Below are 63,397 nucleotides of genomic sequence, written 5' to 3' on the forward strand. Positions count from 1 at the left end.
AACGAAGCCTGAATGCTTGTATGATGTACCCATATAAGGCCGTTGGAACATGCATTTTGTTTAGTTCGCTGTGTTTATTGCGTTCATCTACCTTAAGTTCGTTAGGTGTGCTTAAGAGTTGCATGGGTGATATCAAGTGGGTTACAAGAGAAGTTGCCATTCAGATACCAGCAGATCAGTCGTGATTGGGTGTTATTGGACACTGTATCGACTCATTGTGGATGTCCCAACAGAACACTTGGATCGCTTTAAAACAAATCTACCGTTGGATTTGAATTCCTTGTCCCTTGTTGTGAAGGGAACCTTTATTGTTTGAATTTTTCCTTGCAGTACTCCCCTTATTCTGTGGTCTACGACCCCACTGCCTTCATGGCGTGTAAGTTGTTAGTAGTTGCCTGGTTAATAGCTTATGGTGCCACGACGACACCGAGGGCTCCCTGTGGAACAGCTGCCACATGTGACGTTGCTCGACACGCGCTGGTATCGAGGTTTTTGACCAAGTACCTTTACCAAGTTACACCGCCGTACCATTTTGTTTTAAAAATTTTCTCCTTGGAAATGTTCAGGTGTTCAAACAGGAAGTCCACAACGGGTTGATGCAATAGTGTACTATCAATGTAAACAAAAAGAAGGTGGTTTTGGAGGAAGAAGGTATGACATGGTCTCAGTCTACATGAAAGATGGATCTGGTCAAGTAAAGGAAAGAAAACGAAGAGTAGTAAGGAAGGATAGTCTCGAGTAGTAGGGAGTGCTTGTAAAAGCCTAAGTGGATGTCATGTCCCAAGCCCTGTGTTTAGTTGACCACGCTATGTATGTCGGGTTATTTCGCTACATGCCCTGCGAACGCCGTCGGTGTCGGGTCCATTATCGTCCCGTTTTCGCGTGGCCACGGCATCGTGCCATGCTCGCTGTCCATGTGCACTGTGCGCTTTTCCTTTTCCTAGTGTCCGGTCGGCTCTCTACCCCGCACCGTCGTTCTCCGTACCGGACCCCCCCCCCCCATTTCCCTTCCCTTCTTTCTTCTTTTGGTGACACGACCGCCTGCACGCCTACCTCGTCGAGCGGACCCCCTCTCCTCCCTTTATTTCCCCTCCGCAGCTCACGCAGGAAGCGCACCATATCTCCGACCTTATCTCCATAGCATGCACCATCTGTGTATTCCATCCCTGCCGCGCCCACTTCCGATGTGTTGCTTCCCATCTCCGTTCGCCTATATAAGATACCCTTGGTCCTTGCTCTTCTTCTTCATCCCCATTCCTCTCGCATTCACAACAGAGCTACGAAATCCAGTCGACGTTGTGAAGCTAGGTTCGTATGTCCGAGGTGATGGTGTGATCTGAGAAGAAGAAAGGATCCGGTTCATCACGGAAGTTTAAGTTCTCTTAGTTAGTTTGGTCTTAGGGTTCGTGATGTTTTACTTCTCAGTCGACTGTTTCTGGATCTGTTGGACCTACACCATGTTTTGGATACTCATTATCCTGTTGTTTCTCCATTGCCCTCGTCTATCTCAACTTCTGGAGTAGGTCTCGGTTGTACCGGATTGCTCTTAACCATGTATCCCTAGATCCCCGTGTGGTTTAGTATTCGAAGTCGTGTAATCTTTCGTGTAATCCCTGATCTACGAAATGTAATCATGTTTTCCCCTTCTGGTTCTTGCTTTGAATCTCGGGACAAGATTCTTTTTAAGGGGGGTTGGTTGTAACACCCCTGGTGTTACGAGCTCGTTTAGCATCGGGATTTAGGCCTAAGAAAAATTTCCGGAACGAGTCTCTCAGATTTATAAATTTTAAATTTTAAAATATTTGAGTTTATGTTTAAAATGTCATTTTTGACAAACTATATTGGGCAAAGTAATTAAATAGCGCTTAAATATTTTATCTCTATGGGTTAGTGCGTAGTACGAACTTTTGCGTGAAATAATTATTGGTGGAAGTTAATCGGATCGGATGATGCATAAACACATAATGAGACAAAGCACAATATTCATTTAATTTTCTTGACGTGACTTGATTGGGTCTCATGAGACGTACTGTCATGCTAGACTAGACGTGTCTGCACTAGTGTAGTGAAGTACGTGTTCTATATATAATATGTAACTGTACTGTACTCATGTCATTATCACCCCATCTCTGGTCCATCCATCCGGCTCTTTTCCTGGTAGTAAAATTTTGCATGTGGCGGCAGTGGCTTGCAGCGTCAACAACCATCGCGTCCTCTGCTCGTCCTGGCCTTGCCCCTCTCTGCTGTTTGCTCCTTGGACGCCCTGATGGCCGACCCGTGTAATGTCGTCGTCCCGCATTTTCTCTATCTCACTCTATCGGTGTCTGGCTGTGCCTGCCTTGGCTTATCTCTGTCTGCCTTATTTGTATGTGCCTGCTCCGTCGTGTTTTTTTTCGGCAGGGCAATCAATGTCTCTGACTGCCTCGACTGCACGTTTTGGTGTATATATACACTTGGCTGCCTTGGTTTCTCAGCGGTCAGCACTGCCAGCACTTTTCAGTGTGTGTATATACATATATATACACATATATATATATATATGTATATGCATCTGGCGAGCACCCAAGTGCGCCAGCGGCCCCTCTCTCTGCCTTGATACCTCTGTTGCCCTGTCACGCCGGGTCATTTTCATTTCCCTATGTGTGCAGCTGTGCCGCTGCCGGCCACACTGCACCGCCCCATCCTATCTCCACGTGGTGTCATGCTGCCCTGTCGGCCTCCCTCTTGAATACGCCTGCCTGCTGTCTTCTTGCTTAAGCCGACGATCGAACTACCCCACGCTCCTCTCCCATCGCCTGCCGAGCAAACCGTGCTCCCGGCCAGACATGGCCGCGACCGTAGCTGCTCACCGACACCCCTTCCTTTCTCCCTCGCGAGCACACCCCTCCCTGACTCCGCGCGGGCCTGCTGCCCTCGGCGCGCCGTGCCACAGCGCCGACCGAGACCGCAGCCACCACGGTGCGCCATGGCTGCCTCCTTCCCCGCTCTGCTAGCGCCGCCGATTTCTCCTCGCGTTGCTCCACCTCTAGCGTCGGGGCTCCCTGCTGCCCCGTCGCCGAGCATCCACGCGGGGTCCGCCACTGCTGGAGGGTCTGCCCTCGCTGGGCCGCCGTGACTCGCAGCACCTCCTCGCACCGAGCTCCACAGCACTCGCCTCGCACATCGCGTCACCGATGCCAGTCCTCCCCGTGAGCATGTCCTCGAGCCGCAGCATGCCATGGCCATGACCCACGCGTAGCTCTACCTCCCCGAGTCTCCCGGATGCGTGCTCCTTTCTCACGCACGTGTGCCCGCCGTCGCGCCGAGCGTCGCCATGCCGCGTTGCCGTGCACCCCGCTTGAGCCCGTAGGCGGTTTCACCTCGCCTCACACCCCTCAGCTCCTACCGAGCCCCGATGCTGGCTGCCTTGTCCCGCGCCACGCCTCACGCCACCGGTGCCAACCTTCCCCACGTTGGACCCGCCGCTCTGTTCCACGGCTGCCGTGCCCGCGTGCCGCACCACCGTGTGGCCGTCCCCGGCCACCGTCGCCCGCCCACCGGGCACCCCTCGGTTCCGCTGCTGCCCACAGCTACGCGCCGCACATCCAGCCGCCCGTGCGTGAGCACGCCGTGGTCGGCCGGTGCTCCTCCCCTGACGATGCTCTGTTATGAGATTGAAGAAGCGAGGTGAGGAGGGTATATATCCAAGCAAAAGAATTATACGGGGTCCTTTTTGCTAAATACATGACTCAAGTAAATAGTGCCAATGAACTACGGGTTTATTTTGAGAAAGTACGAGGGCCTGTTCGCAAATGTGCTGTGCACCTGCCAGCACTAGGCCGGCCTGGGCCACTCGCCCTACGCCTCTGCGGTCACGGCCTGCTCTGCGCAGCGTGGACCGCCTCCTACCCACTGGGCCAGCCTGTGGCCTGCGCCTGGGCCTCGCTGGTCGTGCGTCGCTTGGGCCACCGCCTGCCCGCCGCTGAGCCGACTGATGGCCGTCTGGGCCTTGTGCGGCTGTGGGTTGCTGAGCTGGCTATTTTATTTAATATGGCTGAAATTTGTAAATCCGTAATAAATCAAATAAAAATCATAAAATTGTGAAACTAATTTTGTTAAATTCCTAAAATCATGATCTACCTGTTAGTATAATTTGTTTCCATAGTTTGCTAATATTTTGGAAGCTATATAATTAATTTAAGGTACTTAATATTGTAAAAAGATAACTGGTAGGAATTGTTGTGATAAATTGGTTCCAAAATAATTAGCTTGCTAAATAGATAACGATGCCCTATTCTGAATAAAGGTTAAATCAATAGAATGCAATAAAGAAACAACTTGGGTTTGTATAACTAAAACAATTATTGGGAAATAACGCATTGATTCGACAACATGGATACGTAGCTGAGTACGGTCGTCGTCAGAGCTAACCCATTAACTCGAGAGGCGTAAATCGGATTTTACGAGTCACGGTTGCAATAGATTAATTATGTCTTTGCATTGCATCGCATTGCATATCGTATAGGTACGATGATGGATCAACGGATCGATTGAAGGATGATTGGGAATCCGAAGATGATGCAATGGGATTCCTATTCAGTTGATAGTGGATGATCTGAAGATGCAGATACTAACTTTAAATATATCTTACCCAGGCAAGCCCCGGTGCATAACCTCTACCTTTCTGCAGTTTAAATTATATTTGTGCATTAAGTTTTAAGGAGTTGAATGAAACCCACTTGCATATATATATATATATATATATATATATATATATATATATATATATATATATATATATATATATATATATATATATATATATATATATCCTATGAGTCTTACTAGTATGACAGGATTGTGTAGATTGCTATGCTACAGGACTTCGATAAAAGTCGGGTGATTGCCTGTCACTCGCGAGCTATAGGAAATATATTACTATATGATTATCACTTGGAATATATAAAATGGTGGAAAGGAAAAATGGCGACCGGGCAGGGATATGGTTTGGGTATCGGTGGGTGTAAGAAGTTGTGTCACCGTGGACGCGGGGCATGGCTTGGTTACACTGCTTTCCCTGTCTGGTCGGTTAAGGACCGATCGTTGCATAAGACTCTAGGCAGGTCACAGACTTATTATCCCGAGCACATACTTGTGTATGGGTGCTTGGAAGACTTGTCGCTCTCTTGTCGTGGATCCGGCTCTTTCCGGACCGACTGTCAGGGTTTTATTTTGGTGGAGGAGGTCCTTGCACCGCACTGAGTCTGAGACTCAGGGGCGGGGGCTTAGAGTCTCAGTTTGGATGGGCACATGGACATCCGAGACAGGAGAGTGATGGGTTGGTCCTGCTTGTGCCTAGGGTACAAGCGGGGCGTGTGTTTTCAAGGTACCCAGCTAGGGGCATTGATTCGCGAATCGCCGGACGATCCGGTACGGTTTGTCTACGGTTTAGCATCGTAGTAAGAACTGAAGATGAAGGATGGACGATGGAACAAGGAAATCTGATTGCTTACCACCTACTTGAAAGTAGCACAGGTGCTTACATAGAATGGTTAGTTAATGAACCAATGCGTCTATTAATAAAAATTGAATATAAGGACTCACACTTAGTAATGCTTCCTGCAAATGCAATAAACCCACAAGCCAGAAAGCCTTGCATATCCTTGGAGTCTTTTCTTTCCTCCTGTCGGGTAAGTCTTGCTGAGTACAATTGAGTACTCAGGGTTTTATTCCCCCTGTTGTAGGTGCCAGGTGGATGCTAAAGCTGACCTTTGTATATGGATTCCTCCTGGTGGGCTCAGCGAGGATTCCTTTACGCTGCGATCGTAGTTGCTATTTGTAACTCTCACCAAAGTCTTTTATAAATAAAAGTTTCATAATCTGTTGTCGTAGTGTATATATCAATACTTCATCATATCATTAATAGATGTTTATTTCCGCTATAACTCTGTTCACATGTTTATATTCCGTTGTTCAATTAAATTATTCATAACTCTGATAATATGATTTCATTCCGCTGTTATATTAATAAATCTTATACTCTGATGACGTATTAAAAGTGATGTAAGAAATGGTTCAGAATGATGTAAGCTTTATTCTCTCATTTGTGATCCTGATGGCAAAAATGTGGATTTTTGGGTTCTCCCCTGGGATGTGCCCGACGAAACCGAGTAATTTAGTGTTCTTCCTCGAGTGCTTAGTGTCTAATGGAAGACAAGCACTCCTGTGAGGCATTAGATTAGGCGGTTCTGCCACAATAATGCCTCAAGAAATGGGATAGAAATTTGAAGGACTTGGAGTTTTTTTAAAGGACTTAGAGATTTATGGCATGTTTAGATTTATTAGTACTAAAGATTAGTAGCTAAAATTAGTACTAATGGATCCAAACAGGCCTACTAATTATTAGAGGGCTACTAAATATTAGTTCCTGTAGATGGTTTGGAGTTGCTAATTGGTGCTAATAGTTCATATCTACCTTTAAATTGCTATCCAACCACCTATTAGCAGGTGAATTCAAACAATCTTCTACTAAAAAGTAGCTAGTAGCTATTAGCTAGCTACTTTTAGTGCTAATGTGTAGCATCTGGTTTTAAGAAAAAAACCAGATACGCACCATATGTGAGCTCAGGAAGTCAAATCTCACATATAGCTACAAATAAGGGTAATAACGAAAGACAATGCTCAAAATATAATGTACTTAGTATAAAGGATATAACCTTAGACAGCAAACAGCGGAAAGTCAACTCCGATCTTTGGGTGAAGACTCCAGTTCCACAGGGACAACTGACTGGTTGATCACAAGCCTAATTCCTCCAAACTCTAGCACCGAAATTTTTCCAAATATTTAAAAAGTAAAACCAGCGTAAGTACATGTCGTACTCAACAAATATAACAAGCATCCGAACAAACATGCATAGCATTCAAACATAGCTATATTAGAACAATACACCAATCAGTGAAAAAGAATTTGAAATCAAATCTATGTGTTGCTACGATCACACAGACACGAAAAGCACGCTAATCGGAGCTATAACGAAAAAGTTATAACTTAAACAAGATTTCCTTTAATAAAATAATAGATTAAATCCTACCTCGAATTTCAAAAGTTGAAAATATATTTAATAGTAGGATGAACATGTAGATTACTCAATTACGAATCTAACGCAACTTGACTGGATCAAAACGGAGTTAAAACGAAGATTTTATGGCTTAAATAAGACTAGTGGCAAAACTATAAATAGCTGGAACTTATTTTTGAAATAAAATAAATCAAAATGGAGATTTTGAATCAGCCGAGGGACCACGGGTTGATTTTGAAAAACTACAGGGTGCTTCTGCAAAAGTGCAGCAGCCAACGAGTTGACCTGGTCCTCGTCCACGTGGAGGTCGCATGGCGGCTGCGGGTTGGTGGGTCCTTGGTGGATCGGCTAGCGTGGCACCGTGGACTAGGTCCATGGTCCACAGTGGACCGGTTATGAAGGGGTACGCCCCGATCTAATCTGGTCCACACATCGATCAACGGATGGCTGAGGGCAGTTGGGAGGATTGGGTCACTGGCACAGTGATCCCGTCGACGGAGGCCATGGCCGGAAACTCGGAAGCTCACTAGCGCAAGCGGAAAACGGCATAGGCGCCTCGGTTCTCCATGGGGAAAGCACGGGGAGTTAGCTTGGGGTGCAGCGAACTCACCTGGCCACTTCCCTGGGACAGTGATGGCTCAGCGACGACGCTCGGCTAAACGGGGCGGCGGCGATAGTTTGGCGATGCGGCGGCGCGAGAGTGACAGAGGGCGAGAGAGGGAGCGAGCAAGGCACCGTCTGCTTGCTTACCTCTTAGCGAAGCTCGGCGACCGATTCTTGACGTTGGGGAGGCAGCGCCCGGCTCCAGAAGCGACGACCGGTGACCTCGAACCCGGCGAGATCCCTAGCGTGCGCGCGGCGTGGGGTCAGGGCTAGCTGTGGTTGTGACTTGGCTCGGTGGGTGCGGCATGGCGCAAGAGCTCTTTTTATGGGGCCACGAGGCGTGGGGCGTATGCCGACCGGTGATGACGGCGCGGAGGACAGGGCGGGCTGACCTGTCAGCGAGAGAGCGCACGGCACCCGGTGGTCAGTCATAGCGAGAGAGAGAGAGAGAGGAGTGGGCGCGCGACTAGGCCGGAGCAGAGCGGGCCGTGGAGATGGAGAGAAGGGAAAGGAGTGGGCGCGCGCTTGGGCTTTGGCCGGGACAACTTGGCAACTGGGCCACGCGAGGGATGGAGGGAGTCGGCCTGCGGAAGGGATGGAGTGGTGCTGGGCCTGCGCGACTGCGCTGGCTAGGCCACCAGACCGAAAATAGAGAGAGGGAAAGGCTCTTCCTTTTTTATTTTCATTTCCAAACCTTTTTCAAATTCTCATTTCAAAAAGCATTTCAAAAAATTTTGAATTTCTTTTTGAAGCAAAACAACTCATCTTAATAAATCAAATGCAATGACATGTATGCTCAAACATGTTTCTAAACTCTATGATGAATTTTATTTTAATGAAAATTTACTATTTCCTATATTTTATGAGCACAAAAATACATAATTGAATCATTCTAACTTTATTTCAGAAAAAGCAAATTTTTGAGTGTTACATAATGGATCCAAATAGGCTCTTAAAGGGAGATCTGGATATGTATCTAGGCAAAATGTTATTTTTTATGCACTATGGATATGCTAACTTTTTTTAAAAAAAAAATGAGCGATCGAAATACGTTATTTTGAATTGGTTCCTATGTTTTACGTGTTAGGTGGTTTCCACCATATATTTTGCCATGTATCCATTTGGGTGCAATTCAACCCCGGGATGTCACATGTAGATAGGGCAGAGTAGCCATGGATGATGGGTGTGACCGACTGACCGTGTGAGAAGAGGACGTCACGACACGTTGAGACAGAGCGCCGGCCCAATCTATGTATCCTATAGATAGACACTGTAGAATCAAAGCTCCAAGCTTGCAAATGCCATTTTTCTTTACTCCTGAGAATCAAAGTCAACCTGGATTACGAGGATAAAGAAGAGCTGATCGCAGATACAAGAAAAACAAATGCAAGAGATAGACCCTGGTCAACTCTATAAACAAATCTTATTTGCTCCTCTTAAGCAATGTCAACGCCGGCCTAGCTTGCCTTCCTTCTTTGCTTGTTGCCGCCCATTTTTGCCCCGACCGGCGCCACATTCCCCGATGCCAATCCAGATCCGGCGATGGGCAACCGCGTGGCGAGGCTGGCCACGCCCTGCTTCGCGCCGGCCGACGGTCACGCCGCGGACGACGCGCACCACTACACGGATGCGGCGGGGACAGGGGCGGCGGATGATGGCACCGGCGTCTGCCACATTCTCAGCTTCGACGGTCGCGAGGGGCGCATCCACGGCGTGCTGCTGCCGTCGAACCAGTCCACGGTGGGCGGCTCCTTGTTCTTAAGCGACCGGGCGTCCTTCTCCGGCTCGTCGTCGTTCGACAGCTCCAACTCCTTCTCGTTCCGGACGCTCCAGCCGCGGCAGTACTCGGGCCCGCTGGACAGCTACGGCGGCAGCAGCAGCATCCCGTCGCCGTCAACGTCGACGTCCGCCACGAACTCGGGCGTGTCGTCGGTGTCGCGCCTCCCCGCGCGCACCGACGAGCAGATCCTCGCGGACCTCTACGACACGCGGCACCGGCGGCGGCAGGCGTCTTGCAAGTCCAGCCCGCTCCTCGGCGGCCTCCGCAGGGCCGTCGCATCGGTGCTGCGCGCGGGGCCGTGCGTGTACCCCGGCGGCGGGAACGAGCACGCCGTGGCAGTCGGCAACGGTGCGCCGGACGTCGACGGCGGCGCGGCGAGGGTGCAGTGGGCGCGCGGGAAGGCCGGGGAGGACAGGGTGCACGTGGTGGTGTCGGAGGAGCACCGCTGGATGTTCGTCGGCATCTACGACGGCTTCAACGGGCCCGACGCCACCGACTACCTCGTCGCTCACCTGTACGCGGCCGTGTGCCGCGAGCTCGACGGCGTGCTGCTGCGTGCGGAGGAGGAGGAGGACGAGGAGGAGGAGGCGGCGCGGTGCAACGGATGCGCTGGCGCGCGGGCGCGCGACCACGACGTGCTGGACGCGATGGCCCGCGCCCTGAGGAGCACGGAGGCCGGGTACTTCGCGGAGGCGGAGGCGCGCGCGGCGGAGTGCCCGGAGCTGGCGATGATGGGGTCGTGCGTGCTGGTGGCGCTGGTGAAGGGCGCCGACGTGTACGTGATGAACGTCGACGACAGCCGCGCCGAGCCCGACCTGTCGCGCTCCCTCGTCGGCGACCTCGCCAGCGTCAAGGAGGAGATCAAGCGGCAGTTCGACGCGTGCGAGATGGGGGACCTCGTCGCGCTGCAGCTCACCATGGACCACAGCACCAGCGTCTTCAAGGTGCTTCACATGACACAGTCGATGGTGATCATCCATTGATTATTTGCTCGTAAATTCTTGTTGCTGCATGATGGGTTGGTTAATTTGATTTGGTCGATGATAATGCAGGAGGCGAGAAGGATCAGGAGCGAGCACCCCGATGATCCCGCCTGCATTGTGAATGGCAGGGTGAAGGGCTCGTTGAAGGTGACGAGAGCATTCGGCGCCGGCTACCTGAAAGAGCCGAGGTGGAACAAGGCTCTGCTGGAGGTGTTCCGGGTGAAGTACGTGGGGACGTCGCCGTACACCAGCTGCCGGCCGTACCTCCGGCACCACCGCGTGGGGCCACGGGACAAGTTCATGATCCTCGCCTCCGACGGCCTCTACGACTACCTGAGCAACGAGGAGGTGGTGGCGCAGGTGGAGGCCTTCACCGTCAGCTACCCCGACGAGGACCCCGCCAAGTACCTCAGCCACGAGATCCTCCTCCGCGCCGCCAACCAAACCGGTGAGTGACTAGTGAGTGTTCAGGAATAAAGGGGTTTATTTGAAACTAGTAACAGTGAACTGAATGAAGAAACTAGTGCAGTATATGTATATCTGATACAGCTATGTATGTAAATCGCTGCGATGGTGAATATGCAGGAATGGGGTTCCATGAGCTGCTCGAGGTGCAGCAAGGCGACCCGAGGCGGTACCATGACGACGTCTCCATCATCATCATCTCGTTGGAGGGGAAGATTTGGAGCTCATCATAGGTTTCTTAAGAATTATTATTGTCATACTGATCATGCCATTGTAACCGTGGTAGCATGGATTATACTGATTCGCAATGTACACTGTAAAAACGAACAGACTAATTCTTTGAGCAAAAAGTTTTCAGCCTGTTCGGGAGGCCGTAAACGATCGTGGATTACTTATTGCTGGCTGGTTTGGTGTGAGAGAAAAACACTGTTCTGGCTAAAAATTTACGATCATTTATGACCAAGCGAACAGGCTGTTTAACGGCAGTTTCTTTTTCTTTGCATTTCTTGTAGTTGTAGGTAATAAAGGAGCTCTCTTGTTTCATTTGAAATTGAGTTGGCACAGTGCACATCTTTAGTTAAATCTTATGTCATATATATAAAGATCTTTAAAGATGAGCTATAATGATACTGTATGTTATATAATCTTCATTTGTTTGAATCTTTGCTGATGGGGAACGATGAAGAACAGACAAGACAGTTGGACCAAAAGGCCGGAAGATACGGCCCAAGCAAAAGAGACCCAGCCCAGTATAAAAACTGGGGGCGCGCCGCCACCAACCGCAGGGCAGGGGGAGAGCACGAGCACTCCACGGCTGCCTGTCTGCAGCAGCCCAGCCGTCGCGATCAGATCCTGCGCTGCGCTGCCCTGCCCCGGCCATGCCGCCGCCGTCGGCCCCGGCCTCGCACCACCTGCGCCTGTGGTGGAGGCGCCGCGGCCGGGCTGGCGCCGTCGGGGCCACCTTCGCCGTCGCGCTCCTCGCGGCCGCGCTGCTCCTCGCGCTCTCCAGCTACGCATCCGTAGTATTCCCGGCGTCCGGTGGCCGCCGCGGCCCCGCTCTCGTCGGGCTCACCCTCGTCCGCCGCGCCAGCGAGAAGGGCGCGCGTGAGTTCCCGGCTGCCCCACACTCCCTCGTTTCAATTTTTCAATTTCAAAATTCGAACGGCCGTTCGTACTCGTACCGTCGTACGTACGGTACCTCGAGTACTTCCCGACCAGGAATCGGCCTCGGGATCTGAATCGGGTCTCTGCTCTGGTTTTCGCAGTGTGCTTGGATGGGAGCGCGCCCGGGTACCATCTGCAGAGAGGGTCTGGGAGTGGCTCGCAGAGCTGGCTAATCCACTTGGAGGTAGGTGACGTTTTCGATCGACATCACGTTTTGATACGAACCCGTGCGCCTTGGGTCGCCAAGCCAAGCTCGTTTGGACAATGCGTGCGTTGTGAATTTCAATTCCAGGCATCGGACTGCGTAGCAATGTGGTCATTGGTACTATTTTTTTAAGTGAAGGTCTAAGGAAAATGCAGGAGCGCTGGGGCGTTTTCCATTTTACAGCGAAGCATAATGCTGTGCTATACGTTGTGCGACTCTGTTACGACAACAACAACATAATCGTCTGTTGTTTGTTCCCTAACTTCTCTATGTTTTTTGCAACCTTTAGGGTGGAGGCTGGTGCCGTAATCTCAAGTCATGTGCCTCACGTCAGAGATCGATGTTGGGCTCATCCCGGTACATGGAAGGCCAGGTTGAGTTTACCGGGATCTTGAGCGATGATAAATCTCAGAATCCTGGTATTGAAGTTTCCATCTCTGATAGTCTGATATCTGTTACCTTTCTTGTTTATTACGTTTATGTGTCTAAATTGCAACACTGCACCCATTAGTATGTCTTCACAATTGGGTAGTTGTGCCTGCAGATAGGTTTGGCTGTACAATTTACACTTTTTAGAAGCATAAAGTCCTCATCTAATTCTAACCGTCCTGTAGTATTTACATGCTTTCAACTGTGTTAATTTCTCGCTGCAAACAGTCAACTCCTGATCAGCAATTAAATGATCATCCTGTTGTATTACTTCACAATAATATATTAATATGTCCAATTGCTCTGCTGTCAATTTGCAGACTTTTACAATTGGAATAAAGTGAAGATAAGGTATTGCGATGGGGCATCATTCTCTGGGAATGTAAAAGATGAATTGCAGGTCTGATTTGCTTATTTTCCAGCAAATTATGCTTAATACTTGGAAAGTATAACGAGTCTTATTCCGTGAGCTCGTGCAGAATGGCACAAGATTCTTCTTCAGAGGCCAGCGTATCTGGGAAGCAGTTATGAACGAACTTGTAGTTAAGGGGCTCAGAAATGCTAAACAGGTCATTCCTTGCAAGTAGAATCGATTGCCCTTTTCTTAACAAAAAAATTGTACGTATTACAATAGTACTAGTCTCATTTACTTTGGCATTCAATGGAAGTCATTGTCTATGAGCTATTAGTAAGGACGACTATTTTGGATGCTTTACATTGATGATTTTATTGCTATATAGTATGTTGTATAATTGTATCTGCTTGCGATTTTAGTTCTAGGTGTGATTAGGAATGCATATGTTGATTGCATACTACTTATTTCATCTTTGCCCATATAAAGTAATTATAAACCACTGTACTGATAGTGCGATGCTGATATTTTATTTCCAGCTTTCAGGCTTTCCTAACAGGATGCTCTGCTGGTGGGCTAGCCACTTACATTCACTGTGATTCTTTTCGTGCACTGCTACCAAAGGATTCTAGGGTTAAGTGTCTTGCGGATGGCGGGTTTTTCCTTGATGTGTATGTCTCTCTATTGCATCCTGTGACTGATATTGATACATTTTGCCATTTATTTATTTATGACCTGTGTTGTGTGGTTTATCCTTTCACATGCATGTCTTGTTACTCTACTCTTGATAATCTGAAGTTTCCACAAACTGCTCGTGGCGGGAAATGTCAGGATTACTAATCAGTCTAATTTAGACATTTAGAGAAGCCCGTGTACCATCATTTGACAGTACCAGAAGTCATTATAAGACCAGAAAATGGGACCATAGTTTGAACTCTTAAGTACTTGTACCTCACGGCATTCAATGTCAACGAAAACCATTTCAATAGTTAGATGCATTTTTGAACTTCAGAAACCTTACCTTAAAGGCATCACCAATCATATATCTTACTTGCTCATTTAACATTTTGAAATGGCAGTCAGTAAGCACCAAATTTCAGGTTTGTTAAATTCCTGTTACCAGTCAGGAATGAGATATTATCTTTGGAAATAAATAAAAAAGTGGGAAATGGGAATTGTACCACTTTTACCGTGTACTTGGTTCCTATCTAATTCCTTGGTTTGTTCGTCGATTACAGAGAAGACATTTCTGGGAGAAGGACAATGCAGTCTTTCTACAGTGATGTTGTGCGCCTTCAGGGTCTAAAGGAAAGGTTTCCACATTGTAACTCAAACATGGAGGTGGGCCAGGTTAGTACTTAATTTTGAATAATATATAATAATTAGCCACAACAGTATCATCACTGATTTCCATCGCTGAATGTATGATATTCTAAAACTGTCACTTGCACTGTGTTCCAGTGTTTCTTTCCACGTGAAGTTGTGAAACACATTGTCAGCCCAGTCTTTGTTCTTAATCCAGCATATGATGCTTGGCAGGTACCCTTACCATATCCATCAAATTTCAGACTGTCCTATTTCTGTGCTAAAATATCAATTTCAACATACTCATACTTGAAGATATATGTTTCAGGTACAACATGCATTGGCTCCAGAAGCATCTGACCCTCAACATTCATGGCTGGATTGCAGATTGGATATTAGCAAGTGCAGCTCTGAACAACTTGAAATTCTCCAAGGTTGACTCACCCTGCATATGACATTTTCTTGTTAACTTATCTAGCTTACTGAGACCTGAATTAATGGTCATGTTTTGCCATGCCCAATGCAAAAATTTACAGGTTTCAGGAAAGAACTGCATGACGCTATAAGTGAAGTTAAGCAGAAAAGGGACTGGGGATTTTATATCAACTCGTGCTTTGTTCACTGCCAGTCGCTAAGCTCGTTGACTTGGCACTCTCCAACTTCCCCCAGAGTCAACAATAAGGTGCTGTAACAATCATATATGAACTTGGTGATAACGATCTTGCCTGCCATTGTAATCTTAGTGTTTTTTTCCTTTTGGTGAACAGAGCATTGCAGAAGCAGTTGGAGACTGGTTCTTTGACAGAAGAGAGGTGAAGGAGATAGATTGCGAATACCCCTGCAACCCGACGTGCCACAACTTGGTCTTCGAAAAGCCTTTCAAGATATGAAGTTTTGGCCTCTTCTTTTGCCATGGTTTTGTTGTAAAATTAGAAAAAATAAACTTGTCATTACCCTTTTTCTTGAACTTATTTTTGTGAGTGGTACCCCGCCATATACTTGACGTATACAAAGTATAGTTGTAAAGAATATATCTGAACTATCCAATGAGCATTTATACTTAGAAGAAGCATGTTGTATCGTTATGCGGTGATGATGCTATTGGCAAGTTTATTTTCAACTGATGCTAGACAGTGACCCTGATGAGGGCGTGCACCTGGCTTGATGAAGTTGACGGATGAACCAATTCGAATGGAGTTGGAGCTAGAGGCTGTTGTCGAACAATGCGCACCTGGAACAGCGGAATTTTGCCACCTCCAATCCTGATGCAGGCGTGCTCAGCTTGGACGTGACATTCTCAGCTCTGGCCTCTGGAGCACCTGTAGGTACGCATGCTCGTGCCAGGACATGTTTCTCTCCTTATCAGACCCATAACTTTCTTTTCCTTTTCCTTAGGCCATGCCCAACGCTCCACCCTGGAGTGCTGCCCCAACTTCCAGCTATGCACCTAGTGTCCAAATTGAAGGACCGGAAACGGCGACCAAAGGGGGGGTGAATGGAAGCCGCAAATTTCTTTCGAAATCTTCGACCACTGTTCCAATATCAATCCCCAAAAACCATACACGAAAGACTTGATGACCGCGACCCTAGAGAAGGGTGGATGCTCCCTCAAAACGCAGCGGGTCACCACAGAGCAAACGGACCACAGATCGAAGCCCAAACGAGCAAACTCCCAAAATAAAAACAGCACTGCATCTGCAAATATCGGACACGTCCGGTATTATATCGGACACGTCCGGTATTTTCGGACACGTCCGGTATGATCTCGGACACGTCCGGGATTTTCAGCAGCAAGCTGACCAAAAGAGAAAAATCCGAAACCCCATCAAACGGTGTCCAAAAATCATGAAATTTTAACCATAGCTCTTTAGACACCAAGGGAAGATCTCCACAAAATTTCAGCTCAAAACTCCAAAGTGAGAAATATCGGATACGTCCGGTATGATATCGGACACGTCCGGTATGAACGAGCAGTTTCTCGGGAAAAATTAAATCAAGCCATAACTTGATCAAATCAACTCCAAATGACTTGAAACTTCGCACAAGAGTTCACAAGCGAGTAGAAAGGCAACCTCTAAAAGGTCATAGCCTGAGACAAACTCTAACTCCGTGAATCGAAGGAATTGAAGAAAACCCCCAAAAAAATAGGTCAAGAACTAAAATTGCCCGGATCTGCGATCTCGTGAGGAATTAGTGGATTTCCTTCGGTGGAAAGCTTCAACTCATGTCACTGATCGATCCAAGGCAACAAGAACGAACCGAAACCATCCCAAATCGAAGAAACGAGAGGGGAAACAAGAAGGGACAAGAGGAGCTCGTGAAGAACACCAAAATCACATCAAGAACACAACTAAATCATGAATCCCGGAGGACATACGGTGGTTACGGCCACCGATTCCTTCAAAACCAAGTCACAATTTGAGTTGTGGACCTCTCTCATACATGGAAGCAAACTAGAGGAAGAAACCCTAAAGGAGAAAATGAAAACTGGAGGAGGTGAGGGAGATGGGGGCTCCCTCATCCTATTTAACAGGGCTATTACACATTCCCAGTTTTGCCCCTGGATACAAATGAGTTGAACCGCTAAGCCCAAGGGCGTTGTTGTCCAACCCGGTGTAATCTTGATCCGACGGCCACCGCGCCTTCTCACCGGTAGCTTCGCCTCGACGCGAACTCCCCGATGCCACCACGTGCCGTCCGTCCCTCCTCGGAACCTCCGCCCGGGTTTTGAGGCCCAAACCCATAAACCGTCCATCCGATGGTTTTGAGGTCCAAACTATCAAACCGTCCGCGAGTAGCGTACTCCATACGCGTCCCCCGCCATCCGACGCGTGTCACCGCCGTCCTCGACTGGCCGGCCCGCCAAGTCCTCCTGAGCCTCGCTCGACTCACGCGTCCGTCGTCTTGACCCGGTCAACACCGTCACTCCATGTCTTCTTGCACTTGTCGATGTCCCAAGTGTCAGCCACCGTGGCTAGTCACCTGGCCTCTGGGTCCCTCGGTCCAAGCCTCACGTCCGTCCTTCACCGCTCCCGGTCTGTCGGCACGGCACGTCCTCCTTGACCTTCACCTCGCCGTCGACCACCGCATCCGAGCTCCACACCTGCACAACACAAGCCAAAAGACATGTCGCACACATAGCTTTCGCTATGGTAAGGTTAGTCACCACTCAACCTACTTCGTGGATCACATTGACAATCACTCATCACAAAACGAACACACAAGGGTACTTGTCAACCTTGTGTTCGCAATCTCCCCCTTGATGAGTGCATTGTCAACACCAATACACGAACAGCTTGAGCAATAGAAAAAGAAAAAGAAGAGAAAAGAAAGAACTCACCCAAATGACCAAAAGCCAAAGAAAATCCAAAAACTGGGTCATTTGAAGATGAGCAAAACTTGGTCCCCAAAGACATGGGCAACGGCTCGACGCAACCAAGTAAAACAAAGCTAGCCCTCAAGAAGAGGCAACGGGCTCAACGCCACTAGCAACGCTCGAAAAGCCGAAAAACTGCTAGACCCTCCAGAAGAGGCAAAGGCTCAACACATCTAGCAAAACACCTCAAATGCAAAACTGCTAGACCCTCCAGAAGAGGCAAAGGCTCAACACATCTAGCAAAGGCTCAACACATCTAGCAAAACACCTCAAATGCAAAACTGCTAGACCCTCCAGAAGAGGCAAAGGCTCAACACATCTAGCAAAGCACCTCAAATGCAACTCCCCCTGAACAAGTGCAATCTCTCTCAAATAAATGCATATCGCTCAACTTTAGGTGACATTGTGTGAGTGTGGAAACTTCTCCCCCTTGTTGACACATGCACTTATCAAGCTAGAGCCCAAAGATTGCATCTTCCCCTCAAATTATGCTATGAATGCAGAAATGCACGAATGCAGAAGCTTCAAGATTATAGTAAGTAGATTGAAAAGAGGCTCTAGTTGATGCTGTCATGTATATATAACAACACATACAAGTGCTAGCAAATGCTCAAAGTGACCAAATGAGACGAAATATGGCATTTAAGCAATTTTGATCAAGTTTGAGCAATTTTAAAAGAGGGTTCACCACCAAAGGAGCACATAGCAAAAATAGACAGGAGATCGACCTTGTGCTACACATGTATGCAAAGTGAACTACCCCAAACAAGGTTCACACATCATGTCATGAGACAAACTTGTGGTTTGATCAAATTTTAGACACCAATTGAAATTTATCAGAGTTATGCAGCTTATTTCCAAAGTTTGTCAGACAAGTGTGTGCGGGAGGTTATCTGTGCCACCAAAACCTGACTTAGCGACCATGTCAAGCCTATGCCAAAAGCAATCAGAAGCTTAAGACAATGATCTCGGTATCCATTACAGAGCTCAAGTTCACCAATAAGTGCAATTTGGAGCTGTCTCGATACTCTGACATAGGATAGTACAGACCCATCCCGATCTTTTCAAATCACTTAGTTTGATTTTCAAGTTTTAGCACAAATTCAAGTTTCTCAAGCAAGTGTGTAACTCAAAGTATGAGCCGTAGCAACTAAGCATATACATGAAGCAAGAAAAAGATCTCAACACATTCTACACATGCTAGTGCCACAAGTAGTGGTGAACACATGTCATGTTTCAACAAGTTTTAATCAAGTTCACAGTTTGGAAAACAAGCTTAGCTCATAACATGCATCAATTGATCAAGAGGAGCCTAAGCCAAAAGCACATCATGTATATCCATAACATCCCCAACAAGAGCATAGTGTCAATCTAGCTACTATAAGGATGAAGCTCAGGATGCAATATGATACATGATGATATGATATGCAAGTATGATATAAAAACAAAAACAAAGGCTAAACTACAAAGAAAAGCAAAACTAGAATACAACAACCAAAGTTCCCCTCCTCTAAAAAGGGAAACAAACTCCAAGCTCCCCTCGCAAGCGAGCAAACTGGGCTTGGTCAAGTGGTTTGGTGAAGATATCTGCGAGCTGGTTTTGGGTATTAATGTGGTGCAGATCAATATCACCTTTCTCATAGTGGTCACGCAAGAAGTGAAAGCGAACTTCTATGTGCTTTGTCTTTGAGTGAAGGACTGGGTTTTTGGCTACACTTATGGCACTGGTGCTATCACAAAACAAAGGCACTCGCCTAAACTCTAACCCAAAGTCTCTCAGAGTAGCTATCATCCAAAGCAACTGGGAACAACAAGCAGCAGCAGCAACATACTCAGCTTCTGTGGTGGATTGGGCGACGCTAGACTGCTTGCGAGAAGACCAAGACACAAGAGAAGATCCAAGAAACTGACAAGTCCCCGAAGTGGACTTCCTCTCAACACGACAACCAGCATAATCCGCATCAGAATACCCACAAAGAGAAAGAGAGGAGGAAGCTGAAAACCAAAGACCAAACTCGGGTGTGAAACGAAGATACCTGAGGATCCGCTTGATGGCTTGACGATGAGACGTGCGCGGAGAAGACTGAAAACGCGCGCACAAGCAGACTGCGAATTGGATGTCCGGTCTCATCGCCGTTAGGTACAGCAGGGACCCGATCATGCTTCGGTATTCCTTCTGGTCCACGGCTTCTCCCTCCTTGTCCTCATCCAGGGCCGTCGTGGTTGACATGGGCGTCGAAAGAGGCTTGGCCTCACCCATATCAAATTTCTTGAGCATGTCCTTGGTGTACTTGCCTTGGTGCACGAACGTCCCCTCACGAGTTTGCTTGATTTGCAGCCCAAGGAAGAAAGTCAATTCGCCCATCATGCTCATCTCAAATTCCCTGCTCATAGTATCTGAAAACTTGGCAACAAGAGCATGAGAAGAGCCACCAAAGATTATATCATCCACGTATATCTGAACCAAAAGGATGTCTGTGCCTTGCTTGAGGAGGAACAAAGTCTTATCTACGGAACCCATCCTAAAACCCTTATCAAGCAAGAAAGCTTTCAAACGCTCATACCAGGCTCTCGGGGCTTGTTTCAAACCATACAAGGCTTTGTGGAGTTTAAAAACATGGTTGGGGTACTTTGGATTTTCAAAGCCAGGGGGTTGCCTCACATAAACCTCTTCCTCTATGTACCCATTCAAGAAGGCACTCTTTACATCCATCTGATACAGCTTGAACCCTTTCGAAGCTGCAAATGCTAAAAGAATCCTAATGGCTTCTAGACGGGCAACATGAGCAAAGGTTTCTTCATAGTCTATTCCCTCTTTTTGGCAAAAACCCTGAGCCACTAATCTCGCCTTGTTTCTCACCACCACCCCATCCTCACTCTGCTTGTTCTTGTAAACCCACTTTGTACCTATGGGGTGGCACTCTGGTGGAGGTGGAACTAAAACCCACACTTGGTTCCGCTCAAAGTTCTCTAACTCCTCGTGCATAGCATTAACCCAATCGGCATTAGATAGTGCGTGTCCAATATCTCGAGGCTCAAAAGAAGCTACGAAAGCAGAATGAGCGAAATGGGAAATATGATAAGACTTGGAACGCGTTACCCTTTCATCGATGTCACCGATCATGGTCTGAGGAGGATGGCGTCGCTGGATATGTCGAGGTGCACCCAAAGACGAAGTCGCCTCCCCCTCATCCATAGCTGGGGCCTCCTCAGTCGATTGAGGAAGCGGCTCGCACGGACCCCATGAAGTAGAGGTGGAGGGCTCGGGGCCGTGAGCCGAAGTGGTCGAAGCTGGCTCGATCGGGGCAGCCGGTTGAGATGGCTTGGGATCATCCCAATCGACGTCATCGTCATCCTCAACAAAAATGCTATCACCCATCTCTTCATCACCTGCACGTTCAAAGACCGAAATAGAAGAGGGCATGGTTTCGTCGAAGGTGACTTCACAAGTCTCCACGACACGGTTAGTCTCAAGATTAAGCACACGGTACGCATGTGAATGAGAAGCGTAACCGAGAAATATACCGTCCGAAGATCTAGATTCAAACTTGTTTAGATTACCTTGCTTAAGAATGAAGCACCTGCAACCGAAGACTCGAAAATGACTCACCTTGGGTGGACTCCAAACCGCAACTCGTAGGATGTCTTCTTCAAGAAAGCACGAAGAAAAATACGGTTTGAAACATGGCAGGCGGTGTTGATGGCTTCGGCCCAGTAACGCCTAGGAGTCCTATGCTCATCGAGCATCGTCCTGGCCATTTCAACCAAAGTCCGATTTTTGCGCTCAACAACACCATTCTGCTGAGGGACATAGGGCGAAGAAAACTGATGTTCAAGACCCAAGGAAGCACAAAAGGTGTCAAACTGAGAGTTTTTGAACTCAGTGCCATTGTCACTACGGATAGCTCGTATGACATTCTTTGGTAACTCAGTTTGCAACCTCAAGATCAAGTCACGAGCATGAGAAAATGCTTCGTCCTTGCCCTCCATGAAAAACACCCAAGAATAACGAGAAAAATCATCCACGATCACTAGAACGTACCACTTCCCTCCCTCTGACCGAACCCGAGCTGGACCAACAGTGTCCATATGGAGTAGCTCACCGGGTCTCGTGGTCATGACCTGAGTCACTGGAGGATGGGAAGCAGCCACCATCTTTCCGTGGCGACAGGGATGGCATACCAGATCCTTCTCAAACTTAAGTTTGGGAAATCCTCGGATCATGTCAAGAGAACTCAACCTCACTAGGAGATCGAAGCTCAAGTGACCAAGTCTCCTATGCCACTTCCACAAATCAGAAGAAGATCCGGCAACCAAACAGCGAGAAGAACCAAAAGACTGAGAGAAATCAGCTCTGAAAACTCGGCCAAAAGGAACGATCTGACAAACTAGATGTCCCTGAGAATCGAGCACACGAGAAAGTCCAGTCTTAAAGCGCACCTCAAACCCATCTTGAAGGAGTTGTGAAACAGAGAGCAAATTGAAATGCAGGCTTGAAACCAAAGCAACGTCCTTCAAGATAAAAGACTCATTGACCCGAATGGTCCCATGAGACAGCACCTTACCTTTGCTATTGTCCCCAAATGTGATGTACTCCTTGTATTTCATGGGGTCGAGGCTGGAGAACCATTTGGAACTTCCAGTCATGTGGCGCGAACAGCCAGAATCAACAAGCCACGTGTTCTCCAGGCCTCCGCTCTGCATCAATAGAAAGACAGGGGGTGAGCAAATGGCACAACACTGGGGTTAGTGAAATGAGGAGAATACCAGTGTTGAGTCATTTGCCCTGGAAAAGTGTTAGGAAAAACACCATACATGCCATGTCCCATTAGAGAGAAGCGATCACCACGTGGGGGAAAACGTGGTCCGCTAGGAGTGTGGGACTGAAAGCCACCGTCGCGAGGTCCAGAGTCATATAGGTCATGACTTGGGCCACGCCGGGCACGACCACCACGTGGTCTCGCCACCTGAGGCCTAGCACCTTGAGGCATTGCACCTCTAGGCCTAACACTGTGCCTCTGAACAGGCGGTACATGTACGCCATGGGGAGGACGGTACATGTTCCGGTTGTTCAACTCGTACTCACGCCGCTCATCTCTCTTCCTCCTAAAGCAAAACTCAGCTAAATGACCATCTCTATGGCAATAGTCACAGTGGTACCTCACCTCTCTCTTGGATGGTGGTTGACTCACTCTCTTGTGGATGTGGTTCACTCTCTGAGGCTTTTTGGCTTTAGGAAGGGGTGCACTAGAGATGTTGGGTAGAGTATCGAGTGAGTTCCGAAAGTGGTTCGGTTTGGGAACCCAAACTTACTTGGATGGTGGAGCTTTTGGTGGTTCTTCAAACACACCATCTTTGATCATAGGCTTGGTAGACTCTGGTGGAGGGATCTTGATCAATTTGGGAGTGTTGGTGGGTTTCTCACTTGGGTTCAAACCACTATGTTCACCAACCTTGCCATAGACATGCTCACCCTTCCCACCTATAGCAAAGCCTACTCCTGATGAGTCAGTTCCCCGCCTGAACTGGCTCACCATCATGCCCAACTGGGGCTCACTGCACGACACCCAGCTCAAGATGGACCGAAGTTGTGTGTTTTCTTCCTCGGTTCCCATCTTGTCGTGCCTGCAGGACTCAAGCTCCAACACCAAAGCTTCACATCGAACACATGTAGTGGTGATGCTATCTAAGTTGGCCTTCTCAAACTCAGCAAGTTTGGCAACCTTCTCTGCCAACTCAGATTGCAAGCCTGAGCAGGACTTGCACGCACCGAGCAACCCAGAACGAGACTTCAACTCATAACATTCATCAAGCAAAACAGCATACTTGGATTGCAAGTCAGAGAGGTTAGACATGTGTATAGCGCACTCATCGCACTCCTCCTCCTCTGACACCACTACACCACTCTTGGCAAGCTCCAACTCCTTCAAAGCAACCTCTAGCTGGTCCTTAAACTCTTTTCTCTCGCGGGCAGCACGCTTAAGCAACTTATCTTGACTCATCAATGTATCATTCATAGTATCAAGCTCAAGCATAAGTGAGTCAAGTGTGGGCGGTACCTCGTTTTCGTCGTCGTCGACGTCGACGTCCTTTTTGAGCTTTGCTCCACCATCAACCGCCATAGTGCAAAACCCACCACGGTTTGCACCGGCGACAAAGCAGAGACCGTTGAGCTTGTCCTCGCGCTTCTTCTCGGACTCATCGTCGGTCGAGGGACAAGAAGAGTGATCATCGTCGGAGTCGTCGTCGAGGTCGCTGAGGGAGGCGAGGAAGGCGCGTTCTTGAGCTTTGGCCTTCCTGCGGTACGCCTTCTTGATCGCCTCCTTGTCGAAACCGCCCTTGGCCTTGTGCTTGCCAGAGGTGTAGTCGCGCTTATCCTTGCGCTTGCCGGAGTCGTACTTGTTGATGAAGGGCTTCTTCTTGGGGCAGTGCGCGACGAAGTGGTCCGGATCTCCACATCCATAGCATCCCTCCTTCGGGCCACCACTGCGTCGGCGATTCAAACGGTTGTTGTGAAACCGAGAGAACCGACTGATGACGAGTGCCAACTCATCATCCCCAAGAGACTCCAGCTGCTCCTCTGTGACTGACATCAAGCACGACAAAGAGAAAAAAACTTGTGAAGGGTTAGTCAATGAACTTGAACCACTACCTGAGACCAAAGCCATGGTTGGTGCAGAGGGATTCTTGAGCTTGGCTTGGGTTTGGTAGTCGATCTCTGTGGACTTGAGCTTGCTGAAAAGCTCGTCAACGGTGAGGGTGTCGTAGTTGGCGGACTCGATGATCGCCGACACCTTCACATCCCATACCTTTCGATCAAGGGCATAGAGAAGCTTGAGCGCCCTCTCATGATCACTATAAGGTAGGTTGGCCTTGTTCGCTTTCATTTTGTTGATGATAGTCTGAAAGCGGGAAAACATGGCATCGATGGACTCGCCATCAAGCTGAGAGAAGTTCTCGTACTCGCGCTTGTACGTCTCGTAGAGTCTGGTCTTGACCTGTGCGGTCCCCTCGTGATAGCTCTGAAGCCTCACCCAGATCTCTCGAGCTGTAGTACAATCGGAGACACGCTCGAACTCAGAAAGCGAAAGACTCAAGAAAAGCACACTGCGAGCTTTGCTATTTGCGTTGTGCCGATCCTTGTGATCCTGGGTGGTACGGGCCGCGGTAGGGAGCACAACGTAAGTAGCATCCTCGCAAATTTCCCAGACGAGCCAATCAATCCCCTGGAGATGCGCAGACATGCGGATCTTCCAATAAGGATAGTTTGACCCATCGAAGTGCGGTGGTTTGCCAGAACCACGCTCCATGTCGCCTTCGTGGATCACGGACCGATTAAGGTGGAATGATCCTTAACCGGCTCTGATACCAATTGAAGGACCGGAAACGGCGACCAGAGGGGGGGTGAATGGGAGCCGCAAATTTCTTTCGAAATCTTCGACCACTGTTCCAATATCAATCCCCAAAAACCATACACGAAAGACTTGATGACCGCGACCCTAGAGAAGGGTGGATGCTCCCTCAGAACACAGCGGGTCACCACAGAGCAAACGGACCACAGATCGAAGCCCAAACGAGCAAACTCCCAAAATAAAAACAGCACTGCTTCTGCAAATATCGGACACGTCCGGTATTATATCGGACACGTCCGGTATTTTCGGACACGTCCGGTATGATCTCGGACACGTCCGGGATTTTCAGCAGCAAGCTGACCAAAAGAGAAAAATCCGAAACCCCATCAAACGGTGTCCAAAAATCATGAAATTTTAACCATAGCTCTTTAGACACCAAGGGAAGGTCTCCACAAAATTTCAGCTCAAAACTCCAAAGTGAGAAATATCGGACACGTCCGGTATGATATCGGACACGTCCGGTATGAACGAGCAGTTTCTCGGGAAAAATTAAATCAAGCCATAACTTGATCAAATCAACTCCAAATGACTTGAAACTTCGCACAAGAGTTCACAAGCGAGTAGAAAGGCAACCTCTAAAAGATCATAGCCTGAGACAAACTCTAACTCCGTGAATCGAAGGAATTGAAGAAAACCCCCAAAAAATAGGTCAAGAACTAAAATTGCCCGGATCTGCGATCTCGTGAGGAATTAGCGGATTTCCTTCGGTGGAAAGCTTCAACTCATGTCACTGATCGATCCAAGGCAACAAGAATGAACCGAAACCATCCCAAATCGAAGAAACGAGAGGGGAAACAAGAAGGGACAAGAGGAGCTCGTGAAGAACACCAAAATCACATCAAGAACACAACTAAATCATGAATCCCGGAGGACATACGGTGGTTACGGCCACCGATTCCTTCAAAACCAAGTTACAATTTGAGTTGTGGACCTCTCTCATACATGGAAGCAAACTAGAGGAAGAAACCCTAAAGGAGAAAATGAAAACTGGAGGAGGTGAGGGAGATGGGGGCTCCCTCATCCTATTTAACAGGGCTATTACACATTCCCAGTTTTGCCCCTGGATACAAATGAGTTGAACCGCTAAGCCCAAGGGCGTTGTTGTCCAACCCGGTGTAATCTTGATCCGACGGCCACCGCGCCTTCTCACCGGTAGCTTCGCCTCGACGCGAACTCCCCGATGCCGCCACGTGCCGTCCGTCCCTCCTCGGAACCTCCGCCCGGGTTTTGAGGCCCAAACCCGTAAACCGTCCATCCGATGGTTTTGAGGTCCAAACCATCAAACCGTCCGCGAGTAGCGTACTCCATACGCGTCCCCCGCGCATCCGACGCGTGTCACTGCCGTCCTCGACCGGCCGGCCCGCCAAGTCCTCCTGAGCCTCGCTCGACTCACGCGTCCGTCGTCTTGACCCGGTCAACACCGTCACTCCATGTCTTCTTGCACTTGTCGATGTCCCAAGTGTCAGCCACCGTGGCTAGTCACCTGGCCTCTGGGTCCCTCGGTCCAAGCCTCACGTCCGTCCTTCACCGTTCCCGGTCTGTCGGCACGGCACGTCCTCCTTGACCTTCACCTCGCCGTCGACCACCGCATCCGAGCTCCACACCTGCACAACACAAGCCAAAAGACATGTCGCACACATAGCTTTTGCCATGGTAAGGTTAGTCACCACTCAACCTACTTCATGGATCACATTGACAATCACTCATCACAAAACGAACACACAAGGGTACTTGTCAACCTTGTGTTCGCACAAATCATCACAAATGTTAGCCTCGCAGGGTGTCAGATTCTCCTGCAGAGGAAGCGGTGGCTTGCCCTGACAAAAAGTTGAAGCAGCAACATGTCTTGCGTTGTGGCATGGAAGAGCACATAATATGCTGACAAAACTCTGGGCAAAAGCTGAGCCAGTGCTGGACCGTAGCAGAGGCAAGGTTCTGCTTGCGTTGAGACTTGAGAGGGTATTGGCCCTTGCTCATTTCAGTGTACGTGGAGCACAACTTTATGTTGAGGCTAGCACTAGGTGCTGCCCTTACGAGTGCTCTCACCATCTGCGTGAGAAGCTCCAACTAAAGGAATTTTGCAATGTCTAGACTGACGCTTTATAGACTAAATAAAGTGCCTGTATTTATTTTTCAATGCCTGGATTGGGATTAAGATGAGAAGCTCCAACCGGAGAAGATTTTGCATCGAGCGAGTGGAGTCGAGCAGAAAAGCGAAGTGTTCACTGTCGAGTGTGTGTGCTGGGCCATTAGCGCATCAATGGGCACTATAGAAAGGCAAATTCTGCTGCTCTTTTTCAGTCAGTTTTCATCAGCCGATGAAGTGTGATGCCTAGATATATAGACAGATAGATTAGGTATAATAAAGCATACGATGACGCGTCCTTCATGCAAAGAAAAGGAAAGCTTGTGAAAATATCTGGCTGAGCCTAGCTTCGTCACACTGAGCAGCACCAGCACTGCACAGTGCTTGGTGAATCACGTCATCTGGGAACGCGTCCGTGACAGGCAGCCGGATGTTTCACCGTGTGCCTGTGCCCAAGAAGTCAAACCAGACGTTTAGCCTGCATCTGCATGTAGGAGGCATGTCGTCTTTGCAAGCTCAAGCTGCGTATGAACAGAGACATAGTGGCTGCACGAGGATTCTCTTGAGCTTGAGCCCTAGTCCCCCAGACGGCTGGCTTAGCAGGCAGCTGATAGCCTGATACTACATGTACGCGTCGGGCCATCAAGTCTTACAAAGCAGTGCCGCAATCGCATGCCCATGACTGCCCTCAAACTGCATGCTGCGTCTGCACAGCAGTAGTGCAGTGGGCTATCGTCAATCTGGTTCTGCTCTGACGTACCCTCCCCCTCCCCGAATCACTCACGGTCACGGAGACACATAGCATTGGCACCAGAGCTGCAACTGCCGGCCGGCGATGGCCGGTCACGGTCAGGGTCACGGAGGTGGTGACCCTCACCCCGCAGTTAAAGGCCCGGTACATTGTCATCCCGACAGGCCACCGCCCAAGGGGCTGTTTGGATCGAAGGAATTACAAAGGAATTTCGAAGGATGGTATTCCTGTGGAAAGTTTTTGAAGATTGCCGTTTGGATTGAAGGAAAGATACATCCCTTTTCAAAGGAAAGGATTCCTATGCTGTACAAAATGGAGGAAAAAAAAACATCCAGTCGAACCCAAGGGAAATCTTATCTCTGGCTTGGTCGCTTGCTCGTCACAGCAAATTAAAATACGTACAGGGAGAGAGAACGCTTAGGCAAAGATATGAATTAAAAAAGAACTATGCCAAATGATTAGTGAAAAGCACCTAAAATCCCCAGATGAATTAAATATGTTTATTTGTTAATTAAGATTCAACATTGCAAAGACAAATATTTGAATAATAAAACAAGTATTCATGTCTTTTAATCACACCTCGTGTTTTGAGAATCCTGTATTATAATTCCTACGTTGCAAACATATCTATCTATATTTTACTTTTACCGTGTTTTTTCATTCCTTTGTCCCATAACACCTATACCCGTTCCTGCAAACAGGCCCCCAAAAAGTACGAGGAGGACCGCTGTGCTCAGCCGCCGCCCACCGGTCGCACCAGTACAATGTACACTGGAGAGCACAGGAGCATGCCTCTCTGCTCTACAGCCATTAGCACCATGGCAGGCAACACGAGGTAAAAGGCAAGTGTGGCATCCTTTACTGCAGTTCGAAAGAAAAGCAGCTTAACAGCAACTCCAAGAGAGACTCTGGTATCTTTCCTAATTTATAGAAATAAAAACTTTAGTGAAAAAATTAACCTCCAACAAGCTTTTAAATTGGATTTTCAAATATAGTCATCCTCTATTCCGGATTTCTCGCTAGCCAAAGAGATGAAGAGCAACGATGGCTCTCCTCTCTAAAGTGTGCATAAGGTATAGAAAAGTTGCTGGGGGTACAAAGATATAGAAAGTGATTTTACTATAAAAAACTCTCTAAATGATTATTTATTTAAAGAGTAAATTTTAGAAACACTCTTGGAGATGCTCTAAAGCACCCTATACATCTTCAAACATTCAAGCTTGTTATGTAAAAGTCATCACACTATATATGGACAACATTGCTAGATTTCAATATTGTCTTTCACGATTTTGAATCAAGAAATGATTGAACTGAGCTTTTCCAAAGCAATAAAGCATTATTGCGAATGGAGTAGGGAGTTTGGTTTTTCATAAGTCATATTGTCTCCGTTTTACGAAGAAATAGAGAGAGGAAAACAACTTGTAAACAAGATGTAAACAATCATGAGGGCCGTTTAAGGGCCGTTTTTCCAATAATACTCAGGTAGGGAGCACCTCCCCCGTAGACATTAAAAAAAGAGGTCATTTTAGGTTTTTTAGATACATAGCTATTACTATGCATCTAAATATATGTTATATCTAGACATAATAAAATTATGTATCTAGAAAGTCAGAACAATTTACAATTTAGAATAGAGGGGGTACTAGTTTTATTTTGTTGTTCTTTTGGTTAGTTATATGTTGTAGTATCGGTGTTGTTTTTAATATCTAGAATATCTTTCCTGTTAACTCTTACTTAGTATTATTATTACTATCTCCTTTATAATGTTAGAAATGAAAAAAAAACAGTCTAAAGGGCATTCGTCCAACGACTCTTGAAAATATAGAGACGGATTTTTTTTTAGGGGACAAGGAAAAACCTTACTGCCACCGGCGCCGACCGGCCCAGCCCAATACTGTCCTGTGCACCAGCGGTCCAGCCGCCATTAGCAGCTGTGGCCTGTGGGCCTGTAGGTCTGTGCGGCTGCAGGCTGCCGAACGCCGATCTCCGCCGCCGATGCCGAGCAGCCGCAGCCCCCTGCCACCGTGAGCGCCCTGGCCGCCGCCCCTCTCCCCTCCGAGCGCGAGGCTCGCCGTCCATGGAGTCAGGTGCCCGTGCGCCAGGTACCGCCGCGTGAGGCACCCCGGTAACATGAGAATCTCTGCACCTGCGACCCATCGTCGGCGGCGCGCGATCAAAGCAAGCAGGCAAGCATGCGCCCGTACATCCCCAAAGCTACCTTCGCCTTCTGCCACGGCCTCCTCGCCTCCCGCCGCCTCCCCTCCGCCGCCTCCCCAGCCGCACCGCTCCTCTCCGTCCAGGCCCTCCTCGTCACCGCCGGCCTGCTCCCGCGCCACCCGGACCTCGCCCTGCTGGCGCTCAACTCGCTCCTCCACGCGCTCTCCCGCCGCGCCGCGTGCCGCGCCCACCCGCGCCTCGCGCTCCGCCTCCTCTGCCACATGCTCTCCCCCGCCACGCCCCCGGCGCTCCCCGCCCCGGACCACCTCTCCTTCCCCTTCGCGCTCTCCGCTGCCGCCGCGCTCGACGCCGCCCCGGACCCGTCCTCCTCCGCCGGGACCGGACCGGGACCGCAGCTCCACGCGGTGCTCGTCAGGAACGCGCTGTTCCCGGCCGACCACTACGTCACGACCGCGCTACTACAGCTCTACTCACCCCACCCGGACCTCGCGCGGAGGGTGTTCGACGAGCTGCCACGTCGTGAGGCGATCCACTACGACCTGCTCATCGGCTCGTACGCGCGCGCGGGGGCGCCCGCCGAGGGGCTGGCGGTGTTCCGGGCCATGTTCGCCGCCGCCGCCGACGACGACGACGACGACGACGGGGTGGTGGTCCCGGATGCAGTGGTGCTGACCACGGCCGTGGCGGCGTGCGCGCAGGCGGGGGCGCTGGACCACGGCGCGTGGGTGCACCGCTACGTGGAGCGGACCTCGCTGGGGCTCCTCGCCGACGCCTTCCTCGGGTCCGCGCTCGTCGGCATGTACGCCAAGTGCGGGTGCCTGGACGACGCCGTGCGGGTGTTCGACGGCATGCCCGAGCGGAACGCCTACGTGTGGGGCACCATGGTGGGCGCGCTCGCGGTGCACGGGATGGCGGCGGAGGCCGTCGCGTGCCTGGACAGGATGGCGCGGGAGGACGGGGCGCGGCCCGATGGCGTCGCCGTGCTCGGGGCGCTGTCCGCGTGCGCGCACGCCGGGAACGTCGAGGAAGGGCTGCGCCTGCTCAGGGAGATGCGGCCACGCTACGGCGTCGTTCCGGGGCACGAGCACTACAGCTGCGCGGTCGACATGCTCTGCCGGGTCGGGCGGCTCGAGGACGCGGTGGGGCTCGTCGAGACCATGCCGATGGCCCCTCTCGCGTCCGTGTGGGGCTCCGTGCTCGCTGGCTGCCGGAGCTACGGCAACGTTGAGCTGGCGGAGGTCGCGGTGCGCGAGCTCGAGAAGCTTGGTGGCACTGCCGACGAGGGCGTGTACGTGCAGCTGTCCAACATCTACCTCGATGCCAACCGGAAGGATGACGCTCGTAGGGTGCGGAAGCTGATCGGCAGCCGGGGGATCAAGAAGGTCCCCGCATATAGCGCCGTGGAGGTGAACGGCGAGGTGAGCTCGTTCGTTGCCGATGACCAAGCGCACCCCCGGCGTTTCGAGATTTGGGAGGTGCTCCGGCTGCTAGCTGACCAGATGGCGCAGAAACCAAAGGAAGAAGAATTTATTCAATTTGTTTGCATGCTCACAAGACTGTAACGGAGAGAGGTGCTGATACTTACCTTACATATGAGCCATTTATATTTAAGAAACTAGGACATTTCAATGTCATTTGGCCCGTGCATCGGCGGGGATACGGCGGCGGTTCCGGCGTGCGTGACGGCCACGCTGCTCGTGCCGCCGCCCCTGCAACATGGTGCCATGGCATTGTGTCTTGTGGTTTGACATGGGGTCTACCGACAGATTCTGCACGGAGAAGTCTGTTGTTCCTCTCCACCACCTCTCCCTGATCCACGCCCACTCACTGTAACAGGCAATCTTCACCGAGCCCATCGCAATGGTGAAGGAGGAAGATAAGTGCCCAGCTACGAGGCTCAGGTCCAGGATAAGCATTGTGAGGGCATTTGAGCACTGTAGCATAGACACATCAGTTGAAACCACGGCAACGAGGTCGATGGCCGGAAATGCAGCTGGCCTGTTCAGATATATTCAATTTGTGACAAATCAGATGCCTATTTGGGTTTAAGTTTGCTTCTTTCCTACCATCTTCTGCAATCAAATGCAGCTGGCAGCAGCAATTGTTATTAGAATTTTATTTCTGTAGTTCAAGTTTTGCACACTGAATGAGCATTTTGCCCATCTGGAGTTTGCTAGAATGATGATCGTGAGGATTAGATTGGAAGACTTTCTGGAATGGTTAGGGTGTAATTGTGTAAAAGAATCAGATTCAGGCGTTGTCCTCTCCACATCTCCCTGTTCTACGCCAATTCGCTGTTACAGGCAGTCTTTGAAGAGCCGATCGCAATGGTGAAGGAGGAATCAACCCTTGCTTCATCTCCATCTGTTGGCACAGATAAGTGCCGAGCTACCGATGCTCAGGTCCCGGATAAGCATTGTGAGGGCATCTGAGCACCGTAGCATAGACATATTGGTTGAAACCACGGCAATCAGCTCAGACGGCCGGAAACTGAGCTGGCCTGTTGAGATATTCAATTTGTGACCCAATCAGATGCCTATTTGGGTTTAAGTTTGCCTCTTCCCTACCATCTTCTGCCATCAGCAGCAATTGTTATTAGAATTTGTTTCCGTCGTTCAAGTTTTGCACACTGAATGAGTACTTTGCCCATCTGGAGTTTGCTAGAATGATGATCGTGAGGATTGGATTGAAAGACTTTCTGGAACGGTTAGGGTATAATAATTGTCTAAAAGAATCAGATGGAATGGTTATGGTGTAATTGTGTAAAAGAGTCAGATTCAGACTGGTTTGGCCCAAGTTCAGTCAGAAGGATGTTGACGCTTTGACGGGGATGAAGACAAACATAATGTATTTGTGTTAGTGATCAAGCATGTTGTGCATCACAAACAACAGATGAATTCAGATACCAGTTCATTTAAATACTGTTTGATGTTCATCTAAAGTCACGGATAGATATGGCAACCATAATTCAAAGTCTTTCGGTGAACATTGTTCTGTGTGAATCATGGTTGCCATTCTGTCCATGACTTTAGATGAATCAGAATTGGGCTAAGAGTATAATACTGTAGGACCTTTGTATCGTGGGTCATGATACAAATAGAGAAGTGCTAAGTGTTGGGCTATTCTGTTCCTTGGCTTTGAAATGGTGATACAAATTGTACCTTGTGGCATGGATCAATTTAGGATAATGATTGGACCCTTATTATTGAGGTTGGCCGCTAGAAATGCATGTCCAGTAACATTATTGGCTAAGTTCACTTGCCAATAACCATGTGTATGGTATATTGCTATCATGCTATGTGCACGTTGAATCTGGACATGCTACCACCATGTTTCTCCATTTCCAGCATCCATGTTTTCATTTCTGAATGCTTTGTTTCAGGGTCTAAGGGAAAGCTTTTCGCACTGTGACTCAAACATGGAGCCGGGCCAGGTTAGTAATTTATTTTCAATGGCATTATAATTAGCCACATCAGTATAATCACTCGTTGCCATTGCTGAGCATATATGATGTTCTAAAACTGCCACTTAACTGTGTTCCAGTGTGTTTCTTTCCACGTGAATGAAGCTGTAAAACACATGATCAACCCAGTATTCATTCTTAATCAAGCATATTGATGCTTGGCAGGTACCCATTTTCCATATCCATAATATCTGACATGTCCTGTTTCTGGGTTAAAATATCAATTTTCAACATATACTTGAAGAAATATTTTTTAGGTACATACAACATGTGCAGAGTTCAGAGTCTATAGAACCAAAAGCATCTGACCCTCAACGTTCATGGCTGGACTGCAGACTTGATATTAGCAAGTGCAGCTCTGAACAACTTGAAATTCTCCAACGTTGACTCACCATGCGTGTATAGTATTTTTCTTGTTACCTTATCAACCTTTCTGAATTCATAATCATGTTTTGTTTAGCAAAGCTACGGCAGGTGATAGCCGGCCTGGACAGATATCGATGTCAAGGCTGTTTGGGGGCATGTCTTTTGATAATGTAACATAACACCAAATCCGCTTTCACCCCTTCCCTGCCCTGTACTCCATCATGTTTTGCCATGTCCAATGCAAAAGGTTTCAGGAAACAACTACAGGATGTGACAAGTGAGGTTAAGCAGAAAGAGCGGGGGGGGGGGGGGGGGGGGGGGGGGGGGGGGTGTTCACTGCCACTGCCAGTCTCTGGGCTCGTTGACTTGGCACTCTCCGACTTCCCCCAGAGTCAACAATAAGGTGCTGCAAATATCATACATGAACATGGAGATGACAACCTTGTTACAAACTTTTAATCTCAATTGGTGATATACCATGCCTGGCATTCTAATCTTATTAATTGTTTTCCTTGAACAGATCAGATCATTGCAGAAGCAGTTGGAGACGGGTTCTTGGACATAAGACAGGTGAAGGAGATGGATTCTGAACATCCCTGCAACCCGGCGTGCCACAACTTGGTCTTAGCAAAGCCTTTCAAGATATGAAGCCTTGTCCTCCTCTTTTGCTATGATTTTTTTGTTGTTGTAAAATTAGCAAATAAAATACACTTGTTATTATTCTTTCTTTGACTTGTTACCCCAAAAATTATGTACTTGATGTGTATACATGGTATAATTGTAGAGCTATCAGAACTGTGTTACCTGTGTAATGGCCATTTATCTATACTTATTAGAAGCATGTTGTACCGTTGTGCACTGATGATGTTACAGGCAGGTTCAGCTGATGCCTGACTGTGACGCCCACCCTGATCGGGCTGAAGGATGAATGAATTCATTCAGGTGGGCGCTGCTGTGAATCAAGGCGCACCCAGAGCATAGTGGCATTTCATTTTCCCCCTCCAGTACGCTGATGCTGCTGGCATGCTCAACTTGGACGTGACGCTCTTCCTCAGCTCTGTAGAACCTGTAGCTCTAGCCTCTAGGTACGCATATGCGCATGCCCAAGACCGTTTCTTTTTCTTTTTTGTTGGAAAAAAATTATGCCAAGACTGTTTCTCTCCGTTTCAATCGTACCCATAACTTTCTTCTTGTTTTCTTCCAACAAAAGTGAAACCAATTTCGTTTTCACCATCTGAGTCAATGCCTCTCTTGGAGAAAAAAAAAACATCTAGAAGCCTCCAACTCCTGGGATTTTGGAAAATCTAGGCTCTTACAGACTGAACTACTCTATGTAGACTGAGCAAAGTGTGGATTTTTCAAAGTGCAAATGGGGATTAAGATTGGTCACCGAAACTTATTTCTCCGGTCTTTGTTTGTAACCCAAAGCACCGGTTCCATCAACTTTAATTTGAAGGCAGAATAGCGTGATATCACACCATTGATCGAGAGAAACCGGATAGGATTTTGCATACTCCTGAGACGAGATACTGCCTGTGATACTCTGTTCTTTTGGGTTAGCAGTTTCGTCAGCACGATGAAGTGTGCGATGCCTAGATATTTTGTCTAGGCTGATAGATAGATTAGGTTAGAGTTTACTCCTACTACGCATACGCATAAACCACCATAGGATGACGCGTCCTCTATCTGCAGAGAAAAAAGCTGGCAAAATATCTGCCTCCGTCACACTGGGGCTGGCTCATGGCTGGGCAGCAGCACTTGGTCAATGACGCCATCTGGGACTGGAAACGCGTCCATGACACAGCCGGATAGTTCACTTTGACAAAAACGCCGTGTAGGCGTGGCCCTAGCCAAACCAGACGAGTAGTCTGCACGTACGGCCTTTTTTCCCCTTGTCTCTTGCAGTCGTCTTTTAAAAGCTCGGCTGCGTATGAACTGCACAAGAATTCCACACGCCATGGTCGGCTTAGCACGCAGTCAAGCCAGTCTTCTAACTCACTTCCTCCGTCTCAACAATATTAGTTAGTCCAGTATTATAATTATAGATATTGATACCTTTGTCATATATTTAATTAAATTTAAGGTTATGTTTGGTTTAGGGACAAAGAGAAATAAGAACGAGTGAATCCTAGTTTTCTGGGACGTACGGAATGGTCTTATTCGTGTGCAATAGGTAGCCATGGCTCCGCTCCTCTTCCTACCACCTTGCGCCATCCACCTCCCGTGTCGTCGACATCGGTGGCGCCGCCAAACATGTCTGGATTGGAGATGCTCGTGAGAGGGAGGCGAGGAAACGAAGCTCGAGTTCACATCCTAAGGGCACGTATGAAATCCAGGAATTTCATATGAATCAGTTTAATTTTACGGGAAAACATAGATAGAGGGAAAAAAATCCCATGTTCCAAGCGTGCTCTAAGAAAGCGACAAGCTCATATCTAGTCTAGTCCTCAAATTTACGAGGAATATTCAGATAACCCTTGAAAAAAAAAAGACTGTCCCAACCCCAAATCTTACATTTTTGTTTTACAACACCCCAAATCCAACGTTGTTTGACTGGCGTGCTGCAACGCGTCGGCATCCATCCACCGTACAGTAGAGCTACAGCAGCGTATGTACGGCCCATAATAACTGCGGCTGCTATGACAGAGTGACGACCACCGCTCCTGCGTGCATCAGTCACGGACCATTGGCACCACAGCTGCCACCGCCGGACGACCATGGCCCGGCCGGTCACGGAGCCTGCTGCCTGCCTGCCTGTGGATCGGTGACGGTGAGCCCGCAGGCCGCAGCAGCTAGAGCGAGCGCCCCGGTACATTGCCGTCCCTCCCGGCCTCCCGGCAGCAGAGCAGAGCAGGCGTATCCTTGGCAGATTCACCACCCAGGACGGCGACGGGGATCGGAGGACCACCCTGCTCGCCCTCCCGAGCCCCCCATGGAGCACAGGGCACAGGACTCAGGATCAGGAACAGCCATTAACACCATGACAGTGGCAGCCAACAAGACGGCCAGGCCAAAACCGGGCGAGCCTGATCCATCCATCGCAGTGCAGCGCATCGTTACAACATCACACGGGGCATGGGAGGCCCGGATCGGAGACAGGCCGGCACTCCGGCAGAGCTCACATGCCATGGCAGGCCAGCTTCAGAGCCAGCAAGCTTGTCGTCGCCAACATGCAATGCCTCCTTCACAATCAGATCACCAGTCCAGTCGACCTCGCCGGCGGCCACAGTTCTCGACTGTGCTGTGCCTGCGACTGTTTACATACATGTCTGTGGCTCAAGTTCAACTTCAACCATAGCACAGCTGCATGAACAGGAGGGAATGGAATCTATAGCCGGTGACAATGGAATACGGCAATGGCCAGGTGAATCCTGGCAATGACATGCCCAAAAATTGGACAGACAGACAGACAGACATGGACATGGGGAGAAGAAGAGAATGCATTGCACTAGTAGTAGTAGTAGCTCCTAGTATATATCTATATAAACCCACGATCACGCTTGCTTGGATGTCCTCATCTTGGAAAGCCAGTGGCAATGGCTGCTTCAGCTTCACTACCACAAGCCAGCCAGCCGGCGCTCTGCTCCACATGCACAGGATCCAATGCCGATCACAGGTCGTGCTCGGGCTTGTCCATGCCGTCGTTGTCGGCCATCCGGCTCGATCCGCGCCCGATCTTGGAGAAGGACCCGGCCACGGCAGACGACAGCCCCTTGAAGCTGCTGCTCCCGCCGTCACTGAGGTTGTGAGATCGCCGGGACCGCCGCCGGACAAGCTGCGGAGAGGAGGCCGCCGACGCAGCAGCCTTGTCCGCGTCATCAATAGATGTGGTGCTTGCCCTGGCCACGAGCAGCCGCGAGATGCTGCCGCGGCAGAAGGGGCAGGCCGGCGATGGCAGTGTAAGCGTCGTCGGGTTGGGCTTGCTGTGGCAGCACAGCGCCAGCGTGCACGGCGCGCACATCTGGTGCCCACAGTCCTGCACCTCGATCGTGCACGCCTGGTCGAAGCAGATGCAGCACAGCTCTGCGTCGCTCGCCTGTGAGTGGAGTGAAGTGAGTGAGTGAGCACAGATGAACGGTGATGCATGCACATCAGTCCCCCTCATTTCATTTGCCAGCAACCACAAAGCAATGAACTACCAGATGATGATCATGGTTCATGGGATTCTATTTCTACTCTCACAATTGTCACCAACAGAAAGCACTGAACATGCATACCTCCGAGGACGCATCGTCAATGGCATCAGCATCATTCTCATGCTCGCAAGGGGAAGGTGATGGTGGAGAGTACTTTGTGCCCTTCAGAATCTTCTTCTCCCTCTCCCTGTTGGCTTCCATCAGTGCCGCTTCCAGGAGAGCCTTCGCCTCCGGGTCCAGCTCACTGATGAACTTGAGCGGGGAAGGCCACACCATGGGCTCCGCTGACGAAGGGTTCAGCAGCGCCGCGCACGCTTGGTGGTTGCGCTTCAGCGCAACGGCATAAGGAATCCTCCTGCAGGGACCGAAACCATTCGCTGTAAGATCTACTGATCTAATGGAAAGGATATGAGCAAGCCATTTCCATTCGTTCAGCAAAAGCGCAATTCGAGAACTACGCGGTCAGCAACTGGCCTCTCGTTGAATTTTTCCAAATGTGTCGTGAATTGGGCAAGTGGTTGATGACTCCACTTGCAAATGAGAATCCAGCAAGTAGTTTATGACTGACTCCACTTGACAGTAGACCAGATCGGTTGTGTTCAATGTGGGACCCATATTTGTTTTTGTTCGTCAGACCCACATCTAATCTCTACTCTACACTGAAATAAGACGATCTGCACAAAGACAGAGATCGAGACAGAGGTGTGGTGCTCACCCTGCTGAGTCCCTCTGGAGACGATCTGCGCCCCAGGCGAGCAGCTTCCGGATGCAATCCAGGTTCCCGCTGCGAGCGGCCAGATGCAGCGATGTGCTACCGGGGAACCTGCAGCACCGACGGCGAGTACATGGGTGAGCAGCAGCATCTTGACTGACTGAGCAAGAGGAGACCGACCGCACCACGCAGATAAGACAAGATTAACGTACCCGTAGGAGCCGGTGAGGGCGGAGACAATGGCGCCGTTCTCCAGCAGCACCTGCACGCAGCCGGGGCGGCCCTGCCTGGCGGCGAGGTGCAGCGGCGTGGCGCCGTGGTCGTCCCTGACGTTGACGAACCGGGCGAAACCCCTGCCAAGCTTCCACAGCAGCAAGTGAGTCGCCGGCAGCGGAGCCGAATCGGACGCGGACACGATGAGGGGGAGGGGAGGCGAAGGTCTCACCATGAGTCGGCCACCGGCGTGGTCCGCGAAGCCGTGAGGATGGCCTGCAGGCAGTCGACGTGGCCGAAGTAGGACGCGTGGTGCAGGCAGGACCGCCCGTGCAGCGAGTCGAACATCAGGATCTGACACACAGATCGGACAGCGCCGGCGGTTAGTTAGCTAGTCACTCGCACTAGGAAGAAGAGATTCCCTTGCAGGAGCAGGGCAGCGAGGAGGAGTTGGGAGGTTCTGCTCACATTGGCGCCAGCCTGCAGGAGCTTGAGCACGCAGTCGATCTTGCCGTGCATCGCCGCGAGCATCAGCGGAGTCTGGGCAGTGAAAAACAAGCAAAGCAAGCAGGGGGGAAAAGATGAGATTTTTGTCCTTTGATTTGATTGGAAGCGGTAAAAAAAAGGAAGGGAGATTTTGAAGCAGGTAGCCCGGGAGAGATCCTTGCGAGCTGCAAAGGGGAGGAAGGAAAAAAAAGGCTTCCATGGGACGGGATCCCGCACCTGCTTGTGCCGATTCACCGCGTCCGGCGGCACCCCGTGATCCAAGATCATGGACAGCACCTGCAGGAAGGAGATGGAGAGCAGCAGCGTCAGCACGAGCGAGATGGTTGGCTGGCAGCCGGCTCAGAGGCCAGGCCATGGATGGACGGGGAGCAGAGGAGGAGGACCTCGAGGTGGCCATTCGCGGCGGCGATGTGGAGCGCAGAGAGGCGGTCGTAGAGCGTGGCGCGGCGGGCGAGGGAGGGGTCGGCGGCGAGGAGCGCGCCCAGGGCGTCGAGGTCCCCGACCTGCGCCGCGCGGAAGTAGTCGTGCTCGTCGCCGGTGCGGGCGCAGCTCACGCCGTGCCCCATGGCTAGCTGCCCGAGCTGCCGGCGGCTCGCTTGCTTGGTACTCTTTTTTCTTTTCTTTTTTTCTTTTTTGGGGGTATGGCAACAGAGGAGAGCGGCTGCTCCGGCCCGACTCCACCCGCCGGCGGCGAAGTGGGGAGGTAGGTGCCGGGGCCGAGCGCAGCGCCGAGCCGAGGCAGCAGCGTGGAATGGGGAAAGAGTGGCGACGGCTTTACGCCTTTTTATCGACACTCTCTGGCGTTCTCTTTTCTTCTCTCTCTAAACAAAAAAAAAAAAGAATTTTAGCCCAAAATATATCTGGTTTTGTTAGGGCCCGATTGGCACGGCTCCCGTCGACTCCCACTCTACTACTGTACCAGGTACCAGGGAGCCGGAGAAACGCAAAATCGTGGCTTCTTCGGCTCCTCCTCTTCCAATGAATAACGTAATAATTCTGGTTTTCCAATGAATCAAACAATTTTATGTTTGATCAAATTTATTAAAAAGTATTGTTTAATATTTATAATATCAAAAAAATATCATTACATTATTTATGAGATATACTTTGTTAGTAAACCTATATGAGGACATAAAGATTGATACCATTTTAAATGAATTTACTTAAACTTGAGAAAGATTGACTTTGTTTAAATTTAAAACTAAAGAAAGATTGACTTTGTTTAAATTTAGAATTGAGTTTTCTTTTGGACGGAGGGAGAAGCTGTTTTTGTTCACTGGATTTTGCTGCCGCTGTTATTCTTGTCCCTTTTTCCTCTCGAGGAGTATTCATTATTCTCTTATTCTAGTCTTTCGGTGTGGGATTATTAGATTCATTAGTAGATGCTAACAATGTTCTTTTCAAACCTGCTTTATCTCACCACCATGCTCGTGATCATGATGGTCCACCATAACCACATATCTATAGCAACATATTTAGAGCAAGGATAATAATAGAGCCAGCTGCTAGCTGCAAGGATTTTTATTGCCCACCTCTCAGTTCACCTATACAGTAGTTAACTCTTCAGCATTAATACATGGGCTATTTGTCTCTCTCACAGAGTTTCTCGGTTCTTGTGTCTAAGTCGGCTGTAATCTTACAGCCCGCTTCTTCTCTCTTCTCTACTTCAGCATTTAGGTTGCTTACAGCATTTAGGCTGCTTACAGCATGTTATTATGCTTGCTCTTAACCGCTTTGTGATTCCAAAAGGCACGTGAAATGAATGGATTTTAAGGTGATGTCGAAAAAACTAACTTTGAACGGCCTCCTTTCTTCGAAGTGGCCTGATGTTTTTTTAAGAATTTTTTTTAAAAGAGAACTGAGATTCGAAAGCTTTTGAGCGTACGTACGTGTCCGAATATAATGAAGGCCGACCCCATGCTTGAAATCGTGTCGGCGCTATTGGACAAGTCCTTTTCTTTTTGGGGATATGGGTATGGCCTTTACCCTTTTTTCTCAACCTTTTTTTCTTGGCTCCTAATGTAATGGTGGGTGGGTACAACAGCATCAAGTGCATCATTGTTGAACCTAATGATGATGGTTTTGGTATTTTATATCTTGCGGCCAATGTGGCTAAGGAGAGGGCTTTATTGGGAAAATAAACATTTTTAAAAAAATTAATTTTTTTGTGACCGGTTAATTGGGATTTTTTTTTCTCTCATCATGCCTAGAGTAATACTCCTTTGTATACCTACATATGTGAGATAATTGCGCGCGCACTTTGACAACCAACAAAGAGAAATTGACTTCCACTTGGTTGGTACAAGGTTGAGAGGTATGCGTCTTGGGCACATGAACCGTGAACACGGAAGACGACTGAATCAAACACTATTATGTGGAAAGCATAAGCACACAACCATTTTCCACAAACGTGCACATGCTATCTTAATGTGATTGACTGATCGACAATAATGTAAGCCATCCTTTCAACTCAGATGGGTGTCTCTTAACTTAAGTTAGACGGATTCGTGTCGGCGGCGTGGCACTAATTGCAATTAGATCTACCTGCTGCCAATGGCACAAGTCTCCTTTTGTTCTCAAATAAAGCAACTACTTTTATAGTAGTTTTAACACAAAACTATTTTAAACTGAACCGGATTTTGTAGAAAAAAGAACGGCAATTTTTATGTCACCAAAATTCACAACCAGAATATTATATTTCTCTTAGTAAGGTGGGATTCTCCTAGTGTTTTGGCATTCAAAATTTAGTATAAATTTTACCTATCAAATGCCTCCTAGTAAGATTCTTATGTGCTATGACTAGTGATAGTATTTTATTACTACTTAAAAACACTAGGAGAATTCCACCATTTTGGTAGCGATTAGTATCAACGGATATACCATAAATATATCTTCATAGAGTGCATATTTGATGTCATAAATTTTGTACATTTTTTATATAAATTTAGTTAAAATTAAAAAGTTTCACTTAACATATCTCGAGAGCTTATTTTCTTTATTACGGAGTTTTATATTTCCGTGAATCCTGGAGCCCGTGATATGCTGTCGTATGAATCAGGAGATTTGTAAAGTTTGCATGAACCTAGCTTTAGCTTAGCTGAAAACCGTGGATGTGATGCTCTCTTCGTTCTGGCGTGCCTTGTTTTTGTCCAACACCCACCATGTCCAATGCGATTCAGTGCAAAGTCCCAGTTTCATGTTGGAATCGGGAAGCGCATCGTCGCTGGATCCAATCCAAGTGAAGTGCGCGTAACGTGGCAACAGATCCAAACACGACAGATATCAAGTGATTATTAAAAGTGCACCATCAGTGGTACGTACGGCGCCATTCCAGTACAAAAATCAGGCGTCCAAAAAAATATATGCTAAATTTGAATCAAGTCGATTTTTTACACCAAAAAAATTAAATAAACATGAAGAAAACAGTATCAATATTTATGTCTCTTAATGGAAGTATATTCTGTATTGATCAAACAAAATACTTATATTACTAGTATTTTTATAGTACTAGTAGAGAAACGATTTTTGACCCACTTCGAAATTTGGCTTTAGTCCCGGTATTTTTCGCGCCCGGGACTAGAGAAATCTTTAGTCCCGGTTGGTAGCTCCAACCGAAACTAAAGGTCCCTGCCCAACGCCTGCTGCGACAGACTTTTGCTGCAGGGGACTTTTAGTCAACCGGGACTAAAGGTTAACTTTTACTCCCGGTTGGTCCCTCGAACCGGAAGTAAAAGTCTACTCCCGGCTGGAGGCTCCGTCCGGGACTAGAAATCCACCTTTAGTCCCGGTTGAAAGGCCACCAGCGCCTTCATCTCTTCCTCTCTTCTCAGCCGCCAACAGCGCCCTCATCTCCCCACTCCAGCAGCGCCCTCAGCTCTCTCTCTCTCTCTCTCTCTCTCTCTCTCTCTCTCTCTTCCTCCCCACGCTATCCACTCTCTTCTCCCCCACGCTAGCTCCCTCCCCTGGCGGTGCACCCCTCCCCTCCCCTGGGGGCGCTCCCCTCCCCTCCCCTGGCGGCGGCGGATCTGCCCCTCTACTCCTCGGTAGCAGCGAATCCTGCCTTCTCCTCCTCGATGGCGGCGGATCCTGCCTTCTCCTCCTCGGTGGCGGTGGATCCAGCCCCCTCCTCGGTGGCGGCGGATCCGGCCTTGTCCTCCTCGGTGGCGGCGGTCCAGCCTTCTCCTCCTCGGTGGCGGCGGCTCCGGCCTTCTCCTCCTCGTTGGCGGCAGATCCAGCCCCCTCCTCCTCGGTGGCGGCGGATCCGGCCATGTGGAAGAGCTGAAGATGGAAAGCTTTATGGTTTACTCGTGCAGACTGCCATTAATTTGGTGAAGGTTTATCACCAATTCTCCTGGCTATCAGTCATGAGCTGAAAATTTCTTACTGTTTTCTTCTAGAGCAGAGCCATTTCTCTCGACCATCCTGATGAGCACGTGTTGGGGCTATATCTTATCCGCTTTGCAGAGGTGCCTTTCCTCACTATTAGTGAACTTTATTTTATATAAGTTTTTGGAAGTCAGGATAGCAATGCCAGTGTTGAGTCGCTGGTCAGTTCTAGTTTTGGTCTGAGAGCATACATGGTAATTATAAGGCATTTTTGGGTGTTGGGAATCTCTTTGGCTTTTTGCTGTATGTTTTTCCTTCTTGGATACTGCAAGAATGTTTTTTCTTGTTGTATACTCCAAGAACAATTTTCTGTTTGGCTTCAGGTGCAATCTAGTTCAACTGAAATTACTACAATTTGCCTTTTCTGATTGCACTGCAATATGTTTCAGGTTGTTGAAGAGGCCTGCTCGGGATCACACCAGTCTACAGGCTGTGATCGGATGCATGTTTGATTTATACATTCAACATCACTTTTACGTAGAAACCCCAATTCATGATGGTTGTAGTTTTGGTCTTGTAACCTAGTTGAGGCAGTTAACATACTCTAATCCATTGTCAAGTTTGAAAACAGAAGCAACTCAAAAGGTTGTAGCAAAATATGCTTTGCAGAGTTTCTATCGATCCCTTGCATCATGTGTTTTGTCTTTGCCTGGTGGCAGCTCATCAGCCAATGATCGATGTATCAAAAACCAAAACGAATCATCAATTGAAAATAGAAACGAAAAAAAGAAAACCTTTAGTCCCGGTTGGTAATACCAACCGAGACTAAAGGGTCGGCTCACGTGGCCAGGTCAGGAGGCCTCTTTAGCCCCGGTTGGTATTAACAACCGAGACTAAAAGTGGACCTTTAGTCCCGGGCGAGAAACCGGGACTAAAGGAGAGGCCCTTTAGTCCCGGATTCGTGCTCTCGGTTGAAAAACCGGGACTGAAGGGGTTTTCCAACCGGGAGTACAGCTTGTTTCTGTACTAGTGTAGGTTTGATCATACTTTAAATTATTTGACTTAATAAAAAAATGTTAATTGTATTTTTTAAAAATATATATAGGAGAGTTCTCACCTAAAGTTCTGTGCTAGGCTATCTAAACAAGATAACCGATAAATAGATTAATTTTTAGTCATACGTCACTACTCTCTTGCATTGGTCGCACTTTCGGAAAAACAAATCATACTTCACTGACAATTATGGTCCCGCTCGTTTCGCTGAAAAAATAAGCTAAAACACTATTTTACTGAAAAAACAAGCTAAAAAGTACGGATTATAAGACAAGCAAACAGAGCCTATAGTGCAAAGAGGAGCTAAGTGGCTAGCCTATGCCCATGTATGCAAATTAAACAGCGTATGATTAGATTTTAGTCACATATTCAGCTAAAATTTAATCTTAGCAAGAAACAATGAACTAAGGTCGAGAAATCCAGACACTTCAACTATTGTAAACCAAACACAATGGCTATAATAATCCTATACATAATCTATGTTATAATAATCTAGCCGTGATACTTGTTCAAAAAAAAATCTGGCTGTGATCCGATTAAACAGGCCCTAACAACTAGTGCTACCTTGGCCTCGTTCGCTGGTTTGAAACTTGGCTGAAATTAACTGAAAATGCTGTTCTGACTGAAATGTTATGAGAGAAAAATACTATTTTAACTAAAAAAAAACTGAACAAGCCAAGTATCAGACCAGCCGAATGGCCCGTTAAAGGACGAAGGCTCCCGGTTTGCATAAAAAAAACGATAGTGCTACACCGGTATACCCTTTTTTTTTCCATATATACTGTCAGTAACTAATGAGACAACGTCGGTGTGGGAGCACATGTATATTTGTTCGTCTGAAGAGGATGTCTGATTGTTATGGCACTGTACTACTACTAGTGTATGTATAATACTCCATCCATGTTGATAATTCAAGTTGTTTTGGACAGCGACATGGTCTTCAAAATATAACTTTAACCTCTTATTTTTATAAAAAATATTTATTAGAAAGTGATATATGTATATTTTTATAAAATTATTTTTCAAGGCAAATCTTTCGCATTTCCAAACTCAACAACTTAAAAGCTATTTATGATTTACATAACCAATATTTGATCCCAACCTTGTCCAAAATAACTTGAATTACAAGTACGAAGGGAGTATAATGCACCAGCAGTATTATGCCGCTAGCTTTAATTATTTATGGGCCTTGTTGTCAAGTCAAACCCTAGCTGCTCGCAGTGCAAGTGCAACTGTGCAAGGTCACGGCGGAGGTGACTGACAGTTGGGGTTAGTGCACGTTATCTGTCACATGCACATCTCATTCACATCCATGGCTCGTGCACAAGCACAATGCATGGTTAGAAGCTAAAGAAACTGACCTAAAAAAAAAAGCTAAAGAAACCTTCGGCCACTGCTTCCATCTATCCAAGTCGCAACTCATGTGAAAACCAATTTCTTAAAAAAAAAGAAAAGTGAAAAACACAAAGTGGACTAATAGGCCTAGCTAGCAAGCTAGGGGAGCAAGCCGGTGTGTGTGTGTGGACCGTGTACGTACTCTCGTGAGTCGTGACACGTCCATCTCGCGGTCTAATCATGCAGTTTAACTTAGATGGTTAATCAGGTCGGATCGGGTGACCTATGGATGGGTTTAATTGCCAGTAGGGCCACAGTCACGTGGATGGGTTAACGTGGCCATGCGTCCCAGTTAATCTTTGTGCATCAAGTACGTATTCAAGTTTTGTCATTTTTCTAATTAATCTCACAAACAATGCAGGGTCGAATTTTAATCTTGCACACGTGCATGCATGGCTGCAAATTAAACACTCACAAGTCACAATTTAGACCCAAAAGAGGTAATTATTAGCAACTAACTATTAGCGCTAAGGATCCAATTAGGGCGGGTTAAAAGTAGCAACCAACCCAACAAAGACGATCAAAGCGCTCTTGCTAATGGCAACAAAACAACACATGTTTAGTAGAGCAGAACAATTCCAAGGGCAAAATTAACTTTTAGCATGATTCCACCTATCTCTCGCTACCGGAATGCCCAGCTTTACTGTGTGTCCATGGCACACGGCGAAGCCCAAAAATACTCGGCAAAGCCTTTATCGAGTGTTACACTCGGCAAACGGCACTCGGCGTACACAGTGCCGGTAAAGGTTTCTTTGTCGAGTGTTTTCTATCGTGTTTGCCGAGTGCTAAAACCGACACTCGGCAAAAAAAAAATTCGAAAAATATAAAAAAAGTCGCCCACCCTGCACGCGGCTCGGCCGCGCCGCTGCTCACCCGCGGCTCGCCACCACCACCACGCCCGCCACCACCACGTCCCCCACCACCACGCCGCTGCCACCACCACGCCGCCACCACCACGCCCGCCGCCGCCAGCAGCAGCAGCAGATGTCAAACAGGAGGAAAAAGAACTACAGAAGATGAAGGTTAAAATGTCAAACAGGAGGAAAAAAAATTAGTGAGGCTGCTAGACTTTTGACCAAAAAAAGAACGAGAATGCTACTCAGGCAATGTCAAACAGGGGGAAAAATTAGTGAGACTGCTAGACTTTTGGTTTCTCCTCGAGCAATTGGTCGAACAACTCGTAGGCAAAAAAAACGCTGAAACAACGGCAGCAGTACAAGGAGTCAAGGACATGGCGGCGACGGCAGGCGGCACAGAACTATACCTTGGCCGAAGCGACCGTCGAGCAGCGGCAATGCAACGGCTAGCGAGCAGCGCACCCCGTGCGTGCAAGACAAACGGCGAGGACTGGAGTGAGTCTGTAACACCCTAGGTGTTTGGCTCCTACAAAATTGCATTTCATTTCATAAACATGTGCATCATCTACCTTATCATGCCATTGTACTGAAACATGTATATGCAACATTCTCAATTATGTTTGTTTCATACTTGATTGCTTGTGAATGGTAGTAGTGAAATATGTGAATGCAACATGAGTTTCTCATACCTTGAAATATGGCAACATGGTAGTAATACGACAAGTTTAAAATTACAACAAAGTCATGAAACATGTGAAACATGGAATTGCAACATTAGAGTAAAATTGAGTGTTTTGTTGCTTCATCACGTGTGATCCTTAGAAGTTGGTGTAGCACTTGTGTAGAGTGGTTAATTATGGTCTAATACACCTTAACTACACTTAGGGTAATTGATGGGACATTGTTCATGTGGACCAAAATGACTAAATTGCTCTCTAGTGGAGGTTTGACTTAGAATGACCCTTAGAGTGACTCTGTTTGACTGATTAAAAAAGTCCAACCTAGAGATCTTGCATGGCTGTGCACACTTTATCAAAGTTGTAGCCAATTTATCAAGGAACAAAAGTCTCAATAGGACCATCTCATGAAAATGGCTAGAACATGTTCAAACAAGGCCCACAAGTCATGTTTCCCTGCTGATTTCATACTTAGAAAATTTGCTAAGTCATAAATACAGTTTCAGTTGGATCGAGCCAACTTTGGCTTGATGTAACTTCTAATCCATGGAGAATTAGACTATGATCCTTGAATACAAATTGGAGATGGAAGGTAGGGCTACAATTTTCATGTACACGGTTTTTGCGATGGATCAACGGTTTAGCCGTTTTAACGCGTTGAAGTTGCACTGTCAGGCCTGATCGGGTTACTGAATGGCGAGCTACAGTGCTCGACAGGGTCAGAGTCCGACGGCCGCGTGTGCGCCGTGCATCACCGGTTGCCTGATCACGCTGCCACGCGCCGCGGATGCCCTGGCACGGCCGGCCACGACTTGAGCATCCCCACGCGCCTGTCAACTAGCTCGCCAGTTCAATTTCTATTTCCTCGGCTTCCTCCGTTCGCCCGTAGCTCCGCAGCGACTCCGACGAGCTCGTGCTCGCTCGCCACCGCGAAAACGCATCGGCCAGCTTGTCCGTAGCTTCGCCGTGTTCTCCTCTACCTCCTCCACCTCTCAGCCGTGTCGATTGGGGCTTGGTAAGGGAGCATTCGCCGTTTCCACCACCGCCGCCATGATGGGACCTTGCCGGAGTTGGCGCTCCACGCGGCCAACTGCCACCGAGGCCTTCCCATCCCCTCTTCTTTGCTTGGTTAGCTTGGTAGCGAACTCCAGAAGCTCGTACCGAGCTTAGCCGCGTCCTACGGGGTCGGACCTCACCGGAGCCGGGCGACCCGTGGCCGTGCGCCGCCATGGCCGTCGCCATTTCCTCTAGCCGTTGGAATAGCTACAATTGATGGTATCCCTAGGTGCGCATGGGTGAGGCGAACACGTTGGTACCGGTGGCCTCGTCGGAACTGCCACCGGCGATGAGCCACGCCGTCGTCCTTCTTCCCTCCCCTGTCTGTCTCGCTGTCTTGCGGGACCCGCTCGTCAGCCGCCGAGCGCAGGCGGGAGCCGGCGTGGGCTGCGCCATTTCTGGGCCGTGCTGAGCGCTGACGCGCGCGCGTCACGGGCCGCCGTGTCTTTCCGGGCAGTAGTGGTTAGGTTTCCATTTTTATTTTGTTTTATCCTTTTTCACAGATTTGAGTACATATTCAAAAATGTATATCTCTTGGTTGGTAGATCCAAATGATGTGGTTCCAATTTTGTTGAGTTCCTGGTAATGTCTAGTTTATATTAAAAATATAATTTATACCATGTTCTATTATGAAAAATGGAGTTGCTAATTATCTCTTTTAATCATGTGGGAAATAGGGGTAATTATATCTTTTTCTTTGTAGCTCCAAATGGCATGAAATTTTTATGGTGTACTGCTCATATCATGAATAGCTTGTAATTAAATTTTCATACATTTTGGACACTGTAGGAAAGAGTTAGGTAATTCTCTTGTTTGCATGGATGGATCTTGTGTGAATTTTCATAATTTTTCTATAGATCCAGTAAAGGTAAAATTTGGTGAGTGCTATTCTTATGCTGGAATGATACTAGAAAAAATGTGAAATCTGTTGCTTGACACTTTTTAATAGGGTTTCCTAATTATGCTAGAAATAGACCTGTCATCTGTTATTTTTGATACAACAAGTTCTGCTTGTCCAATTGCTTTGAAATTTTTATGGTAGTCTTTGTGAAGCATGAGGTAGCTACTGTAAATTTTGTAGATTTTTCTGTATAGTTTTACTATATGTTGCTTTAATCACCTAATTAACTAAATAAATTAGAAAAGGATATTAAATAATTTATTTAGAAGCTGGCACTATACTTTCTGATGTCCCTCTGGTATGCACAACAAGTTGGTAAACTTGGTTTGGTCCAATTATGCTTTTGCATCATCACTAAATATTTAATTTAGTAAACCTGTCATTTCTAGACAGATTCTAGGTTTACTTGAATTCGATTTGGTTAACGTAAGAATCATGCTTTGATGTTTACAAATGATTTGTAGAGAATTTCATAAGCTTTCCAGAATGTCCTCTTGCAAGTCATTTAAATTTATAGAACTCTTGTTGTGATTGAATTAAGGGACTGCTCGTTTGCATATGAAACCTTAACTGTTGATTTAAGTATGCATTTACTATTCCTAAGCTTGTGGTAATGTTCCTAGGTGTTAGGCCTTTAACTGAAGGTGAGTATCTTTATCTTAGGTTATGCAAGTTAGGTAAGTTGATCTTGTTCTTCAAGTTAAGTTAGATACATGTTTTAAAGTGATTTGAATAGAGCTATTCTTAATCGGTAAACGAGTGTCCAGTGATGTTTTCGTTAAACACTTACTGTGATCCATTCATCATGAGCATCATGTCATTCCTTATGCATCCATGATATTTATCTTGTGCATCGGCATGCAATAGGTGTATCGGAAGGAGTGACACTGCTGGAATTCGAGGAACCGAGCGAGGAGCAGCAGCAGCCAACACCAGAGGTTCAGGAGGTGCAGCCCTCAGGAGAAGTGCCAGACGAGGTCGCCGTTGAGTGCCCGGATCACTGTCCGTGCAACTTTGTGAAAGGCAAGCCCCGAAGCATATTAAGCCTCCTAATTTCCAAAATACAGTTAAAGTATTATTGTTACATATATATATATTGTTGCATTAAGTTTAGGTGTTGGATGCAAACACTTGCTGCATTGGTTATCCAATCCTTGTCCAGATATTGATACCCTGAATCCTATGTAGCTCAGGTTCGTGTAGTGCTTAGCCCTGCTTAAACACGGTAGAAGTCAGGTGATTTTCTGTCACCTGCGAGATATAGGAATATACATATGGCACGGTTGGCTATATTTGCTATCGTGGAAAAGAACCTGTCTTAATTTAAAATGAAGACCGGGTGGAGGCTTGCCGGTTTGTAGTGACTCCGTCTGTGTTGCTTAAGGACTGAATCTTGGAGCCTTTCCTGTTCATGTTGAACGCATGCCTCTCTCTTAGTTGGCCGGGTCCGAAGACCGACCACGAAGCCGAGTAGCTCACCTCAGGCCGGGAGTCGATAAGTATAAAGTGCGCCTCGGAAGGGAGCCGTAGGCGTGAGTCCAAGGGCAGGTGATTTAAAAGTCCTGATCGTCCTGGCAGAAGGGTAATCCCTGAGAGTGCTGACGCTGATCGAACCCGCGAATTTGGTTCCTGAGTTGTCCCAAAGGTGACCCACGGCTACCCTTGCAAAGTATGCCAGGGTGAGAGTTAGGAATACCCCCTCAGCTGAATTGTAATTCGATTCGAGTCGCCGTCTCTCCCGGTTAGTGAGAACTTGACGGGCTTATCTCCAAAGTAGATACACTAAATAACATAATGGTTCAGAAATGATGATATGATGATGACAACCTTATTATACCTGCTATGGTTAATATTGTTTGCTCCTAATAAGTGAGTGCTCTAGTACATGTGCAAATCTAGTGGACAGGTAAATGATGATAAACTTGATGCGAAGTTTAAATTGGTTACTATATTCATAAGCTCTTTTTATGCAACTGTGTCAAGCTAGCCCACCTCATAAGCCTTGCATGACCCTTGGTGTCTTTTATTTCTGGTTTTGACGGGTAAGTCTAGCTGAGTACCTTCTCGCACTCAGGGTTTATCTCCCACCTGTTGTAGATGACCAGTTCTACTTTGGTTGCTGCAAGTATTGCCTTCTCCCGGCTGGAGATGAAGACTAGACCGTTGGGCGCGGTCTCTCCTAGTTCTCGTACCTGATGATGCTTTTGTGGGACATGACTAAGATCTGACAATGTATTTGAAACCATGAAGTTATGTATTAAACTATGTTGCTTCCGCAAATTTGAACTTGGTTTGTAATATTTTATTTGTACTCTGATGGATGTAATCCGAATGCCACTTGTGAAATGTTGTAACGAATGATGTGCTGTGTTGAATCACTACGGTCTTTGTTTGTATGTCGAGAGTTAGTTGAAATCCTTCGTGATTTCCGGACTACCGGGATTATGGGAGCTTAAGTACACGAATTTGATCACTTCGGTGATTGTTTTTGTACTTACGTTCTTATGATTTGGTCGGTTCTGTTACAGAGTCGATGATGTCTTCTCACCTCGTCCCCCGCTGCGGTGGCCGGGAGCTTTTTATAACGTGCCCAGTTTGCCGAGCGTCGGATCGAGGACACTCAGTGCCTAGTTTTGTTGAGTGTTTTTTTCTAGTTTGCCGAGTGTCGAACTTTGCCGAATGTTTTTTACATCGTTTGCCGAGTGCAATTATTTTGCCGAGTGTTTTTTTTCCGCAGCACTCGGCAAAGAGCTTGTTTGCCGAGTGTCCGAAGAAATACACTCGACAAACATAAAAACACTCGGCAAAAAGCCGGTTTTAGGTAGTGTCTCTTAGCTCTTGAATCCAAACAACATATGGCTAATTTGAGGTAGCTAAATTAACTCAACGCATCATTAGCCTGCCGATCCAAATGGCCGTAGCTAGTACTAGCAGCATATAGCAATGGGCACAGATTATGGAAAGCAACAACGCTATGGCTACCAACAACTTGGCAACTTTGCTATGTTAAATTGTTAATTACTTATGGGTCTCCTTGGAAGAATACCTAAGTATGTGTGGCTATCATGCATGTATGTATGTGTGGCATGTGCATGGTCTGATAACAGCGTAGCACATAAAGGGGCCCTCTCATCTGTTGTTGCTCTCCTTCCCCACTTATGAGAATTTATTTATTTATTCACGATGATGACCATGGACCATATACATGCATGCAGCAGCAATTATACTAGACTGCTGTTCGATCAATCAGTCTGATTGCAGTCTATGTATGTACAAGCATGGTCGCCGTCGTCACTGTGTCATTGAAATGGTCTGTAATAAGGACCACGCCTGGTTAATTAGTAATAATCTTTGTCAACACTAATAGTAGCTTCCCAACAAGGACTTTTTTACACCCGGTTGCCGTCGTTAGTTTTCCCCTGCGACAGTGACAGGGAGTACGTTACGTTTGCAGATACGACCAAACTGTTGGATGGAGTTTGGTGCGGAATTTCTTCGTCACATCACCTGCAAAAAGATCTTCAGTACATACAAGCCGACGAGCGAGCAGTGCAGATAGAACATTTGCAATGCAATGCAACGCAACGCTGATGAAAAAATTAAATTAAATTAAAATACAGCATGTATGGCCGTGTGTGCGTGTTTAATTAATTAGCACTCGCTCGCTGCTCGACAGCGTTGACAGCACACCAAACTTCAATTATATTTGTTAATTAATTGTGTGCCGCAAACTCCATGTTGTTCATTTCATTACTCACTAGAAACTACGCGCGGCGTTGCCGCATGCCTACCCGTGTTTGACCAGCCTGTGATGTGAGTCCATCCGAAGATAATCGGTGTGTTGATATACTATGTTCTTGAATGAACTCTATGACTGGTTATGTTCCTGTGTCTTGGATAATTTGAAGTCACCCATGCACGTTTTAGCACATGAAAGGTTAAGAGAAAATGAAAATTGAAAAGGAAGAGCCACATGGGAAAAGGAAAGCCATGAGCAAGTGAAAGAAAGAACGCTTAGCAGTTGCTGTAGCCTGTGATTGGAGAATGGAAAGAACTGGCATGTTAATAATTTCATGCACGCCTTCTTTTTTCCTGTATAGTACAAAATATACTGTCAATGTGTACAAATTATGATATAGCAAGGTTAGACCTTTTGCATCTTACGATTAAGATGAATCTGAAATGGTAATAAAACTGAACGAAGCAATGATTTCTTTCTATCCCAATTCTGGTATCAGAAATCACATGTGAAACACAGGCTCCATGTAAAACAACTATTCAGGGAAAATTATCACCAGGAGGATATATTGAGTAAAGATATAGTATATGTTCTAATAATTAGTATTGTTATAGTAGTCACATTGAAATTCAGCTTGCCATCAGAAACTATATCGGTTTTTATTCTACTGTGCCTCTGGAACAATTAACAGAACTCCCTGCAGAGTCAAAACTAGGAAAGAAGAGGTGTGCACTCAATAACAAATGACAATAACTGTTGATTTTTGAAGTATGATATCTGTAGAGTTTTATTTGGAGGCGTGGTTAAGTTTTCACAACTACTATTTACAAATCTGATGGAGTACAACTCTCTCTGGTTTTCAGTTCTACTTTGACAAAGTTCTTCACCTTCCTGCACTATGTAATTTCAGAATACCACCTTCAGTGGTCAGTTTTCAACCATTCACCTTTTTCCAGGTATCAGCCAATGGAGTAGGAATTAGGATGATCTTAATCAAAATTTTCACTGCAAAAATATACAAGATCGATCAAGACCTGTTCAAGCAACTTTTTAGCACAAACTTCTGACATGGGATATAAATCCTTAGAGTTGCATTGTCGATAAAAGATGCTCGGCAGTCCACCGAGGGGTATCCCACGATGATAGATTTGTCGGTGGGGATACGCGTAATCAGGAACCAGATGGTGACACAAGGCGCAGAGACAGTGATTTAGACAGGTTCGGGCCGTCTGGTCGACGTAATACCCTACGTCCTGTGTCTTTGGTGTATTGTATTGAATACATGATGTCGAGTAGAGGACCCCTGCCTCTCCTTATATACTCTGGAGGGGCAGGGTTATAAGTAAAGTATCCTATTTGGTACTATACAATGTCTTGCGGTGCACGCCTTGATCTTGTGGGCCGGGCCACCTCCGATGGTGCGGCCCATGTCTTGAGGGCCATACCCCCACAGTTAGTCCCCGAGCCTGACAGTAGGTGACGCAGTCACATGGTGCCAGGATCATAAAGTAGAACACCAGCCGAGCAGGCAGCCAGTCCCCGGGCGTAGCCTCGAGATGAGAACAAGCACATTCACCGCAAGGTGAAGTGTGCCCACTTAGTTCCTGAGCCTGCTAGAAGATGAAGAATGAATCTTGTAGCAGGGTCAAAGAAAAATAAGTCTGAAAGCTTGCCGACATCGTTTGACATGCACGTATGAAGACCCTAGACGTGCTGCCCAAGATCAGCACCCTGATCCGAACAGCATGGAGCAGCTTGATAGCACACCAACGAGACGTAACAAGATCCAAGCACCGAGGAGTCCCCGGCGTAGCCGGTGATGTCCGACCAACCAGGGAGTTCCCGGCGTAGCTGGCGATGACCGAGAACCAAGGAGTCCCCGGCGTAGGCGGCGATGATCGAGCACCGAGGAGCGAGGAGTCCTCGGCGTCGTTGGCGATGACCGAGCACCGAGGAGCGAGGAGTCCCTGGCGTCGGCGGCGATGACCGAGCACCGAGGAGCGAGGAGTCCCCGGCGTAGGCGGCGATGACCGAGCACCGAGGAGCGAGGAGTCCCCGGCGTCGCTGGCGATGACCGAGCACCAAGGAGCGAGGAGTCCCCGGCGTCGCTGGTGATGACCGAGCACCGAGGAGTGAGGAACGAGGAGTCCCCGGCGTAGGCGGCGATGACCGAGTACCGAGGAGCGAGGAGTCCCCGGCGACGCTGGCGATGACTGAGCACCGAGGAGCGAGGAGTCCCCGGCGTCGCTGGCGATGACCGAGCATCGAGGAGTGAGGAGTCCCTGGTGTCGCTGGTGATGACCGAGCACCGAAGAGCGAGGAGTCCCTGATGTTGGCGGCGATGTCCGAGCACCGAGGAGCGAGGAGTCCCCGGCGTCGCTGGCGATGACAGAGCACCGAGGAGCGAGGAGTCCTCGGCGTAGGCGGCGATGACCGAGCACCGAGGAGCGAGGAGCCCCCGGCGTCGCTGGCGATGATCGAGCACCGAGGAGCGAGGAGTCCCCGACGTCGCTGGTGATGACCGAGCACCGAGGAGCGAGGAGTCCCTGGCGTTGGCGGCGATGACCAAGCACCGAGGAGCGAGGAGTCCCCGACGTAGGCGGCGATGACCGAGCACCGAGGAGCGAGGAGTCCTCGGCGTACGCGGCGATGACCGAGCACCGAGGAGCGAGGAGTCCCTGGCGTCGCTGGCGATGACCGAGCACCGATGAGCGAGGAGTCCCCGGCGTCGCTGGCGATGACCGAGCACTGAGGAGCGAGGAGTCCCCGACGTCGCTGGTGATGACCGAGCACCGAGGAGCGAGGAGTCCCAGGCATTGGTGGTGATGTCCGAGCACCGAGGAGCGAGGAGTCCCTGGCGTCGCTGGCGATGACAGAGCACTGAGGATCGAGGAGTCCCCGGCATCGTTGGCGATGACCGAGCACCGAGGAGTCCTCGGCGTAGGCGACGAGGTCCGAGCACTAACGTAGCTGACGACGTCCGTGTGGTGAAGTGTGCCCACTTAGTCCTCGAGCGCGAAGAATCCGAGCGCTGAGGAGTAACCGGCGTAGCTGGCGATGAAGCACGAGCGTCGAACAGTCTGGTCAACTGGTCGGCGGCGAAGTGAACATTGAGTAGAAACGATCGGCGAATAGTCCGATCAACTGGTCGGCGACGGAGTCCATGAACCAAGCAGTTCGACCAGTTGATCGGTGGAGAAGTCCGAGCACTAGGTGGTCCGATCACCTGGATGATGATCCTGCAATACAAACATGTAGAGCGGGTAGTACATGATGCACAAATAAATAAACTCCGGAGAAAAATCAGCAATGGTGATGAAACGGCGTATGCAGTTCAGCGATCAATTGGTGTGAAAATATATTTATGTTTAATATAAACCGCCTGAACAGTTAGTGTGTAGCTGAGTCTCCAGCTCTAGCTAGCCCATAGTCCATAACATCGAGCGCGGAGCACGTGCACATGTAGGAGGAACAGACGTGACCAAGGAGCCGCTGCCAACCACCCATAACGCAGAGCGCGGAGCCCGTAGCACGTGTAGGGAGGAGCCGGAGACAGGGCCGTCTCTGGAGGCGTCCGAGCATCAACGCGACTGTTCGGGGGTTCGAAAAATCGTTTGGAGAGCAAACATGGAGAAAACAGTTCGGAGAAACATTATGGTGATATACGGAGATTGGAGAATATTTAGAAGAATATTAAAGCGAGACTTAGCTTTAGACAAAATGTCTAGTTGGCGGCGTATGGCGTTATCTGGTCGGCGACGCAGGCAGCTCGCTTGCAGCTCGGCGGCGACGAGGGATGTCGGTGAGGGCCGCCGAGTAATGACAACGAGACAACGGCGAGGGACATCGGCGAAGGATGTCGACGAGGGCCATCGGCAAAGGCCGCCGAGCGGTGAGGACGAGTCGACGGCGAGGGACGTCGGTGAAGGATGTCGGCGAAGGTCGTCGAGCGGTGACGACAAGTCGACGGCGAGAGACGTCGGCGAAAGATGTCGGCGAAGGCCGCCGAGCGGTGACGACGAGTCGACGGTGAGGGACGTCGGTGAAAGATGTCGGCGAAGGCCGCCGAGCGGTGACCACGAGTCGACGGCGAGGGACGTCGGCGAAAGATGTCGGCGAAGGCCGTCGAGCGGTGACCACGAGTCGACGGCGAGGGACGTCGGCGAAAGATGTCGGCGAAGGCCGCCGAGCGGTGACGACAAGTCGACGGCAAGGGACGTCGGCGAAAGATGTCGGCGAAGGCCGCTGAGCGGTGATGACAAGTCGACGGCGAGGGACGTCGGCGAAGGATGTCGACGAAGGCTGTCGGCGAAGGCCGCCGAGGGCAGCGGCGGCGAGTCATCGACGAGGGCTGATGAGGGCAGCGGCGGCGAGTGGTCGACGAGGGCTGATGAGGGCAGCGGCGGCGAGTGGTCGGCGAGGGCCAACCAGAGCAGCGGCGGCGAGTCGTCGACGAGGGCTGACGAGAGCAGCAACGGCGAGTCATAGACGAGGGCTGACGAGAGCAGCGGCGGCTAGTCGTCGACAAGGGCTGACGAGAGCAGCAACGGCGAGTCGTCGACAAGGGCCAACCAGAGCAGCGGCGGCTAGTCGTCGACGAGGGCTGACGAGAGCAGCGGTGGCGAGTTGTTGGTGAAGACAACCTCGAAGGTGGTTCCAAGATCGGATCTGCTGTCGCAGGGGCTGGTGTAGCAGCGATGAATCATCGTCGTGGACCGGGATGGATCTCCACGAGATTGACGACAAGAACGCGCTGTTGATTTGAGGTCCATCTGGCTCGCCATGGATCAAGCGCACACCCCTACCTGGCGCGCCAACTGTCGACAAAAGATGCTCGGCAGTCCACCGAGGGGTATCCCACGATGGTAGATTTGTTGGTGGGGATGCGCGTAATCAGGAACCAGATGGTGACACAAGGCGCAGAGACAACGATTTAGACAGGTTCGGGCCGTCTGATCGACGTAATACCCTACGTCATGTGTCTTTGGTGTATTGTATTGAATACATGATGTCGAGTAGAGGACCCCTGCCTCTCCTTATATACTCTGGAGGGGCAGGGTTATAAGTAAAGTATCATATTTGGTACTATACAATGTCTTGCGGTGCACGCCGAGCAGCGCCGTGCACGCCTTGATCTTGTGGGCCGGGCCACCTCCAATGGTGCAGCCCATGTCTTGGGGGCCATACCCCCACATGCATAGAACACAACTTTTCATTGTTAATTCTGAAATAACAAAAATGTATAGGATTATTTATGAGCGTGAGGCGTAGACACCGATAAAGAGTTAAATATTTTGGTCAGAGGCAGAAGAATATGCTCCTAAGTTTCTATCATGATCTTTTTTTATGAGGAATAAAATATAATTACTTCGGGAGTATAAAAGATTTGCACCTTACGTAATTAATGCATCATTGTTCGTTCACCATGACCATAAGAAGGTATCCTAACTATAATTCAAGAAGTTTGATCATACTTGCATGTTTGTGATTTGCTCATTACTGTCTTCCCTCTTTTACATTTCAAAAGAATTCATATGAGAAGGATTACTTCAAATCTGAAAAAAATCACTAAAAAGATAGACATCATGACAAAATATAGTACAGTGTCACTTCCATGTCTTACATTATCGTCAGTGATAGATAAGATGCTTACACAACAGGGCAGCTATGGCACCCTCTTGCAGTCAACATTTTATTTTCGTCTTGCCCTCTAGTGTCTATCTGATAGAAAGGGCTGTATAAATAGTGATGTCTCCATTCAGTGAATAAAATATAAGAAGCACACACAGGACATGAAATAGTATCATTTAGCAGGGAGCTTGAAACACAAGAGTCATAAGCTTTAAGGTGATTTTGTGGATGATCATGAGTTCAGAAAACCACAACAACAGCTTTACAAACTTGGTTTGCTAAGTCAAATTTGAATTGTTTTCACATCTAGCCATGTATATAACAGGTATGAAAAGGGTGGATGGAATAAAAATGTTTGCAAGGCTCTGTATTATACCCCCATTGCATTTCTTCAGTAGCATATCAAGCAGGGTAGAATATAATAGATCGTTATACACAAACCGTACTAATCCCAAATTTCACATGAAACACCATGCTGCGATGATGTTTAGAAAGTTGTAGGTACAATGACGACATACCGTACACATCAAAGTTGGAAGATGTGAAGTCTTCCTGCGGACGAGAGGCCGGCGAGAAGCTGTTTTTCCTTGCATGGCCAAGAGATAGAGGCACATCAATAGTGCAAGGGAGATGTTCGATGTTATGCTTACACAAAGGTCGGAGGAAATCTCTCATGCGCACCTACCCTACATAGGAGGGCTCCCACGCGAATGCTGGCTTCGCCGGTGGCCATCCCGCGCCACGGTCGGGCGGCCGCGCTCGCATCGCCTCGCCGCCTCGCTGGTGCGCCGCGTCCGCACCACAGGCCAAGGAGACGCAAGGCCTGCCTGAGGAGCTGGCTGCTGCTCCCTTTTGGGCAGCCGAGTAGGGAGCGGAGCAGGGCGCCGACGTGCCGCGCAGTTGAGTCACGGACCGAGCTTCATTGCGAGGGCCGAGCGCTCCACCGACGGGGACGCCGCGCCGGGGTCGCCGTGGGAGGGGGGGCGCCGTGGCTGCAGCGCTCCACCATGCTTGCGCTCGCCGCCTGCTCCAGGATGGCCGGAGCCGCCACGCGCGCAACAAGGGTCGCGCCGGGGTCGCAGGGGCCGCTGGGGCTTCCGCCTGTGCCGGGATGTCTGAGACCGGAGAGGCCGGGGTCGCAGCGCCCGTACCTCGCCTACGCCAGGGTCACCGGGAACGACGCGCATGCACCCCGCCCGCGCTGGGGCTGCTGGTCCACTGGGCCGCGTCGGGATGAGGGAGGTGCGGGGCGTCGGGATGAGGGAGGTGCAGGGGCGGCGGAGGACGGCCAGGTCGAGTGTGGTTGCGCCACGCGGCTCTGTTTCCTCTGCACGACGGGCAACCCTCGGGAAGGTTCGTGTCTTTACGGGTCGACGCCCGAACCGACCCACAATCGGACGGACCAGATCGCATGAACACTCGATCTAACGGCTAGCGGGTAAACGGGTGACGTGGCCCGATCCGCTGGCCGTCTTTTGGAGGCAAGATTCCTATAGTAAGATTAGCATGCGAGGCTGACACGTTTGCCACGTACGAGAATGCACGCGCCCTGGTGTGGTCGTTCACCGGCCGGCTTTGTTATTATTATTATGCTATGGGTATATTATTCTTTGGATTAACGCGAAGCATATATAATGATCGAATCCGTCCACTGCTGGTTGGTATGATTATGTGTGTGATACTATAACCACTTCTGCCTGCACTAACAGTTACGTACGTGATTATTACACACCTTGCCTAAAATAAAAGCTAAAAAATGTACATACTCAGTGCAGTTAGGTTGCAAATATATACAGATCGAGCTTCCCAACAGTTGGGCTTAATTTAACTGAATTTGGCTTATTTTCATGTATTTTTGTGCACTTGATAACTCCATTTCAGTACATAGAATAGAACTGCTAGTATGGTATGTTGTTGGCGTTGCCGTTTCACAAAATATACAACTGCTGAGGAATTACTATCCGTAGTACGTCCTTTAGTTGAAGCACGTTCTGAACCAAGTTAGGCTTTGTTCGTTTGTTCTTCGAATCAAAGGGGATTGGAGAGGGTTGAGCAGTATTTTGACTCGCAGGGGATCTAATCCTCCTCAATCCCTCCCAATCCCCTTGGTTATGGGATCAAACGAACAGGCCCTTAAGAGACATCCACCGCGTTCGGCTAGTACCTTCGGGCACTGTAGCTCAGATGGTTGTGGATGTTTCAATAGTGTTATGTGAGGGAGAATAAGCTGCAAGCTGAAACAATCCGAGACCGGAACAGCCGAATGCATTGATCATTGATACTTGAGTGTGGGCGTGAGAAAGAGACCATTTCCTTTGAACGGCAGGGCACCAGGGGAAATTCGGCCCGGCTAGCCTTGTTAATGGGTGAGATAGCAACCCATTTCCAACCCATTCCAAATCTACAGCTTGTTCGGTTGGCTGATTTGTATCGTTGTTGGTTCGTGAATAAATACTGCTGGCTGGTTTGTATGAGAGAAAAATATTGTTTCGGCTAGAAATTTACGATTGTTTACGACAAGACACAGCCAAACGAACAGGCTGCTAGTTAGTTATTTTTCAACTCTCCACCCCACCCCCATTCTAAATTAACGTAGACCCAACCCAACCCACTGTATCTTGGATTGCCGTAGGCTGCCATGGGTTTTGCAGCATACTTAGAATACTACATATCATAGCATGCGACTCCGTAGCATACTTGGAATAATTTAAAAGGAACAGTTTTCACGGGATATTTAAGCGCTCAACAAACAAGCTCAAGTCTTTTCCTGCAGTCAGTAGCTGAGAGAAAGCACAAAACTGCATGCTAGAGAATCATGCAGGAAAACTGCATGCCTAGCCTTGCAGGTGAAACACCGACACCTGCAAGAACCGCAATAGCCTGCTCGCCAAAGCGAGCCTTTCACGTCGCGGCCTCATCAGGCTGCGCGGCAGCGGCACGGCGGACAGGACGAGCGGCGGCCACCCGCGAGCCATGGCCAGAGCTCGATGCATCACGCGTGGAAGCCATGGCCGCAGGCCGGCATGACGCACACGGCGTCCCCGTCCGCGAACTCGGCGAGGCAGATACGCACTCCGCCGCGGCGCCCACCACCGCGACGATCTCGGCGGCTGCGACCGAGGAGTTCGGGCGTAGCGCACAGCGGCGTCGAACACCAGGAATAACCCATTCCAATCCCAACCCGATTTGCTAGCAAACCCAGCCCCCTCACATGGACACTGTTCCAATAAACCAGCCAGTAGTACTTCTCTTTCACATAAACAAATCAACAACAATACGAACCACCCAACCGAACGTACCGTCCAAACAGTTCCATAATACAAACCAACCCAAAAACCCGAATTATTACCCGACCCATTAGCAGGCCTAGCCCCAGCCCATGAAATTTGTATGGCCCAGTTCCACCCAATTCATGCCATCGTGCCGCCGGCTGTATGCCCACAGGCCACAGCCCACTTCTCCTTCTCGTTTTTTTTTTCTTTTGGCTTGCTTGCTAGGACTGCTAGGATTCTGAGTCAGACGGCAATGGCGGCGGTGGCGACTCCCATGCCAGATTGTCTTGCGGCCGGCGAGCCTGACGACGACCCGCACCGTATTTACCTCATCCTTGTTGTTCCGTCGACGCTGAACCCGGCTCCCTTGTTCCCATTTTGGCGAGATGGGTCTCAGGAGCAGCGCGGCTAGCTCCCCTTACCGCGACCTCCCGCGCCGGCGAGAAGCAACAAGGACAGCACCACCGGCCCCCTGCTTCCGTCGACTTGGCCGCCTAGGACCCCAACGCAAGGTACATGTCGTCTTGCCCGTCTCTCCTTCACCCCCCTTCGCTAGGTGATTCAAATGGATACATCTGTGTATGTATGACAGTTCGAATTAGCTTCAGAAAAAGGCTTTGAAATGTATTGTGTTTCTGTGCATTTTTCTTCGGCTCAACGCACCCGTACCTCGCAGTGGCATTGACCATGAGATTTACTGTCATTGCATCACCTCTGTCCTTGTGGGCTATTCAGTGAAAGGGACAGCATAAATCTCCCAATCAAATGAGCGACGTGCTATTATATTTGCATTTGAGGCCTCATTATATTTGCATTTGCAACTCTTAGATAAACGGCCAGAAATCCATTGACTGTGTAGCGGTCTATAGTCTTCTAGGATTATTAGGCAGTCATCCTTTGATAGATCCTTCAGGTTATCAGAACAAAAAATAGCAATGTGGCCTCA

General features: G+C 48.6%; 4 protein-coding genes across 13 annotated transcripts; 3 read left to right on the forward strand and 1 right to left on the reverse strand.

The window, feature by feature from the left end:
- Positions 1-9,198: 9,198 nt before the first annotated feature.
- LOC136512071 (putative protein phosphatase 2C 46) lies at positions 9,199-11,238 on the forward strand. Its single transcript, XM_066506073.1, has 3 exons — positions 9,199-10,385; positions 10,494-10,872; positions 11,010-11,238. Exons 1-3 carry the CDS (start codon positions 9,204-9,206, stop codon positions 11,120-11,122), a joined length of 1,674 nt encoding a protein of 557 aa, XP_066362170.1. The 5' UTR covers positions 9,199-9,203; the 3' UTR covers positions 11,123-11,238.
- Positions 11,239-11,653: 415 nt separating this feature from the next.
- LOC136512073 (pectin acetylesterase 5-like) lies at positions 11,654-15,437 on the forward strand. Its single transcript, XM_066506075.1, has 11 exons — positions 11,654-11,993; positions 12,155-12,237; positions 12,548-12,677; positions 13,008-13,087; positions 13,167-13,256; positions 13,586-13,710; positions 14,278-14,389; positions 14,501-14,578; positions 14,673-14,778; positions 14,881-15,026; positions 15,112-15,437. The coding sequence occupies exons 1-11, from the start codon at positions 11,768-11,770 to the stop codon at positions 15,232-15,234; spliced, it is 1,299 nt and encodes a 432-aa protein (XP_066362172.1). The 5' UTR covers positions 11,654-11,767; the 3' UTR covers positions 15,235-15,437.
- Positions 15,438-29,632: 14,195 nt separating this feature from the next.
- On the forward strand, positions 29,633-35,172 carry LOC136514325 (putative pentatricopeptide repeat-containing protein At3g28640). 9 transcript variants are annotated; one of them, XR_010773613.1, is made up of 5 exons: positions 29,633-31,637; positions 31,694-31,718; positions 33,530-33,580; positions 33,691-33,775; positions 33,868-34,225. XR_010773613.1 is itself a non-coding variant. In XM_066508310.1 (4 exons), the coding sequence occupies exons 1-3, from the start codon at positions 30,162-30,164 to the stop codon at positions 33,556-33,558; spliced, it is 1,530 nt and encodes a 509-aa protein (XP_066364407.1). In that variant the 5' UTR covers positions 29,633-30,161; the 3' UTR covers positions 33,559-33,580; positions 33,691-34,225. The 9 variants fall into 9 exon arrangements, 3 of the variants coding, with proteins under 3 accessions (XP_066364407.1, XP_066364406.1, XP_066364404.1); XM_066508310.1 differs by having other exon boundaries at positions 33,691-34,225; XR_010773610.1 differs by having other exon boundaries at positions 29,635-31,718.
- A 2,279-nt stretch (positions 35,173-37,451) lies between these two features.
- On the reverse strand, positions 37,452-40,328 carry LOC136512726 (E3 ubiquitin-protein ligase XB3-like). 2 transcript variants are annotated; one of them, XM_066506726.1, is made up of 8 exons: positions 39,928-40,323; positions 39,761-39,820; positions 39,506-39,577; positions 39,270-39,391; positions 39,037-39,177; positions 38,828-38,935; positions 38,194-38,467; positions 37,452-38,012 (listed from the first exon to the last, which is right to left on the reverse strand). In XM_066506726.1, the coding sequence occupies exons 1-8, from the start codon at positions 40,108-40,110 to the stop codon at positions 37,587-37,589; spliced, it is 1,386 nt and encodes a 461-aa protein (XP_066362823.1). In that variant the 5' UTR covers positions 40,111-40,323; the 3' UTR covers positions 37,452-37,586. The 2 variants fall into 2 exon arrangements, with proteins under 2 accessions (XP_066362823.1, XP_066362824.1); XM_066506727.1 differs by lacking the exon at positions 38,828-38,935 and having other exon boundaries at positions 39,928-40,328.
- Positions 40,329-63,397: the final 23,069 nt, after the last annotated feature.

The sequence above is a fragment of the Miscanthus floridulus genome, chromosome 16, assembly GCF_019320115.1.
Source record: "Miscanthus floridulus cultivar M001 chromosome 16, ASM1932011v1, whole genome shotgun sequence".
Taxonomy (NCBI): Eukaryota; Viridiplantae; Streptophyta; class Magnoliopsida; order Poales; family Poaceae; genus Miscanthus; species Miscanthus floridulus.

Bases quoted from the DNA above. Each gene is read 5' to 3' on its own strand.
- LOC136512073 (XM_066506075.1), top strand. From the start codon at position 11,768: ATGCCGCCGCCGTCGGCCCCGGCCTCGCACCACCTGCGCCTGTGGTGG. The intron at 11,994-12,154 runs GTGAGTTCCCGG...TGGTTTTCGCAG, and splicing joins CGCCAGCGAGAAGGGCGCGC to TGTGCTTGGATGGGAGCGCG. The intron at 13,088-13,166 runs GTCTGATTTGCT...GAGCTCGTGCAG, and splicing joins ATGTAAAAGATGAATTGCAG to AATGGCACAAGATTCTTCTT.
- LOC136514325 (XM_066508307.1), top strand. From the start codon at position 30,162: ATGCGCCCGTACATCCCCAAAGCTACCTTCGCCTTCTGCCACGGCCTC.
- LOC136512071 (XM_066506073.1), top strand. From the start codon at position 9,204: ATGGGCAACCGCGTGGCGAGGCTGGCCACGCCCTGCTTCGCGCCGGCC. The intron at 10,386-10,493 runs GTGCTTCACATG...ATGATAATGCAG, and splicing joins ACAGCACCAGCGTCTTCAAG to GAGGCGAGAAGGATCAGGAG. The intron at 10,873-11,009 runs GTGAGTGACTAG...GTGAATATGCAG, and splicing joins CCGCGCCGCCAACCAAACCG to GAATGGGGTTCCATGAGCTG.
- LOC136512726 (XM_066506726.1), bottom strand. From the start codon at position 40,110: ATGGGGCACGGCGTGAGCTGCGCCCGCACCGGCGACGAGCACGACTAC. The intron at 39,392-39,505 runs GTGAGCAGAACC...TCTGTGTGTCAG, and splicing joins TCCTGCAGGCTGGCGCCAAT to ATCCTGATGTTCGACTCGCT. The intron at 38,013-38,193 runs GTATGCATGTTC...CTCCACTCACAG, and splicing joins TTGACGATGCGTCCTCGGAG to GCGAGCGACGCAGAGCTGTG.